The sequence below is a fragment of the Uranotaenia lowii genome, unplaced genomic scaffold, assembly GCF_029784155.1.
Source record: "Uranotaenia lowii strain MFRU-FL unplaced genomic scaffold, ASM2978415v1 HiC_scaffold_160, whole genome shotgun sequence".
Taxonomy (NCBI): Eukaryota; Metazoa; Arthropoda; class Insecta; order Diptera; family Culicidae; genus Uranotaenia; species Uranotaenia lowii.
The window spans coordinates 1-72,089 of NW_026597633.1; the positions used below are offsets into that span (position 1 = coordinate 1).

The 72,089-nt window shown below is 33.8% G+C and overlaps 1 protein-coding gene and 1 long non-coding RNA gene across 3 annotated transcripts; one reads left to right on the forward strand and one right to left on the reverse strand.

Moving 5' to 3' along the window:
* Positions 1-50,531, reverse strand: LOC129759459 (stress-activated protein kinase JNK). Of its 2 annotated transcripts, XM_055756924.1 has the most exons (8): positions 50,456-50,531; positions 28,768-29,203; positions 16,784-17,030; positions 15,921-16,050; positions 14,813-15,010; positions 4,561-4,825; positions 4,214-4,497; positions 1-4,147 (listed from the first exon to the last, which is right to left on the reverse strand). In XM_055756924.1, the coding sequence occupies exons 3-8, from the start codon at positions 16,903-16,905 to the stop codon at positions 4,010-4,012; spliced, it is 1,137 nt and encodes a 378-aa protein (XP_055612899.1). In that variant the 5' UTR covers positions 16,906-17,030; positions 28,768-29,203; positions 50,456-50,531; the 3' UTR covers positions 1-4,009. The 2 variants fall into 2 exon arrangements, with proteins under 2 accessions (XP_055612899.1, XP_055612900.1); XM_055756925.1 differs by lacking the exon at positions 16,784-17,030.
* Positions 50,532-56,444: 5,913 nt separating this feature from the next.
* On the forward strand, positions 56,445-57,067 carry LOC129759460 (uncharacterized). Its single transcript, XR_008740173.1, has 3 exons — positions 56,445-56,506; positions 56,577-56,630; positions 56,692-57,067. It is a non-coding gene; the product is annotated as an uncharacterized LOC129759460 (long non-coding RNA).
* Positions 57,068-72,089: the final 15,022 nt, after the last annotated feature.

Sequence of the window (72,089 nt, forward strand, 5' to 3'; positions counted from 1 at the left end):
TATTTACTTAATACACTTGTAGCTTTATAACACAATCTGCACGTGCGCTCGCCGCGTTCAATCCACACCGATCAAATAATCCTGTCCCCACAACCTCTAACTTCTCCTATAATTGTTCACTCACAGGTATCTCGAAATGCCGTCTTATCTCATGCGCATTTTTTTTCTAGTTCTCTTGTTCACTCGGTGTTTTTCTTTCTAATTTGTTGGTTTTATTAACGTGTGTTTTGTTCATATTTCTTCCTTATAGCGCGTGTTGTCTCAATTTAATTGGTAATATTTCGTGATTGTGAGCGTTTTAGTTCTCCTAGTTTCCCGATTCTCATATTTACTGATGATAGCCGGTTTTTTGTGAGTTTTTTTTGGGTATGTTTTATTGTTTTTTTTCTATTTAATTTATTTTCTGTTAAACTTGGTTTGGGACGTGAAGTCTGACATCCAGTCAGACTCTTAGTTTTGTGGTTTATGTTTTGCTGGAAATTGTAACCAATGGGATACTCTTAGCCAATGCCAATAATGTCTTATCCTCACAAGTTTTGGGTAAGAAATCCTAAGCTTGTAACCGACCGGGAAAACTCGCTGCTGCTTGTTCATTTTTTGTTTGCTGACTGAGAATAGAACGAGACAGATTTCTAAGAAGGTTAACGAGAGATATTTTTTGTATTAAGGTGCAATATTTGACTTTGTTTCTTGTTCGCCTACTAAGGTAATTCGATTCAGAGGTTTCTTGTTCTTTGACTATATTCTTTGCATTATTTTTCAACAAGGTGAAATCTAATGACTGACTCCATGCTCAACGGGAAAAAATTGTAAGTAATAAAAACGCTATGACTTCTCGCGATAAACTGGATGCATAAATGGTGGATTTGAATGTGCCTTCGGATGTTGTTTGTGATGAAGTGGGATTGTGTGTTTAACTACTATTCTTGGTTGCTATGATGACTGAGAACTGGCAAATTTTACTCTAGTATGATTATTTATTTATTCTTCGACTTTCTCAAGTTCAGTATTTTTAAATGAGTTGGACGTCATTTTTGTTTCAGTGATCGTTCACTTAGGTTTTAGAGCGGCATTCAATAAACGCAGTCAACTGAAGGAGTTCAGTTATTTCGGAAAACGATAGTTCAAAAAGACAAATTATTGAGGCAAGCGATTGTCATTTTCTTTATGTTATCATTCTTAGCAGAATTAATTAGAATCAGACAACGAAATTCTGAAAAAAAAATCAAATTTTCCATTGAAAATTACTCGAAAAAAGTGCAGTCATATTGAATTTACATTTTCAGAAATGTTCCCGAATCATTTCTGAAAGGGTTTCCAGGTTTTTTTTTCCACTTTTTTATTTGATCGGCTTAATTCGCTTTTTGTTTTGTTTGCTATAAAAAGGGCGGAATCGTGAAACTGTGTTCTCCATAATAACGTGTTTAAACCGTTCTCTATCTTTTCAGTTTTGGTTTTCAGTTCTTCTTGTTTTTGTCGGTGTCCGGCAACAAATTTATTCCACGTTTGCAGCTTTAGAGAAGTGAAAATTTTTCGAAAAACGTTCAGCAAAAATCACGAGCACGAGTTTTTTTGTTTTGTTTTCTGTCTTCTTCTGGGGGTGTCGCATAATTTGTCCGTATCAAAATTAAATCTGTCCGGCGGCGGCGTTGAGAGAAATTTAGATATTGCTATTTGTTGTTTAAAAATGAACCCATCTAGTGTAACAATCTTCCACTAATGAAGACTTTTTTTTTGGGTTGTACTAGTTGCATCGCACTTGGCGACTTACATTTTCACATTTCCTTTTTTTTTTGTTCAATTCTAGCTTGTGTTACTTTCTCTCGATCTAATCATAAAAATAATGATTAGTGCTTAAACATTAGGTTCTATTTTAAATCTGTAGTTTCATCCAACGTGGTGTGTGATTTCGGGATGCTCTGATTACTTACTTTCTGGATTATTTACTTATTATTCATGTTCTTACTTTGCTGCTTTATCATTTCATTCGTATATTTTTATTTCTTATTCGGTATTTACATGATTATATTCTTCACTACCACGGTCTTTGGAGCTTCCTACCTTTCCTTCTACGAATCGATCCTGAAATATAGTTCCTTTGTTTATGAAATATATTGTAAGCTGCGTTTTTTCTGCTAAACATTTTTTATCGCTTTAAAAATTTATTTTTTTACAATTACATTTCTTTTGTTGCTTCTTATTGAGGTGATGATTAAGTACTCTCCTGGGGGTACACGAAATGATTATGCTGATTTTTTTTAACGTGAAACGATCTCGATGGGATGTTTATGGCAATTGAAATGGCATTAAAAAAAGAGAAAAAAAATCGTGGGATTGATATTTTTGTGAGCGAGTAAAATCTACGTTTTTTGACCGCGGTGTTTCTCCTTTTCTCTCGAATATAGGGCAGTGATTTTAAAAATTAATGCCGTTCAACGTTCCGTGAACATAAGTAGGCTTTTGTCCTGATTATTCAAGGGTTTAAATGTTAAAGAACCAATCAAATGATCAGAAATTGTTACAGCAGTAGATCTAGAATGCCATGAAGTTCCTGAGAGTGAAAATTCATTTTTCTCAATTTTCTTCAAGACCAACATTGAGCTATGAATCTCCAATTTCGAATAGAAGTTGACGGATTTAACAGATTGTTTTAAAAGAGTTTACATTTCCAAGGAGGTATTTTATTGAAACAATGATGCAACCGAAATCAGTCACTGAACACAAAGTAATTGGAATATCTACCGTCAAGATGTCACCAGTCGATGATGGGAAATGAGGTCAACTGGAGAGGTCTGAATATTTCAAATTTCCATAGGGCAGTTTCAAACATAATTAAACATAAACTTCTTGGAGAATAATAATTTTAAAAAATAAAACAAAACTTACCTTAAAGGGTTGTTCCAATTTTCGCACGGTTGCTTATCAATGAATGAATACTTAACAGAGACCAGAATTGTGAAACGGTAGACGACAAAATGATCACGACTTTTTTTAATATTCATCTTTCTAGTTTGTTCTTCTTGTTTTAAATTTGTTTGATTATTTTATTAGAGAGAGAAGGGGTTGTTTGATATTCATTTCATAGCTGTTTTGGTTTTGCATTTTAGTTGACTTAATTCAACAATTAAAAGCGATCTAAGTATATTTAATTTTCAATTTCTGCATAACTTTGCTACCGTCAAATTTAGTAGTTGCTCTGGATCGGTTATTTTTTCTTCTGTAGAACTGGTCACATTCATCTGATGGAAGCGTAGATTTGTGTGTGTGTTTTTGATTCAATCCGGAACGATAAAATTATTGCACATTTTGACCAGCTGGTTCAAAACTTCAGTTTCGGTTTCAGCTCCGTTCCATCAGTTTGCGTCCGCGTTGTTGTCGCGTTTTGTCACTATTTAGCTTAGCCTAAATGTACTTATGTTGTCATTCCGCTTAGATTAATCCGTTTGCTTCGCTTACACAAGTCTTTTACAATTCGGGTAAATATGTACAAAGGTTTTTCTGTTCTCCTCTTGTCAAAATTTTTGTTTACATATTATTTTATATTTTTTGTTTGTTTCATAATTAACTTCACAGCGCACATTTTTTCACTTTCTGCTTCTGCTTCTAGTTAGTTTAGTACGGATTCGTCTTTCAACTTGCACAATGCTAATTAACGAAACCACTTGAGTGTTCATACAGAGTCCTCCTTTCACGTGTTCCACTTTCCACCTGTCCCAATACAACAACTTTCGTCTACGGTTTTGTTTTCTTCTGCGCCTGCTGCGACTGGCTAGCGCTTCGCTGTCTAAAGCAATCTTCACACTAGTCGCTCTTCGCACATATTTTTGCTAGCACTACTACTATTACTACTGCTACTATTGATACAACTGATGGTTGAGTAACCATTGCCACCAGCAGCACCGCTCGGCCCTGCCGCCGCGGAAGTTCCGCACCTATAGTCGGAATTGGAATCGGGCACCTTGGGTGGCCGATGATGCCGGTCGTTTTAGTCTTCAGCTGCCGATGATTTCTACCGTGGAGTTCCTTCACCATCCGCCAAGTTATTACGGGCTTCGTACTCCATGACCTCCTGGTAGATCAGTTCCTTCCACTGCTCCACGGTGTGTTCCCGTTCGTCTACGCTGTGATCGTACGGGCCGGGCGCAGGCTGCAGAAAAACAAAATTTCCATTAAAACACCTTCCTTCCTACAATCTTTCCGTTATCGCACTTACCGCATTGACTTCACTTTCGTCGTACCAGACGTTGATGTAGCTGTGTACCAGTGCCTGGTCGACTGAGATCCTATGTTCCGGATCCACAACTAGCATCTTGCTGAGCAGATCCCGGGCCTGACTAGCCTTGAGTCGATTATGCTCGTTCGAGTCTGTTGGGAACAGCACGTCCGGGAACAACCGATCGAACGGATACCCGGTATATCGGGGCCGATTCTCCACGTAATTCCTCACCGTTGGCTGTAACCGGGCCATGAACGAGGGCGAGGGCGTTCCCAATTGTTCTGTGGAAAGAAATTCAAACAAATGTGAACCTAAACATTACAGAAGACAAACCCCCAACTCACCAATAATCTTGTTCCACTGGTCGATGTGATCGGTTCCGGGGAACAGGACCCCACCACGGATCATCTCGCCCATAATGCAGCCGACGGACCAGATGTCGACGTTCTCCTTGTAGCCCATGCCGAGGATGACCTCGGGGGCCCGGTAGTACCGGGTGACTACGTACGGGGTCATCATGAAGGTGGTGCCGGCCGTCCGGGCCAGCCCGAAGTCTAGAATTTTGAGCGTGCAGTCCGACTTGACTACGATGTTCGAAGGCTTTAAATCCTGTCGAAAGGAAAAGAATGTTCGGTCAGCTTCTTGAACAATCATTTGGGAGTGGACTATCATAATGGTCAAGTTTCAAGTTTATACCCTAACAGAGAATCTATACCATCGTCCGCAGATTACATTCTCAAGTTGAAATCTTCGATGTCACTCCCCTCCTTTCATAACGAGTTCCCCGAATTCTCACCTCATGACCTTTGCCCAAGTCCCTCCTCTCTTCATTTTTGTCCAAATGTTATCCACCTTAGATGTTCGAGAGATGAATTCCCAATAACTTCATATAATAACCAACCAAATATGTCTGCGATACACTTTGGTTGGTTGTAGAATGCGTGGTACATTCAGCAATCTACTTCCATAGTATCCACACGACCCCGGTGAAAGTATAGACTTTGAGAAAATCTAGAAATTCATCCCTCGTAGAAGCGGTATCGTTGGAAATACTTCTATTTCCGGCTAATGTTTCAAAGTTCGAGTAGTGGTTATTTATTTTACAATGTATTTATTTAAAACGGCTCATACACTTGGTTTAAAGGAGCCAAACACAGTTTTTATCGCGTATTATCGAGTTGTTATTGTAATTTGTTATTTATTTCTGATCAACAGATCACATATTGATCCTAATGAAGACTTTGTTTTTGTGGCGTTTAAATAGCTGTGGGAAGCTGACGCTGAAAAGGGGTCAGGGAAATAAAAGTCTAGAGAACAAAACACTTAGGTCTAACTTCAGGGTCCTCAAGGCACTTATAACTTTTCTTCGGAGAACATCCCTCGAATGGTCGAAACATTTCTCACACACATGAACTGGCGTCCTACTGCCGTGTACGGACGAGAACGGAAAAATGAACCTCCAAAAATTTTAGTACAAAAATCGGGCAGCCGATCGATGAACACGGTCGTTTTGGAGGTTAATGTTCCTGTTTTAGAATGGTATAAAGATTTCGTCATATTTGAAAACCTCGCAGTGAGACGTGCTAACGGGCATTACTTCTCTTTTTCTCACGTCTCACTGCTACACCGCCGATTATTTTACGAGAGATCCAGAGCGCCGAAACTGGAAGGAAAACAAACGGCAAAATAAAATCATAAGTTTGCAATCACCACCAAGTAAAGTCGTGTCTTCTAACTCGATCCGAAAATCCACCAGCGGGTGAAAAAAAATCGCTCCCCCATCGATGGAAAGGGGTGATAGTGCGATTAGTGAAAGTTTTTGTTTGAATGTTAAAGTCCGCTCATGAATTGAAGTGACTGCATAGTGCAGTATTAAACATTTTTGGTCCTTCGAGCCGGATCAAAATGTTCATGGATGCCCCTGACGGCTTCAATGATAGCTTCAGATATTTCTCGATAACAATTAACTAAACTCAATCATTCACAACATTACAAAGTGGACTGTATTTTACTATTCTACTAATTCTAAGTGGACTTCTGACACAATACACTAACTGGCCAATCAGGCCTCGGACTCTGCCCATTCTAGGCCTCTAACACAGGCAACTCTAGCCGCTTACTTGTGATCCTTACTCTAGGACGGCTGGTCGGGAAAAGAGGTCGAACCAAGGGCAAACTTTAGCTCGACCCTGTTTTAATCGTCTTCGGAAACGATGATGTCCGATTAATTTTGGCGCGCATAGCTGCCGTTAAAGCTAGCATTTATTTTATTTACATAGTATTCCGTCTTACGACATAACTTGACGAACATAGTTCCTAAAATTCACTCGATTCATAGCAACCGTTCTCCAATTTCTCGGGCACCCCACGTTCGCCAAATCACGCTCCACTTGGTCTAACCATCTCGCTCGTTGCGCCCCCGCTCGTCTTGTTCCTACCGGATTCGTAGCGAACACCTGTTTTGCAGGACAGTCTTCCGGCATTCTCGCAACATGTCCTGCCCAGCGTATCCGGCCAGCTTTCACCACCTTCTGGATACTGGGTTCGCCGTCGAGTCGCGCGAGCTCGTGGTTCATCCTTCGCCTCCACACTCCGTTCTCCTGTACGCCGCCAAAGATGTTTCTTAACACACGTCGCTCGAATACTCCGAGTGTACGCAGGTCCTCCTCGAGCAATATCCATGTCTCGTGCCCGTAGAGAACAACCGGTCTAATGAGCGTCGTATACAGGTTACACTTCGTGCGAGGGCTAAGTCTTCTCGACCGCAGTTGCTTGTGGAGTCCATAGTAGGCACGACTTCCGTTGATAATTCGCCTCCGGATCTCACGGCTGGTGTCATTGTCTGCGGTCACCAGTGAGCCGAGATAGACAAAGTCTTCGACTATCTCCAGCTCGTCGCCGTCGATCGTGGCCTTGTTATTACTGGACAAGCGGGTTCGGTCGGTCTCGGATCCGCAGGCCAGCATATACTTCGTCTTGGACGTATTAATCATCAACCCAATCCTTCCTGCTTCGCGTTTCAGTTTGCGGTAGATCTCCTCCACCGCCGCAAATGATCTGCCGACTATATCAATGTCATCGGCAAAGCAGATAAGTTGACTGGATCTGTTGAAAATCGTGCCCCGCATTTCGCCCACCGCTCGTCGAATAACACCTTCTAGCGCCACGTTGAACATCATGCAGGATAGACCATCACCTTGTCGAAGCCCCCTGCGCGATTCGAATGAACTCGACAATTCACCCGAGATCCGCACACAGCACTGCGTTCCATCCATCGTCGCCTTGATCAGTCTGATCAGCTTCCCGGAAAAGCCGTTCTAGTCCATGATTTTCCATAGCTCGTTACGGTCGATCGTGTCGTTAAAGCTAGCAGCGTGGCGATAAACTACTGGGCCCTTTTGGTTCAATTGGTTCAATTTCACCTGCTCGTTCCAGATCAGTTTCCATTAGAGATGTACCGAATATTCGGTCAGCCGAATATTCCTCGCCGAATACCGCCAAAAAACCGTTAAGCCGAATATTTGGCTCACCGAATAATTGAGGCCGAATGGGCCGAATACTTATTTAAAAACAAATTACAAAAACAGACTTCTCAAATTTTTCAAATGTTGGATAATTTATTAAATATCCAAAAGTTATGTTGAAAAGCCTTCAAAATCATTAAAACTTATAGTTTCAGTTCAGGACTTTCCGTTCAAATGTATGATTGATTTTAGGAATGAAACTATAAATATTCAACTATATTTTTATGATTGATTGGCAGCTCGTGTTTATGAATGGCAAAACAGGAGATCATTAGGAGGTGTAATTGGATAGCCGATAGCACATTTATTTGTTTAGATAAAATTGTGACAAATTTTGTCCTCCCTTGAGGTGAACTCCAACCAGATGCGGCAGCAACTAAATTGCTAGCGAAGGAAAAAATGCCGCTGGAGTTGTCGGTAGTAGACATCCCGGTTGGGTGGCACCGATTTGCGTTTCATCGGGATTGGTGTGCTGACCGCCAACCCGAACACAGCATTATCATATTATTCCTTGTTAGCATAATATTTTTTGTGCTCACAAATAAACAAAACCTTAATGAAGATAAACACAGGAAAACTACAAAAAAATCAACTATTAAATATAATTGAACGCTTAAAATCAATCATAAATTGATTCAATCAAATTTATAGTTAAATCAAGCATAGCTGTATAGTTGAATCTACAATATATTTAGTATGCCCAACATCAATCCGTATACAGTTGCGTCCTTAAAAGAATGAAATCGTCTGCGAAAATGAACCTCATTTTCTACCTGGCACCATTTTTGTTCGCGTTCATCGGTTTTGACAAAACTTGGCCTGATACTAGATCAAACATTTTAACAACTTTGAACCAAATTTGAAGATTTTCCAATGAAAATTGCCAAAGATACAGCAAATTTAGTGAAGCAAACCCCAATTTCACTTTTTTACGGGGAAAGCTGTATCTTTGTTTCTAGTCATATGTAAAGACTTCAAATTTTGTAGAACGTAGGGGAGATGAGGGCATAACGAGCACCCAGGGCATAATGAGCACTACTTTTTTCTACGAAAGTACGTATTTTCTTAAATAAATTTTCATGAGGATTTGTTTCGTACTTCCTATAGTATTAATTTTTCACAAAAAAAGGAATCTCCTTATCATCTTTACAGAGATATTTAAAAAAAACTGGCTTGGTTCTCAAGTTACGAAAATATTATAATTTTTGAACACCACGAAATAAGCTCTTATGATCTTAAAATAACCTTGATCTATAATGTACGCACTGCAAAATGATGTACACATTGTTTCTCAATTTTTACCATCATAAAATTTTTTATTTTTCACTTTTATCAATTTTAAAACACGTTTTACTTAAATTTGTTGACTAGGGGCATATAGAGCACTATATTATCGAGGCATAATGAGCATTTTCTGCCGTAGAATCTAGCAGCGAATTAAAATTGATTTATAGCGTCACACCTTGACTAGTTTTCATCCGACGATTTAGCCTATTGGTAAGGTGTCGGAGAGGTAATCAAAAGACTAGCGTTAGATTTCTGTTCGAGGTGATTTTTTCCATTTACAATTCATGATCGATTTTTTTATTGTTACATTATACGGCTAGTAGCATCATCCTCCGAACAAAGCACATAATGTATGAGCGTGCGTGAATTGTTTGTATTCTACAAACAGACCTAGATTATTTTGTTATTGCTTTGTTTGATGAATCTACGACTCACCTGACTTCATCGAATTGAATTCGCTGCTAGATTCCCCGGCAAAAACGCATATCTTGCTCTGATTAATGGTGCTCATACTGCCTCAGGGGGGGTTCTCATTATGCCTCCACAGTGGCTGGTTTTCAGCTTTTGGCAAAATTTTTTAAAATGCATTTTTTAACGTTTTCATCTAGTTTTTCACGTTTCAGCCCGTTAGGGAATAGGCTTTTCAAGTGTCTGAACACGAAACAATAATGTAACCTCCATATTATAGCTATTTTCTATGGTTAAATAACCGTTTTCCTTAAGGTGGCCATTATGCCCCCATCTCCCCTAAGTTGAATAGTTGAAAGATTGTGTGAGGATTTCATGATAAAATATCAACCGAGAAAGAAATTGCAGCTTGTCAAAGTTGGAAGTGAGTTCGCAGCTTCACGCAATTTCATTCGTTTTTGAAAGCAGCTGTATATAGTTAAATTTATTATTTTTATGGTTGATTCAATCATACAATTGTTAAAGCGATCAAATTTATAGTTGAATTCATAAAATTTGTAATTGTAATTAAAGGTAAATTGTCCATTGTTGAAAAAATAAGTTAACAGTTGAAAACGGTCCATAATCGGCTGTTCGCCGAAGCTTCCGTTGGATGTCGGAACAGGAGCGTTGTACGGTCTTCATGTCAACTTTGTAAATTCATCTCTTGATTCTACCAATTAATTGTTTGCAGTTCTTGGCTCTTCCATTATTTTCGTACACCAATGAGCTCAAAGTTCCGAAAAATTTTTCGATCGGACGACACTGAGACAGATTTTTCGGCTTGTGGTTCTTAGGTACAAATGGGATCTAATGGGTATTCAGGAAGGTTTGTGTTTTTTTGGCATAACGCGATGACGCTTTATCCAGTCAAAACACGTATTGTCTGTTGTGTTTAAGAATTTAAACTTTAATTTTCGTTTTCGAAAAATATAATTTTTAAAACCTTTTTTTAATTTTATCAGAAATCAAAATGAGAACTAGAGAGCTGAATCGGAATGCTTGTAATGAAAAAAATTTAAAAGAAGTTCATAAAATGAGCACTTATGAATTAAAATTTGTTGGTTTATTTATTCTAATGCCCGAAAAATATTTATCTATTTATAATGATAGTCATGGCCGTAGGAACGGGGGGGGTTTTGGGGGTTAAACCCCCCCATGAAGATCCGAAGATGCCAAGTGAAATAATGTACCAAACATATTTTCATATGTGATGAAAGAAATTAGAGAAACATGAACTATCAAAGAACGGAAGAACATAAGTCGTAAATATCATGAAAATTTCGAAAAAGATACAACGGCTCACCGACAGGACTTGAACCTGCAATCTCCGCTTCGGTACAACGGCGCGTTAGCCAATTCCACCACGGTGAACGTGATGGAACCGGCGAACACGAGCAATCGAGCTCTGCCGATCAACTGCTGGACCTTCTATCGAAACACCATGTATATCCCGCATGTGATCTTTCCCTCTATTGATCTCTCTTGTTTCTCTAATCCCACCCATCGACTCGGGATTTTAGCCGAGCGAGCACATGGTCGATTGCTTCGGGTTTGCCGCAACTTACGGTCAGATGAAGAAGCAATCAGTGCCGCTCAAGGTTCCGAGCAGACCAGTTACACAGGGAGGTGTTGCTCTGTTGAAATCAATACTGATGTTATGAAATCGCTTGGTACATCTTTGTACCAAACATAAAATTTTAATTTTCTAATCAAATTTTGATGAACTACGTAAATGATTCAAGAGTAACAACAGTGTAACAATCTTGAATCCAAAACCTCGAAATCTAATCCCAGGACCACATCTCTACAACAGTTTTTCAAAAAATTTCTCACTTGTTGATAGTAATTGAGTCCCAAATATTGAATCCCAATAAAGTTAGACTAAGCTTACCAGATTGTATGGATTTTGACCAGATTTTTTCACTCTATTTGCAAAATCAAACGAAAATTACAATTGAGTGATAAGAATTATGTATCTTGCGTTCAAACCACTTTTTTTTAAACAAATTTTGCCAAAATAAACACAACCGATTTTTTGGAAGCCTGATTTTTCTAATGATTCTGAATCTCCTGATGTGTTTTGAAAAAAAATAAAAACAGTATTCCGTGTGTTTTTCTCCTTTATTTTAGAGGAATATTTCCGAAATTTGCCTGCATATTGGACGGGTTTTTAAAAAACTTGAAACAATATGCCCTTATTTCGCAAGGTTTCAGGATAAAATTGCCTGGATTACTTGATCCAACATGAGTATTGCATTTTAATCTAAAATGTGATGAATTTTCCATATTCAAAACACTGAATTTCTGAATATGAAAAAAAAAAACATTTGAAACTCAAACTTCTTTTAAGATTTGGATCTGAAATTTTTATTCTCAATTTATGTAAAGAGTTGAATCATAAGAAAGTTTCATAAGTCCAAAAATTAAAAATATATAAAAAATTTCGTCATTCACAATTTTATTAAAAATTTTCAAGTTCAACTACGAATAAATAATTGAATAAAAAATCATATTAAAAACCATAAATTCAAACTCAAATGAAAAATTTCTGGTCAAGGGTTCTGATACAAATTTCTCTTTTTGTTTTCATATTCATAGGATTTCTTATACGGAATTTAGATTCAGGCTTAGAATTTGGGTTAAAAATGCAAAATTCAGACTTGGAACTAAATTTCAAGATTTGTATTCAGATTAGGCTTAAATTTAAGTTTTTTATTTTTTGAAAAATCTTGATTTCGATTTTGAAACCATTAATTACAGGATTTCAATTATGAAATATGAAATAATAAATGATAATTTTTTAACTTGTTTTTTATCCTTATGTAAAAATGAAGCTGGAGATTTTATTTACAAAATTTACATATAATGCAGATTCTTCAAAATCAAAGGTTCTAACTAAGTCTTATATTTTAATCGAGTTTACAAGAGTAGTTAAAAAACTCATTGGAACCGCAAACCTTATTTTTTACTTTTATTTCTGAATATTTGATACATTTTCACCCAATGCTTAAAATGGTTATGCTTATGGTTCAGAAGAATTTGCTTGTTAAATTACGTGAGTTAATAAAAAAAAAATTCTGAATGAAGGTTTTTTTTGTTTCGATTCTCGATGCAGTTGGCACACCAGATATTGAAAAACCTATCTGAAACAACTGTAATCGATGTTTACTCTTGGGCTACTCGGGCGAACTCACGGATATCAGCTCAGGAGGCAACTGATTTATCAACTGAGCTATATCTCAAGTACCCATATTTTCGAAAGCTTCATGAACAAAATTGGCTTCTCCTAGGACTTATTTTCAAAAGTTAACAACTTTTAATTCAAAATAATTTTAATCTGAATAATTTGCACTAAGTACATGAAGCTCTCAGAGCCAAAGGAGTAGAAGTGAGAAAATGGTCGATTTTGAGTTAATGATGTTAAATGATTCTTCACATTTCAAACTACATGTGATAATTTTTTCGGATTTTTAGAATTTTATTTACATACTTTTACATTCGATTTAAAAGTACAAATTCTCGAAAAATATATAACAAACGGTCAAACACGTCAATTTAAAATCGTTTTTTCTCGAAATAAGCTTTTATGTACTTATACCCCTTTGGCTCCAAGGGGTTCACTTGTGTAGGCATTGTTTAAGCAAAAATGTTATTGGGAAAAATTTGTCATCAAAACCCCCCCTATGAGCCGGTTCTTCCTACGGCCCTGATGATAGTTTTATGCGCATAACAAACAAATGAACCTCAATGGATTTTAACGTATGTTTAAAACCTCAATAATTTGAAGGCTTATTTGTAGAATTTGAAGTAAAAATAAAAGAGACAAACCCTCGTATAGTTTTTTTTATATTAATTAACATCTTGTAGCATGCATTTTTATGATATAAAATTTTCGATGCTTTAATATTTCAACAGAACACATCGAAAGTCTATTTTTTATCTGGGAATAGGTATAAGGAAAGAATTGCACTAAAGTTTAAAATGATATATTTTATCAGGTCACAATGGTAAATCGCCAAAATTTCAACGTTACTAAGCTGTACCCGTTATGAAAATGTATTGATTCAGAAGAATGAAAATAGCTTCCGTTTGCCAATTAACAACGGAAATCTGTGGCGTTGTGGAAAATGGTAATAAAACTGAGTTAACATCAGGATGCAATGTATCTTAGCGATCACCATTATTTGTAGTAAGGATAAAATGAGTTGCGGCTCTTTGAAACTTGGACATTTCCTAAATTTGCAATTTTTGGCTCTTCTGTCTCAAAAGGTTGCCGACCGCTGGTCTAGCTCGTTACGAATCCTGTTTAACATTCCTTACATAGAATTCGCTTTGGCTACGACTTGTTCAACATGAGCTCTTCATCTAGCGCGACTTCCAGATCTTTCACGGAGGTTTTTCTAACTATGCTACAGAGACGATATTCGTGTACAATATACCTTAATTTCCGAAAAAAGGTAATAACATTACATGTTGAAGCATTGATTTTCAATCCGAAACTGCTGCGAAACTCTGAAAATCTATAAAGCGCATTTTGTAGGGTCAAACAATCCTTTGGGTGCCGCAGAGGGATGAACAGTTTACGCGCGTCATGCAGCACTCCAGGAAACTCATTCATAACAGTGACGAAAAAAAGACGTCCTAAGTGACTCCCTTGTGGTACGCCGTTGTTGACCACAAATAGGATTCTTTCTTTCAGGTACGAACAAATTCACTGAAGCCAAATTCCGGTGATCCCATTTTTACACAGCACTGACATGAGAGCATTTATGTTAATCGCATCGACTTGTAAACCCTGCATCATCCATTGTGAAATTCGAGAGACGAATTCTGCCAAGTTCGTAACAGTTGAACCATGCTGAAAGTTCGACATTTTCCCTTCTAACCAAGGATACATTTGGTCATAAACTATGCTCTCGAACAGTTTGGGTATGGCAGACAGAATTGCTATCCCACGATAATTTTGAGCCGGCCGTTTCGAAAACTGACCTCCACGAATTGAAGTTGAGAAGAGCATTAATTACGGTTCCACAAAGGCGTTAACGTTATCGTTCTGTTATCCCTATACTAGATTTATCTAGAAACTTTTACGACATTTTGTAGAACTTCTTTTCTTTGACCATATTTACGTTTAAAAAATGATAAAATGACTTATTCTTGAAGGAATTACATATAAGGTTTTCGAGAAACAAAAGTATGGTTGAAAAGTTGTTTCAGGAAGGTGAACTTCGAACTTTAAACGCGTTGATAAACTAGATAATATCTTATGGTTGAACTTCCAGATAAGCTATTGAAAGAAAATTTCCCCTGATAAAGATCAAAAGCCAAAACTTACCCTGTGAATGATGCCGGCCGAGTGCAGATGCTTGATGCCGCACAGCATCTGGTACAGCAGGTAGGACATCCGCTCGTGGTCCAGATCCATCTGAATGACCTGGCACAGGTTGGCGTCCATCAGCTCCATCACCAGGTACACGTCCTGGAACTCCTCCAGGGTGCGTTGCGGCGTGAATGCATTTAACAGTCCAATGATCTTGGGTTGGTTGGTGGAGTCGAAGAAAGATGGAGATCCAAAACGAAAGAGAGAAATCGATTAGGATGATTGGATTTTAATTTGCCGCTGAATGTGGGTGGTGGCGTTAAAAGATGGTCGCCGGAATCACACGGGAGAAATATCCCGGGTTCCCCGGAGAGAGATTATTCCTCTTCCGAAGGTGCTATTATAGTTTTCTCATTGTTCTAAGAGGAAAAGCTAGCGTGGGAGGAGGGATGATTATATAGGAACTTTTCATCTCGGCAAGGGAAAGTTTTTTGCTTCGATTCCAACTTGTTCCTTTTTTTTGCTCTCGAATCCCATTGATGGATTCTTTTCAGGGCGGTGATTCAGCAAATAGAGTTATTTTTTATTCAGATTTTTTTTTCATTGAAAAGGTTTTAGGTTTTATGTTTTCATTCTGTGTGGAAGGAATAACTGCTGAATGGGAAAATTGAGAAAAAAAAGTTGCCAGGCATTTGGTCCTTGAGCTATGTTAGCGCAGAAGCTCATTAGTGGGAGAGCTATTGCGTTCTAGAATGATTGATCGATTACATATTATGATTTTTGAAAGGATTTTCGAGAGATTTATGTTTCTTTTATGACGAAAATCTGAATTGACACATTCAGATTTCAGATTTCAGATTCAGATTTCAGATTCAGATTTCAGATTCAGATTTCAGATTCAGATTTCAGTTTCAGATTTCAGATTTAGATTTCAGATTCAGATTTCAGATTCAGATTTCAGATTCAGATTTCAGATTCAGATTTCAGATTCAGATTTCAGATTCTGATTTCAGATTCCGATTTCAAATTCAGATTTCAGATTTAAATTAAAGTTGCAGATTTCCAATTTGATGTTGAATTTAGATCACGTTTTAAGCTTTGAAAAATTATGAATCGTACTTACATTTTTGTGATTGACTAATTTCATAAGCTTAAACTCCCTGTAGGCTCGTTTGGCATGTGTGACGTTCTGGAACGGTCTCGACAGCTTTTTGATGGCCACATTCTGCTGGGTGACAGTGTCGTATGCGGCGCTGAAAATGTGAATGAGCAAAAAATCAGACAGATCAATAACACTTATCTAGCGGAAAAATCTCGACGACTAGGCCCTTATTAGTAGAGGTTTGGTTAAAGCATCCTTCTGTTAATTTCCGATGAGCACAGGAAACGACACAGGCCGGTGTTAGTTTGGTAGTTTTATTACAATGATATTGACTCTCAAATGAGGTTTAACTCGTTATTATTGGGATAATTTGGCAGAACCATTGTTATTGACGTCAAAACACAAGAAAATCGAAGAAAAAAAAACGAACAGAACAAGACAATACAGAATCAAACATAGATATGGAATTACGCTTCCGAGAAAAAAAAATGCTTCGAATGTTTCCGAAGGAATGTAATTGGATAACAATGCAGAAAGTGGAACCCGAAAAATCCTCCCCGCAAGCGTTGATGAAATGGTTGTTATTCAAGGGGGAATGTTGTTTGCCATAATTTCCATTCCATTCCGAGGAAAAAAAAATCGAGGATTCGACAATATTCTCCCTCTTCTGAATTGTGTGGTTAGAGTTAATGGTCAATGACTCAGATGGCGTTTTGGTAAATATGACTTTTGATCTGCAAGTGTTATGGGTTGCCTTATCCAAAGATGGCGGTTAGTTCAAGCATGAAGATGGTATTTGTTAGGTTCGAAATAGCAATTTTTTTTTTGATTCGGTTAGTCGCTCTTCCAAAGGCGAATGAAACTCTTTTTTTTTCTGGACTTACCAAACCATCCCCTGGGCTCCGAAGCCCTTGGCCTCCAGCCGGACGTACCGGTTGGGCACTTCAAATTCGGTATCACCGAACTGGTACTTTTCCCATTTTTCGTTTACCTTTTCCTGGCTCATTTTGAAGGATAATGGTTTCACGTTCAAGTTTTAATTAATTTTTCTACTAGCTTGGTAGATCGCCTAATATGATTTTTTGTTCTAACGATGATTGATTACTGTTTTTCTGCATGGGATTTTTTCAACTAAAATAAAATAATAAGATATGGAAAATTAGCTTAACGTAAGACACAAAGGTGAACGAAAATGTATTAAATAATGACCCTTTGCATTGGTTATACAAAACAAACCATTTACTGTTTTTGCGATAGTCAGAATTGTGTATTATATATTTCGAAATATTTTCAAGAAAATGACCCAATATTTTCCTGAGATAAATGGTCCAATTCCAGGATTCCAAACTTTGCTAGGAAGAAAAGGTTGTATGCATAAGTGAAATGAAAACAAAATTAAAGGTTTGTTTTAAAAAAAATATCTATGTGTAAAATGACACAATTGATTTTCTATATCGGGTTTTCGGGCATTGATTAGTAAAAGGATCGTCATTTCAGGACATTTTTAGTCAATATCAGTCATTTTTCTAATTTCTAGCGATTTTCCGTTTTTAAATTTCCAAGTTTTTTTTTCAGCTGCTCGGCTAACAATGATGAATTTTCCTGTTTTTTTTTTATAATTATTCAAAATCAATATGAAAAAAATCAATCACATACCATGAACTTCTAACAAACATAACAGACAGAATAAGCAATGTTTGCCAAAACATTCTAACTAGTATTGAATAATACAAAATTAAAAGATCTTCAAACAATTTTGAGAATTGAGGCGCTTAGAATCAGAGGGATATAAGTGCCCCAATAATAGTTCCTAAAAATACGCTTCAAAGTTGTCAAAACTCGATTTTTCATATCGTTTTTTTTCATTTGAGCAGTTTTAACTCAGAAAAAAAAGAAAAAATAATTGAAATTTTGCACCAAATATTAAGATATGAAAAATCGATTCGTATACTTAAGGGATTTATTTTTATTATCTAACGGGCTTGCGTTGGGGGTCTTCTGATCTTCTCTAAAATTGAGAATTTGATTCATTTTTACAACTTAAAAAAACATGATTTTTTCAGATTTCTTACATTTTATTTAGATTTGGTAAGATTTTTTTATGCAAATAAAATAAAACCATATGTCAAAGCTACATAACTCTGTTTATTTGGGGAAGATCTGAAGATCCCCGGCGCAAAACCGTCAGATGATTAAAAAAAACCCCTTAACTCGAAACCTATTATTATGGCACTTACATCTCGCTGATTTTGAGAGGTTTAATTGTACTAAAACTCATACACTTTCATCTAGCGAAATTTGGCAACTATTCAAGTTTTTGCGCCAAAATTTGAACACCTATAGTTGAAGATGTTTCGGATCACAATTTTTTTTTCAAAAAAGTATGATTAAAAATTGTGAAGATTTTAAAATTAATCAATAAGCATATCAACTCGATTGGGAAAATATAAGCTTCACCTGAAATTTAAAATTATATCAACAATTTTAAAAATATCGTCCTCAAGAATGAGTAGGGGAAGGTGGGGTATCATGGGTAACTTTTTTCTTTGGTTCATAAAATCTTTCTTATAAAAGAAAAAAAATAAATGGAAAGGTTTTCTACATTTTTAAGGTGTCATTAGACATTTTTTTTTATTTTTTTTTCAAATACATGAATTTCCCGAGTTCTGACTGTGGAGAAACTTAGGCCACCAAATCCAAATTGACGTTAACGTTAAAAGTTTATATGTTGACCTAAAACTGAAATTTCATAATTCATTTAGTTATTTTAAAGCAATTTCAGATGAGAAAATAAAAAAGAGAGTTGTGTGTGATCGAATAGTTCCTAAAACCTGGCTCGCGAACGTTTCGGCAAAATTCCTTACATAGGATTTATGTTCGTCTCTATCGCATGAGAAAAGATGGACCAAACATTTTTCATTACTCTTAATTTGACATAAGAAAACTTTACATATAGTAATAACGTATTTTAAGTTCTGAATGTGTATAAAAACACCAAAATAAAAGAGGCCCAAGATACCCAATAAAATGTGGCCCACGATTCCCCACAAGCAATGGTTTGCAAATTTGTTGCGTTTGTGTGACTTATCGATGTTTCATTAAAATTTTCTTTTCATTTGAAAGAACATGACAAAATTAAGATCTTAAGCGTATGAGCATATTTTTGTTATGTACTTTAGGTCTCCAACGGATGCACTTTTGCGGGTGCTTGTTTAATTATGTAAGTACATTTTTCTAAGCTAGTTAAATAAAAGAAGCATATGATGCGTACATAAGTCAACAACATATAGAAAAATAAGCTTACGCAAAGCGACGACGATGACAGTTGGGTTGGGATTTTTATCTCAACACACAGCTGAGATATCTAGAGTGGCTCACGTTACCTCACTCTCCCCTATCAAAATATCATTCTCAAGAATGAGTAATTTTTTCCACTGCTAATTTATTTTTAATATTAGCCTCTGTGTGTAAAGAAATGCAAACAAACATTTAAAAAAATTATCATTTTTTTTTAAATGTGTCTTGAAAGTTTAAAATTATCAGATTAAGAAAAAAATAAATTACATATGAATAGTAAATAAAAAATATTAAAACACATTTTCTCACACAGAAGTCTTTAAGTAACAATGTTTTTTTCAATTCCAAAGATAAGAAAGTGTGATCATGATGTTTTGAAGGACGAACTAAGCCTGAAGTACTTTTAAGTTGACTTTTGTTCAAATAAAATTATTCACGTCGACGATTGAAGTTTTGTAAATTTTCAAATATGACAAAAATATTTTCAATCTATTTGTAAGGATTCCGTGAGGTTTTGGACATAAAAACTCTTGAACCAGGGCTTGAAATTTGTACATTATTTATTGTTTTGTTGTTCAAAAATTTCGGTCTAAAGGAAGTTAAGTGAATTGATTTTAGTGAAATTTTACCTATGAAATATCTCCCCATTTTAATGTTTGATGCAATGTATGAGCTAACATGTTTTTAAATCTCAGAAAAGAATTTTTTAATGTTGACTTTCTTAAAATGTATTAAGAGTTAGTAGTTGTTATACCTTGACTTGTAATGAATAAGTCATTTAAGCTGAAATTCATGAAAAAATATGAACTCGTGAATGAGACAGGTATGAGCTTTTGCAGCTTGAAAAACTTTACGAAAAAAATGTAACAAAATTATTTCGTTTTTATCACATTTGGAAAGTTTAACGAAGGAATATCCGATATTTAAAATTTATTCGAAATATTCCCTCAAAAACTAATCCCAAATTCATAATTTTACTACAGTTTTTTTTTAATTATCTCACTTGTTCATAAAAAATTATTTCTGTTTTCATATTTGCGATTCTGATGGATTCAGAATTCTTGATTCTTGACTTACAATTCGAATCATCATTAGAAATTAGAAACGAAACACTGTTTTGAAATACTGGTTCAAAAGTAATTTTACATTTCAGTTTTTTCGATTCATGATTTTTTAAACTAATGTTCATTTTCGATAATTGGATAATTATTTTCCGAATATTAAAATAAAAGAAAACCAGATACCATTTTGATTTTTCGTTTCATGTTTAGATTCAGAGTTCCTAAACTTCATTGTTATGCAGAATCCCAACAAATCTAACAATGCTTCAAAAAATGGCGGTTCAAAATTGAAAAAATCAGAACCAACTTCATCATTTGAAATTCAAATTCGCAAATCCGCTTGAAAACAAATTGAAACCCATAACATCAAAATTTAAATTACAGATTCATGATTGAGGGCTCTCGAATTTGAACAAAAAAAACACCTGTCATGTGTTCTAATGATGAACATTGGTCTTGACATACATCACACAACGAAAAATTTTCTAATTAAATTATTATTTCTGTTATTTGAACGATTTTTAATAAACATGTCGAGGCATGGCAAAGCGCGCCATGTCCGCTTATCTACACTGCCAGCCAAAAGTTTGGGATCGCCCCCTCAAAAACATAAAAATTTTGATCGGCCATATCTCAGCCATCTTATTACATATTGGAATTCATTTGATCTCATTCAAGAGATCGTGGTTTTGAACCTCCTATATTGAAGTTATATGACTTAAATTAAGCTTAAAGTTGAGACATTTTCAAAAACCGAACTTAACATTCAAACCCGATCATCTCAGGATGTGATGGACCAATTTTCAAAATTCGAATTCTTTTTTCACGCTTATTAAAATACTTTTGTTTAATTTTTGCGAAAAATTTGCAATGTACTTAAAATATGGTCGACCAAAATTTTCATGTTTTTAAGAGGGTGATCAAACATTTTTGGCCGGCAGTGTATAAGCATGTTTTATATTTGTTTAAATTTATATGCAGTTTTCATCACAACACTTTTAAAGAAATTTATATATTGAATTGGAAAGCATAGCTGAAGTTATATTATAAGTAAGTAAAATTAAATTTTTACCTGGCAATGACTTTCGGGGGCACTTAAATCAATAAACACTTATTAAACGTTAACCGGCGCGTTTGGGTACACACATACGTAACACTTTGCCCCAAACGAAATGGAAATTTAGAACAACTTTCGAAATTCAAGTATTCCTATTTATATAATTTGGTGAAGAGCAGTCCTCCTTTCAAAACTATTGTCGAATTTACTGGATTGCATTCTTCATTTAAGAGTTATAAAAGATTCTTTTTAACGTGGGCGTTTTACCCCTAGTTCCCCTACGTCATCAGCATTTTTTTTTCTAAAAAACTACAGTTGAATGTACAAATCATTCCTACAAGAGACAAAATTTATCAGCTGAATCAAACACGTTTAAGCCAAGAAACTAATTTTCGTCAATCATATTCCTTTTTGGTCTTGTAAATGAGATTCAAATAGTGTTGTTTCAAAATTTTCTTAGTGGCTCAGTTAAGCCTAATCAAATTGGACATGTTAAATTCTAACATAAATTAGAAAATAAGCCTCAAAACTCGTAAATATGCAACACATTTATTGAAAGTTTATTCATTTTAAGTAGGTCCTTTTTTTTATCAACCGTTTCATTATATGAAGATTTAACGATTCGAGAAATCTCTCGAAAGTAAACGACTCATATTTCTACCGGCTATTTCTCGGTAACAACTGGACTGTGGTCTACAATTTTAATTTTTTTTTGAGGTGATCAAAATTTCGAGTTTAATTCATTTTTTTTTAGTTAAGATGTAGCATTAGAGGAACTGAAATATATGCACTACTTAGTAGCTGAGCAAAAAATTCTCGATCCCTCGGAGGGATTCCCGATTTTCCATCGCATTTTCCCGATGCATTTTGAATCCTGACTGCATTTCTCGACTTTCCCAAGTGAGTGGCCACCCTGTATATTCCATTGAATCAAAGATTCTGATTTTGCCTAGATATTCTTGTTCGGATATATTAGTGGTCCAGAAATGAAATTTAACGGAAAACAATTATTTGCGTCTTTCCTCTCAAGTTTGAAGCATTTAATGTCTGAGACAAACTTTTACAAAAACTAAAGGCGGTCATTTTGAATAAAATAATTTTAGGGTGGTTCATAAAGTTACTAAGATATGAAAATTATTTTCTAACTGTGTTAAGATAGAGGCCTACATTTTTCTATGAATTCGTAGAATCTGAAACTTTGTGGAAGATTTCAAACATAAAATAAAAAGATAAATAAATAAAAGATTGATGGCCAATTGTTTTCATAAGGTTAGGGAGGTCCTACAAAAACATTAGTTTTCGTTATATCTTTTCAGGGTGACATTTTATCAAAAATATTTGTTAGGCAAGATTTTAGATATTTATGATGCGCATCTTTTGTAAAAACGGATTACCAAAATTTGTTCCTGTGTTTTTTTAGTGATTAGTGATTATTTGTGTAGAAAAATGACAAATTGCATTGGAAAGCTTATTCTTTACAACAAAAAAAAAACTGGAGGTTTTCAGAAACAACAGATTTTCAAAAAATTGCCTTATTTTGAAGCTAGCTAAACTAATTTCTTCATGAAAATTTCATTTCAATTGCCGGACCCTGTATTACTATCAGAGCCGGAATAATTTTGTAAATGATAGCTTTTCCGAAAACATCGTAAGGCCTAAAAATCTCAAAATAAGGCTAGCAACTCTTTTTCAATCCGTTGTTTGACCATGCTTCATGCATCTTCACCATCTTTTTTTTCTGGACTGTAACAATCTTTAAACAAGTCTAGCAACAACTTTGAAATCTGTACCTTTCTAACTATTTCATCTTATTTATTTGAACCGCAATAAACTCAAAATAATATAAACACAGAGTCATCAAAGATTGTAAATGCAGCAGTTTCATTTTTACACAAAAACTGTTGGCAAAAAGTCATGATGCACCGCGCCCCTAGAGCAAACTGAAACAACGAATGAGTCAAAAGTACGTCTTTCTTTGAAGGTCTCAGTTAATTTTTTATAAACCGCATCTTTTGGATTTTTAAACAGCAATCACTCTACTTTTTTGCATATTCTTCGATATTTTGTAAAAACTCGAAGACCTTGAGACGATATAATCCATGAGAAAAGCTCCTCATGGGCGAAAAAGGGACATATCTATTATCGCTCATAACAAAAAACATGTTAAATATAGGTCAAGAGCTCTCTTGAGCTGAAATTACATGACCCTAAATGATCAGATGTGCCAAAATAGAAAATTGCAAAACTTCGTACAATCATCACAAAAACGTGCGCTAGAAAAAAACTTTGTTCAATGACCTTCATCGTTGACAAACGAAAATTAACTTAACACAAACAAAGCCTTCAAAGGGAATAATAAATCCACACACAGCTATTCGGCTCTCTCAAATTTGTAGAAAACTTGACATCTATTTACTCATGAGTAAGATCAATTAATTTGTTGGAATCATTTGAATTTACAGTAACTTTTATTGAACTTTTCATCAAATTCATTCTTCGTAGAACTGAAATTTCCAAAGGTGCCTCATATGAAACCAAAATGTTCTCTTACGATTCACTAAAATGCATGTATTAAATTAAACTTTCAATTCAAAGTTTGTAATTTGGTTTAAAAGGTAGAATCAATATTCACAGGTGAAACTGTTTTTAATTCCCTCGAAAACCGTACAGTCAATCAAATGGGAACGATTTTGAAGATACATTAAATGTTCTTAAAAATTTCTTAACTTAATATTTGCCTCTCGAATATAAAGTGCGTGTTAAAATCACACAGATTAGGTGGACAACGTATAGAAATGTTACCCCAAACTGTTTTTTTATACTTATCCGCATCAAAAATTTTCGTACCGAACGAAACCTTCCCCTGATCCTAGCTTCGAACAACCCATCCAGAAGATTTCCTATCACCGATTGAAAGTGGCCAGCTTCCGGAAGTAATCTAATAGAAGGGATTGGCCGATCCCTCGACCGACTTACTGGGTCTAAAACGGATGGCGTAAACTGATTGAAAAACTACTATCTCCACAAGTTTTATGATAAATGGAAACTCGCCCTTCCTCCTTAGTATATTTTGAGTTTACCGGCTGGTAGATGTGGTGGGATTTTTATCACCGATCGGAAAATCTCAAAAGGGATGGTTTTCCGGTTTTGGGCATTTCCTTTATCAGCAAGGGAAGAAATTCTGGTCGTTTGTTATACGAGGAGCGGAAAAACTTCTCTAGGAAATGTTTTCTATTTATTTGTGAATTTGACGTCTGAATCGATTTAGAAGTTTTTCAAATTTGCATCAATTTATTCTTATTTGCTCGTTTGTTTTTTTTTTTAATTTCAACACGTTTCTAATTGGATTAGATATTTGTATATAGAATAAAATTTAAATGATTGAAAATTGTCTTAAATTCCGTTCGAAAAATCTTGTTTGTAATGAAATGAACCGGAAAGGGTGGTTTGCCCCCAGAAAAGGTTACCCAACACACCGAAAACATTCCTTTCCATCACCCGGCAGCTTGAAAAACGAAAAAAAAGGAATCCTATTTTGGTTATCTCCAGCCCAAAGATAATATAATGGTCTTTGCAAATCGGGCGAAGAGAAAGATACCCAATAGATGGCATCCAGCAACACAGAGGGCAGCATCATGCATCACAAGATTTAATCGGTTTTATGGGTTCTAAAATTGAATTTTCCCAAGCCGTTTTGGCAAGTCCTTCTCCTTCTATGAGTTGGGATTGGGCGAAGGTGCTGGGAAAAGCAAAACAGTCTATATGGACAACAATTTTCGATACTTTTTCTTTCCTCCGGAGGAGCCGACTAAGAAATTTGATCTGATGTTATTTTTGTTGCCGTCACAAGATGATGGCCATGGGAGAAAATTTTTGCCATCTGTCGACTGACGATGCTCTGCTATCTGTGCTGTGTTGTGCCGGGCTTTTGAGTGCCGATAAACGAAAATGGGCTTTGGCTTTGTTTTTCCGAGAGATTCCATCACAACAAACATTAACAGCTGTGTCTGATGCCTCGGTCACCGGGGGAATTCATAATTTGACGGCTTGATTTCGGATGGACAATTGTTGGCACAAACAATATTATCGAGATTATTTTGGTACAGGACGTCAAGTTCTTGAAAAATCATACCTTTAACAATCAATGAAAACATTTTCATTTCAAACAATTTTTTGAACTAAGGAAATTACCGATGGTTAGTGAATTTGAAGAAAAATTCGATAAAAATGATTTTTTTTCTTTTTTGATAGGAGTTTAACCCGTTGGGGTCATTCTTCCTCGAAATATCAATTATGCCAAATTAATTCATCTAACTTCTGAGTCATAAATAGTGGGAATTAATTTATCAAAAATTTTCTGCCACGCGCACTCAAGACGGACAAACAATTGTGTGTGGTTTTGTTTTTATATTTGTGGGCTTTTGTTCGCATCAAGGTAGTTATCGTTTGTCTACGATAAACATCGCGGAGCAAATTCTTTCCCGGAGCACATTTTTCAAATGCTTGGAGAGTATGCAATGGACAACAACACTATTATGGCACATTTTAAACTTGTATGAAAGTTTTTCACAAGAACACTCACAAGAATATATCAATGACAGACTTTGCTTTGTTTGTTTTACCTAGTGTTGCCAAAATAACAAACATTGCCATAGAAATTTATTTATTAATTTTTATTCCATATTCCACATCCTACAAATTTTAGTTCATTTCTGCATATCTTTCATCTCATCTCTACATTCTTTTTCAAATTGATCTCAATAGAATCTTTCATTTACCGACTTTTGTTTTTCTCTAAATCAAAATTTTATATTTCAAATATCCTTCATCTCAATTCTATATTCCATTCTCAGCAAAAGCTTTTCAAATTCTAAAATTTTATTGTCAACAGCCTTCCCAACCAGAAGGCCAAGTCAAAACAAACAATCTGCATCAGTAGCCTTTAAAAGCTGCGCTTCCTAAGCCAATCCGTCCTTTCCACCGAAAGGCCAAATCAAAATAATCAGTTAGCAAAAGCTGCCTTAGAAATCTGCGCTTCCTGAGCCAATCCGTCCTTTTTCCATCGGAAGGCGAAATCAAAACAAACAATCAGCAGCAGCAGGTTTCAAAATCTGCACTTCCTTAGCCAATTCGGTTTTAATTACCGAAAGGCCAAACCAAAACAAATAATCAGCAGCAACAGTATAAAAATCTGCGCTTCCTATGCCAATACTTCTTTTTCCTCCGGAAGGCCAAATCAAAACAAACAATCAGCAGCATCAGCCTTAAAAATCTGCGCTTCCTAAGCCAATCCGTCCTTTTCCATCGGAAGGCCAAATCAAAACCAAAAATCATCAGCAGCAGCCTTAGAAATCTACGCTCCCTAAGCAAATTCTGTCTTTTTCCTCCGGAAGGCCAAATCATAACAAACAATCAACTGCAGCCTTGAATATCTGCGCTTTCTAAGCCAATCCGGACTTTTCCACCGGAAGGCGAAATCAAAACAAACAATCAGCAGCAGCCTTGAAAATCATCGCTCCCTTAGCCATTTCCGTCTTTTTCCACCGGAAGTCCAAATCATAACAATCAATCAGCAGGCTCAGTCATAAAAATCTGCGCTTTCTAAGCCTATTCCGTGTTTTTTTTTCCACCGAAAGGCCAAACCGAAACAAACAATCAGCAGAAGCTGCCTTAGAAATTTGCGCTTCCTAAGCCAATTCGACCTTTTTACCGGCAGCGAAATCAAAACAAACAATCAGCAGCAGCCTTAAAAATCTGCAATTCCTAAGCCAATTCTGTGTCTTTCCACCGGAAGGCCAAATTAAAACAAACAATCAGCAGCAACAGTCTTAAAAGTCTGCCCTTTTTAAGCCAATTTCGTGTTTTTCCACCGAAAAGTTAATCATAACAAACAGTTAGCAGAAGCTGCCTTAAAAATTTGCGCTTCCTAAACCATGCTGTCTTTTTCCATCGGAAGGCGAAATAAAAACAAACAATCAGCAGCAGCAGCCTCAAAAATCAGCGCTTCTTAAGCCAATTCTGTCTTTTCCACCGGAAGGCCAAACTAAAGCAAGCAATCAGCAGAAGCTGTCTTAAAATTTGCGCTTTCTAAACCAATCTCCAACAGCAGCAGCCTTAAAAATCAGTGCTTCCTTAGCAATTTCTGTCTTTTTTCCACCGGAAGGCGAAATAAGAAAAAACAATAAACAGCAACAGTTTTAAAAATCGGCGCTTCCTTAGCCATTTCCGTCTTTTTTCCACAGGAAGCAGCAACAGTCTTAAAAATCTGCCCTTCTTTAGCCAATTTCGTGTTTATCCACCGAGAAAATTAAACATAACAAACAATTAGCAGAATCTGTCTTAAAAATTTGCGCTTCCTAAACCATGCTGTCTTTTTCCACCGGAAGGCGAAATAAAAACAAACAAACAGCAGAAGCAGCCTTAAAAATCAGCGCTTCTTAAGCCAATTCTGTCTTTTTCCACCGGAAGGCCAAACTAAAGCAAGCAATCAGCAGAAGCGGTCTTAAAATTTGCCCTTTCTAAACCAATCCGTACTTTTCCACCGGAAGGCGAAATCAAAACAATCAACAGTAGCAGCCTTAAAAATAAGCGCTTCCTTAGCCATTTCCGTCTTTTTTTTCCACCGGAAGGCGAAATCAAAACAAACAATCAGCAGCAAAAGACTTAAAAATCTGCACTTCCTTAGCCGATTCCGTTTTTCTCACCGGAAGGCTAAATCAAAACAAATAATCAGCAACAGCAGCCTTGGAATTCTGCGCTTCCTAACCCAATTCGTCTTATTCCTCCGGAAGGCCAAATCAAAACAAATAATCAGCAGCACCAGCCTTTAAAAACTGCACTTCCTAAGCCAATCCGTCCATTTCCACCGGAAGGCGAAATCAAAACAATCAACAGCAGCAGCCTTAAAAATCAGTGCTTCCTTAGCAATTTCTGTCTTTTTTCCACCGGAAGGCGAAATAAAAAAAACAGTAAACAGCAACAGTTTTAAAAATCGGCGCTTCCTTAGCCATTTCCGTCTTTTTTTCCACAGGAAGGCCAAACCAAAATAAACAATCAGCAGCAACAGTCTTAGAAATCTGTACTTCCTAAGCAAATTCCGTGTTTTTTTCATTGGAAAGGCCAAACCAAAGCAAACAATCAGCAGAAGCTGCCTTAAAAATTTGCGCTTACTAAGCCAATCTGCCCTTTTCCACCGGAAGGCCAAATCAAAACAAACAATCAGCAGCAGCCTCCTTAAAAATCTTTGTTGCCAAAACAAATTCATAATTCGATAAAAAAAAAGTTTAGGTTCTAATGTTTTTAATAAACTGATGTAATTTTCAACTGAATGTATCCTCATTTCCTTCATTTGAGTGAAAGAACAGTTATAATAATAATAATAATCAACGTCTATGAAAAATTCCCTGAAAAAAAAATGAGCAAAACATCGACGGATGTTCGTTCATACACTTACCATACAATGCCCTGTGCGCCGGATCCGATCGGTTTCAGGTTTTGGTAGCGCTTCAGAATCGTAAACTTGGTGTCTCCCACCTCGACGGTGTAGAAGGCGTGCCGGGAACTCATGATGGCGAAGATTGGGTGCCTCGAATAACTTGTTGTAGATACCTTGTTGGTTTATTTTCTTGTTAATATTGTGCTAAGCGGAACTGCTATTGCTGCTCCTTAATAAGCCGGAACACGAGAGCTTCTCGCTTGGAGGAGCTTTCCGGTGTGCTATTTTTTTTGTTCCCGGATTGATGCGTTTAATGGTACTTTTTTCCCAAGGTAATTTCACTTCTCACTGATTTATAACTTTCTCCCTTCCCGAATTTTCGAAGAGAATTTTGTTTTTTTTTGTCAGCGCTTTACAAAGCGCTACTTTTTATTTCAATATTGGATGCTATTGTCTGGAAAGAGAAAAAAAAACAGAAAAGGGATTAGGTTCAGTTTCTATCTTTTGAATTAATTTTCTTAAGTATATTCGAAGGAAAGGCTGTTAAAAAAAGAGTTTTTTTTCTAATTTGCTTATTTGAATTTAAGTTGGATCAACGTTAGCTTCCAATGAAGGTCAATCCATACAGATGGATACCAGCTGCCAAGAATGGCGCATTCGAAATCATATTTTGTCATATTTTAAACAAAAATAAAACTGATACACATAAGTTTGGCAGCATCCCAAAGCAAAATACTTGTCATTTGAGCCACTCTCAGATTATGGAGGAAAAAAATACACCAGAAAGTCACAAAGCCATCAAAAGTCGCAAAATCAAACGAAATGGACTGCTGATTCTGGATTGTTTTCTTCTTTTGGAGTGATACTTTTTTTTTGGCAACAACTGCATCAAACAGCTCCTCAGGCTCTGGCATCGAAACGTGTAAAGACAACCCCTATCCGGATAGAGAGAAACTGAGCTAATAAGGTTTGTACCATCACACTACTGCACCAATTTGGAAGCAGTTGGATGCGTCCTTTTTTGTGCAGAGAACCAACCAATTTTCTCGCAGCATGATGGGATGAAAGTGGAGATAGTATGGTGAAAAAATAAGAAGTTGTACTTCTGAGTTCAAGAGGTTAATATAATGGGAAATTTTTTTTTGAAAATTCGATATGCGCTTTTTTTATTCGCTTCCCTAAGACATTCAATTAAGGACGCTACGAGATAACACAAAACTCCAACAAAAATCGCCATAATGCTTATCAAGGCCCTTCAACACTTTTTAAGAAAGACTTCTCAATCCATTCTAACTTTTCAAGATAGTGCAAAACATTTAAGACCCAAAAGTCTTAAGTCTTAAAAAAACAAAGTTATTTCCGAGGATCCTTCTGGACTTTTCAAAACTTGACAAAGATTTTCAATTTTCTTAAAAAATCTTAAAACTTAATAGATTATTTGACACTTTTTAAGACTTTTCAGGACCTCACAAAACTCCAAGCAATACAAGTCTCTTCAAAACATTATCTAATTTGTCTAGAATCTAGAGGATGGCAAACAGACCAAAAGTTTCATAGAATGGTCTCTTAAGCTTACTCAGCTCTGGTTGAAGGCTCGATAGTCTTCTACACAGCTGAAACTTTAAGTTCTTATTGATACTTTCAAGATCCATAATCAAAGTTGAATAGAAGGCTATTCAGCTTTAAATAGAACATTGGGAAAAAATAGCACAAATAAGCTGTTTCCTAAATTTAAGTTTTGAAGTGCTTTAATCTTTATTACTATTTCTATTTTTTTTTCTATTTTCAACGACTTACACGTATTTGAAAAATATACCTGAATGGAGATTTGAACCTGAACCTCCGTGGTGTGAGCTCATATAGCACGCCTTTGTACCACGGTTGTTTTCTGGTTCATTGGTATTTAAAACATCTTTTTGAAATAATTTACGGATTATCCTTTCAAAAGAAGGTGGAATTAAAAATAGCAAACAACCAGCTTCAAATATTATAAACAGAAGTTGTGAAACGAGGGCTGCTATACGAAAAAACCTGGAACATTTGAATTAAAACGTAAGGGCGCGTATTAAATTTGAGTTTTTTTTTGTGATATTTGTATCTAATTTGCAGTTCAAAAAAGGAATATACCTAGATATTCGCCGCTTCGAATATAGTTGATAAATATACGTTTCCCAAATAATTTTTACTTTTTTATGTTTCTTCCTCCATCCATTTTCGTTCAATTCGCCATCGACTTAGGCAGAAGGGCATTTTTTTATCTTAAAAAATCTAAATGAGTATGATAAATTGAACTGTTACCAAGTAAAAAGGCTTTAAAAAAAATTCTACACGAATGCGAAAAAATCAAGTGAAGAATTCACTACTCGAGCAACACACAAGTTCCATAGAAGTTCTGCATGGAATTAAAAAGTTCATAAGAAGTTTCACATGGAACAAAAAAATTCGTTAGAAGTTTCCCATGGAACTAAATAGTTCTCTAGGAGTTCATCAGATAGCACAACATTTAAATATCATTTTAGAAACTTGTAAGTCGCTTAGATCGCACAAAAATGTTTCAGGATACTTCTATGGACTTTTCAGGTTCATTCAGAAGTCAAAATTGAGCACTTACGCCAAATGGTTGTTATTTCTCTCGAGTACCTTTTATTCAGCTAAATGTGAACTTTGAATGCACAAGAATAAGAAGCTATGCGACGTTTGGTTACTTGGGAGGTTTCTCTACAAGAAGCTTGAGGACAGGTTTTTCCAGACCACAAAAGATAATTTAAACTATCTTAATAGACTCTTCAAACTTTGCAATCCATAAAAAATATTCGAGATCAAAAAAAGTCTTCAAAATAACTAGCATGACACTTCCGGACTCTTCAAGATTCATTAAGACTGATATCGACTCTTGCAAATGCCCAAAAAAAACCCTGCAAAGGTTTTCAAGACCTTCTAAAGTATTTTGAAACACTTCAGGTCAGTTTTCTTTCACACTCTAAAAGAATTCAAGGCTATATAAGATCCTTAGCATATCTATAAGACCCTTAAAAACTCTCTAAGACTATTCAAAACCTAACAAAGGCTTTGAGTCTATTCAAGACATTTCCAAATATTTCTAGACCTAAGAAGATTCTTCAACTATCAGAATATTCTTAAAGTTACTCCATGGTTCTTTACGACTTTTCAGGGATCTACTAAATTTTTAAAAGATCTAACAAAATTTTTTAAGAACAATCCCAACAGCGATCTTTTTAGAGTAACTGATAGAGAAGAGATTTGTAGAGTTTGACTAATTTTACCTACAATTTTTTGCCCAACAACACACGAATAAAAAAAAATTAAAACCCAAGGTGGGCTAATTTTTTTTAATGAAACATCTAGAAACCAAATATGAAAATTGCTTTCATCGATGGTTAAAATTTTTCATTTTGATTAAAAGTCTGGTAGATCAAAGTTATTGGATTTGAGCATAAAACAAGTTCTTTTTAGGGTAGCCTTCAATTTCAAATAAAGCTTATTCTATACTCAAATCAAAAAAGCCCAATCTTCTAAATTCTTTTGAAAATTCCAAAATTCTAACCTTTGATGAAAATAAATAAAATATTCCAAAAAAGAGTGAGAGGGATAAAAAAAAAATCAAATTTGCTTGATGCAAACTTGAACTAAATTTATATTTTTAGTTTTGAATTTGGCTTTTAAAAAACTGCAATTTTAATAATATTGTTTAAAATACAGAATACAGAATTTTGTGCAGAATTTTTAGGTGAAGATCAGGTACATGTTTCTTTAACAGGAAATATTTTTCATAAAGAATCATTTCCATGATAAAAATCCTGTGAATGATTTTTTTTTTTAAATATAATTTGGGATATTTTGGATGAATCAAAACTCAGCAAATTAACTCAAATTCTGCTTTATATTTGTGATTTTCAGCTGAATTTTGTGAAAAATTTGAAATCTGGAAATTGAATTGACAAGCAAATTTTTAAAATCGTGTTCTCTTGAATTTCTCAACAATTTTATGCTGATTGAAAAACTTATTCACAAGTTGAATCTTATTCTGAATTTTGAATCTGAATTCTAAACCTGAATTCAAAAATTGATCTTTTAATCTGTTTCCGAATTCCTATACGATTTCTGAAATGTATAAAAAGAACGATTTCCAAATCTTAATTCCAGATTAGAATTTTATGAGCCAAGTCTTAGAGCCTGATTTTTGAATCTATTATTTCAATTCTTTAGTGCTGGTTTAATCTTCATGCACTATTTCAATTATTTATTTTTAATCTGTTTTGTAAATCTGATTTTAAATGTGAATTTCAAATGATAAATCTGAATCTGAGTTTTCAATGTTGGATCGCCACTTAGACGTTTCAAATGTTCAAATTGTGTGTTATAATAAAGTTTTAGAACTTCTTATTTGAATATATATCAACATTCTTCTTTTTTCCATATTTGGAAAATTATTATCAAAATATTGAAAATGTATGTGATTTTCCAAAAACATGATTCAAATTTGATATGAAATGCAAAACCAAATTTGAACCAGGTTGTCAAAGCATCTTTTCATTTCTAATTTCTTATGATTATTCGAACTGAAAATCAAGAATAAAACTTGAATCAGAATCACGAAATACGAAATATGAAAATATGTAGGAATAGAATTTTGGTTTTGGGAATGTGGACCACCAAAATGGGTTATAATTTAAAATTTAATATTCGCAAATATAAGATTTTTGATGAACAATTTCTAGGTTTTGAACAAAATATCCCGGTATTTCCTGGATTTTGGTCTACAATAATGAAATCAAATACCCGGATTTTGCCAGGTTTTTATATAAAACAGCCCGGATACGTGCTGAAAAAATTCTGACAACCTTATTGTATGAACAAGTGAGAAAATTTTGAAAACCTGTAGCAAAATTTTGAACTTGGGATGGGATTTTGATATACTTGCATAAGTTTTTAGTGCAGATAGTTACCCTTGAATATCTTTGCTCTATTATCATAATTTGATTATGAATTTTAAAATTTTGAGTGTAGAGTAGAATACCTCGATTCCATTTTTGGACCCTTATGGAGAAGGGGTGGGAGGAGGAGTTTAACACTCAGAACTCTCCCCCCACCGGTTCCTACGGTTATGTCATCAACCATAAAAAAGTACACTTTTAGATTTCATAAACTTCAAAACTGTGTATGAATTGAAACCCAACATGCTTTTTTTTAAATCGGAAAAGATTGTTTAAATCAGTAAAGGACTCTAGCCTCTACACAACTCTTCAAGGCCTCATAAGACGTTACAGAAGCCCCCAAGGCTCAAGTCTATACAAGTTTATTTTAGATACTATAAGACTTTTCTGAATTCATCAACACACTGAAGAACTCAACAAGGCCGAACAAAGCCATACAAAACCCTACAAGACACTAGAAGACATTCCAAAGTTTTCAAGATATTTCAAAACTCTTCTACATGAAATGATTCTTCGAAACCCAACAAGGCTCTGGAACATCTAAAAAGACATTTTAAAGTTCGTCACAATACTTTTCAAAACTGTATAAGACCTAGGAATCTAGAAAGTTTTTCGAGGCCTATAAATTATTTGAAAAAGAAACCTTACTGGACTTATGAATTTACAAGGTTTATCAAGACCCCACAAATGAAGACTTCACAACATCCGACTATCTTTTCAAGATCTAACAAAACCCTTGAAGACTAAAAACATTTTTTTTAAACAATAGAAAACTCTTTCGCATGCAACTTCACTTTACGAGATTCATCAAGACCATACAAAACTCCACAAAACACTATGAATGTTCAAGCTCAGAGATATTAAAGTACGCAAGAATCCGCCAGATTCTTCAAGCTGGTATAAAACACTTCAAGGTTTTGCAAGCCTTGTCAAACCATATTTGTCTGCCCAAATTCCTACACAGATCTTAAAGACCGTAAAAAACGGTAAAATTATTAAATCTGTTAAAGATACTGCAGGAAATTTGACAACAATAAAGATTCTTAAAGGTTTTCAAGACCCTTCAAACCATAAATGTAAAACCTAGAAATCTACAAGGTGTTTCGAGGCCTTTTAGAATTTTTTAAGCCATACTGGTCTTCCCAAGTTTGTTCAAACCCCTACAAGTGAAGGCTTTACAAAATTTGACAATCCTTTCAATAATTTGCAAAGATAACCTACAAGGTAAAAATGATTGTTTTTTAAATATAGAAGACTTTTCAATCTGCAACTTCAGACTCTTCCAGCCAGATGCATGACTTTTTCAGACTCTTCACAATCGAATGCATAAGATGATTCAAGTCTATATAGAAATCTCCAAAACTCTTCAAGACTTGTCAAGCCCTACATGTCTTCTACAAGGCTCTCAAAGATCCTAAAAGACTCTAAAAGTTTTTATTTTTTTAAGATTGTACAAGACATTTGACGACAGAAGAGATCCTTCAAGGGTTCCAGACTCTTCAAACCATATAAGACCTAAGACTCCATAATATGTTTCTGGGCCTTATAACTTTGCTGGGTTACTCCCAGGCTTGGCAAAAGTCATCGTCATGAGGCGTGAAGCTGTGACTGTGAAGCCTCTTGGTCCGTCAAACTCAATTGACTGTTCCTTAATGACCACCCAACAAACCATTAAGCCCAGTATTTAGCCGAAAAATGGCTGTATAACAGCACTTCAGTGCCTATTAGCCGTATATAATATTTTTAAATGCCAATAGGCACTGTGAGAGTCAAGCAGCGAAGTAGGCCGTATATTGGTTCGTTAACCCTTCGTTTCATGATTTTTATTTTTCCTTAAAAATCGTTTTAAACAGTTGGAAATGATGAGTACATCAAGAAAAAAAAATTAAAATAAAATACGATTTTTCCATTTTTCCATACAATAATTGTTGCAAATTTGTTACTTTATGAAACGAAGCGTTAAGCTGCTTTAGGGCTTTCAAGCCCTCGCTGATAGATGAAGTTTAGTGAAGTAAACGTCAGTACCCATTTAGGGCTTTGAACATGACATCTGAGACTGATGAAAAATAAATAAAAATCCTGAAAGAAAAAAAAAAACGAGGAAAAATTTGCTCGAAATATTTAGTTTTTGCGGCCGGATCGAGATACATTTTATTACGAATATCAAATTCTTGCGTTGGAAAACCCACAGGTGTTTTACGACCACGGTTTGCGGTGGTACCAGAAGCTTTGTCAATGGAATTCCAAAGCCTTAAAAAATCGTCGGAAGCTTGGGACAAAAGCTGTTCCGGAGTTCCGGGTACGGACAACATCAGGTCTTCCAAGATTGGACTGACAAATTGAATCTACCAGGATATTTGATGAGGAGCTGAAGCGATTTTGCTGCAAAATGCAGGTATGGTTTCGTCGAAATGCAGCTTTTATTGAAAAGTTATCAAATTCAGTGCATTGAATAGTGTCCAATATAATTTTGATAGCAATAAAAATGAAATGTTTTGTACAGATTTCAAAATCTTATGTTTATCTTCCGAAAGTTTCCCTGAAATTCATACTCCAAATCTTCAATTTAAGAAGGCCAAATTTTCAATCGTTAAGTAAGAACGTAAATAGATCACGCAGCAGTGTCGTCAACAAATTCATGGTCGAAAAAATCCGAGTTCGATTCCCGCAGTTTCTATGTCACAGCAATTAAAAAAGTGTAGGTGCGAAGGAGGAAAAGAAACAGAAAGAGCTTCGGGAGAAAACGACGGAACAAGAAAATTGTTTATTTACTTTTTTCCCTTCTTCTTTTTCTTTTTATTTGCAGTAGAAAATATTTTGACATTTCTTCATTGGCGTCTACCGAAAGTGGGGTCAAGCTGTATATCGGCCGAAATACACGCCAAAAGTGGCTTTTGGACAGCCCTTAAGTTGAATATACGGCTTTAAGGCTTTGTAAGCAAGTTCTATATTCGACTATAGAGCTGAAGTAGAGCCATTTTAACGGCTTAATGGTTACTTGGGTATCTCTCCAGATCTTTCTCCAGTAAATCTAGAAAACTTACGCGGACGCTTGCGTTTTTGTCTTCAATTTCCAATTCTTTTTTCAAAATTTATCTGGTGTGATATAAACAATTTTGACGATTCATCGATTGAAAAGTACGTTTTTTTTACATTTTTGGTGGTCATGATCTTAAAAAATTTCAAAAAAATATATATACTTCTGTGCAACGTACAGCTTCTAACTTCAGCTTTCTTGTACACTAAGTGATTTTTTTTTGAGCATTCTGTAGCTGATCCACAGTTTTTTTTTCAGAAGCATCTTCTTTTAGATATTTTCTTAACATTTGAATATCGGAAATCTGAAGTGATGAAAGGGAATATTGTCTGAGAAACATATTTGAGTTACATTACGACATTTCCAAAACTATTAATTTTGTAAAAAATCGGTTGGGAAGCAAGAGAGATATATTGATTTTAGTCAGGACTGTCAAATTACCACTCCAGGGTCTGTAACGGATTAAAAATTTCAGGGACGGATGATGATCAAGATTCAACTTTAATCATCAAGACTATTCAAGACGCCTCAAAACCTTGAATAATATAATAACGAGGATTTTAAAGGCCATAAAAGATCTTCAAAATATTACCGGAAAAAAGATTCCACAAGATTCTTCCAGCTCCTATAACTTTCCAAAACTCTACCAGGCCCTGCAAGACCCTTCAAGACCTAAGTACTTAAAATCAAAAATGAGTCTTAAGGTTTCAACAAGGTTCTTCGAAATCCAACAGTAAACTTAAAAAAAAAATCACCCAGGTTCTCCAAAACTTTCCCAAATCAAAAGGCTTTTTAATGCCTTTACTTTTTCTTAAATCTTACGGGATTCAAGCTTTTTCGAGACACTCTATAAAGCTCTTTGAAACTCAACAATAAACTAATATGCTCTACAATATTTTTAAGATAATTCAAATACTCAAAAATAATTCTATCAGATTCAACCAAAATATTCAAGCCGGTGTCTACAAAATTCCCCAACATTTTACAAGACTTTTTAAAACTATACGATGATTTATGTCCCAAGAAAGATTTTCTAGGCCCTAGAAGACTTCTTGAAACCCTAAAGGACTGTAAACTCTACAAATTCTCTAGAGCCCTGTTAAACTCTTCAAGGTCTACGTGGTTTGAAAACGTTTTAGATTCCTGTTATCAAGATGAAAATGTCAAATATCAGATTTATTTCATTAAACCAGTTTAAAAAAATTTGAAGATGAAATCAGAATCGCAAGCTTCATAGGGTTGAAGGTACATAAATAGACAGAGAACCTAAGAAACGCGATAAGTTGTAAGTTTCATATGTCTGATTAATTTTGAATTTAGAAACTTAATTCAAATTGCAGACGGCAACCCAATGTTTCGTAATTGAAGGACTACTTTATATTTTGTGTAGTAGACAAAATCCTTTTTGGAATTTTTTGGACAACATGTAGGAAGTCTTTAAATGGAAACTCAAAAAAGTTCCTAATCCCAAATGTATATGTCTCAATTTTGCTTCCCATAAATGAACCCTAAAACAGACAAGTGGAACAAACTTATATTTCTACTATTCAATTCACCCCTTCAGCTCTGAGGCTTTCACCACAGAATCTAATTAATTTAAAAGCATTTGCAAGTGGTAATTATCCGATTGTGTTTAGTTTTGGGTTGCACTTTTGCAACCCGGGCTCCTCGGACGACATGCAGTAAATCGGAACAGAAACTCGATGAGTTGCCCGGCTACAACTAGTACTAACAACTATGTTCTACCCAACAACATCTCGTTTAGGGGGACGAAAGTTTGCTGCCAGTTTATTTACACCCAGAGATAGTTTGCGCAATCCCCCCGTATTTCAGATATTCCTCGGTTATCGTTTTCAGCAGCTTAATGACGGATGGGGTTTGTCAGAATTTACTCGAATTACTCGCACGAAGGGAGAGGAAGTTTGTTTAGCCATTTCCGACTACAGCTTGCATTGATTTTGCTCTGAAGATGCAGGATGACCATGTTTTGTGTGTCAAGATTCCACCCAAAGGAGACTCATTGAAGTGGTTTTACGCTTGGGTGGCTCCAGAGAGTAAAATCACTGCTTGAGAATTTAAGCCGCAGCATCAGTTGTTTCGCAGGAGTGATAATACGGTTAGATTACGAGACAGCTTGAATTCTCGAAGATTTGAATGCTTCGAGTTGAATTCTACACTAGATAGAAGAGCTCATCAAAACCAATGAAAAATAAATACTGCAATCCTATAACGGTCAATTCCATCATCGAATAAAATATTCAGTACCAATTGACATTGTGTACGCTCAGGACGAAAAATGAAATGACTTTCGTGCGCATAAAACGACCGAAAAAAAATCATTTCCCTTACTTTTGACCTCAACCATCCGGTCAAACGAGAAGCAGAACGTCAGTCAGTCAGACGGGTGAGCAGAAATGTCGAAAACGTCACTCGTTACTGGCAGGAAATGAGATTCAACGATAAATTCATGCGGTTCGGTACGTTGGCCATTGTTGTTGTCGTTTACCACTCTTTTCCTGACTGGGGTTCAGATTTCGATCAATTTTCCCCGATAGTTCAGAATCTGATCAGCATCGACAGATAGTTGAGGAAGGATTTCGTAAATTGCCAACCACAAACAAACAGAGCTTTTCGAGCTTGTTCGATTCGAGGTATCTACAACATACAGTGCTCTCTGGTATGAGTCCGGTCGATGTTTTATTTCTGATAACCATCAATCACACTATTGAAAGGGGAGAAATGAAGCCTTTTTTTGCTCGAAACAAACGGATATTGGCATATTTGGTGACTAAATCACGTTAACATAGTATTTTTTTGCCAGGTTACGTAGGTTATTTCGATACCAAATTAATTTCTCAGATTATGAGTGACAGTTCTAACAATCTGAAATCATTGTATTTGTATCTTGTAGAGTCTTGATGAACTTATAGATGTTGAATTTGAAGCTCTAAAGGGGGTTTAGGAGTTCTGAATAGTCTTAATATGCAATATGCAGTCTAAATATGCACAAGTTGCCATGTATGACTTGTAGGCCTTATTATTACCCGGTTTAGATAAAAATTTCATCAAATTCTGAGATTGCAGTTTTAGGAAAATTGAATTTCAGTTTTTAAAATGCATTTTTCTCAGTGTAGGATTTAAAAAAAATCAATATTTTTTCTAAAAATTCAATCATTTTCCCAAAACTCTCACATGAACCACATTTGTGTAGGAATCGTAATTTTCGAGCTAAAAATTTTTATAAAATTTTTGCCTGAAAAGTTTGGCCCTATTCAAAGGGTCATAATTTTTGGGAAAACTAAGTATGCCAAGTTGTTTTACTAGGTAAGATCTTTATGCGCACATAGTTTCATTGAACTCTTAGAGGGTCATCCCATCTTCGTGTAGATTTAGCGTGAAATCCGTTAATAGTCGGTAGTCGGTCTTGTAGTGATCTTGAGGAGTTTTGCAGAGGCCTTGAACAAAGGTGTCTCAAAGATTATTGCCGGGGAAATCTCGAAAACTCTTGAAGTATTCTTTAATAGAGGTAAAAATAAAGGTAATAAGAAGTTTTGAAGGGACCAATGAGATTTTTGTAGCGGTCTTGAAAAGCATGGAAGGAGTTTTGTACTAGTCTTGGAAAGTCTCAAAACCATCTTGATGGGTCTTTTTAACGTCTTGAAAACATTGAAACGGGTCCTGACAAGAATGATCAGCATTTGTTAGAGTCTCGAAGGGTGTCTTAGGGTTTGTATGATCATGTAAGGCATTAGAAGCATTGTAGGCATCTTGGAGATGAGAGACTTGTAGGAGCTTATAAGATTCTTAGTACGTTCTTGAAAAAATTAGAACGGAAATAAAAGAGTCTTATCTGCATTTTGTAGGAATTTTGTAGGGTTTGGATGATTATGAAGAGTATTGAAGGCCACATAGTTTTAAAACCGAAGGCATTTCGAGAGTCTTGTATTTGTCTTTGAATGTCGTTCGTGCTGGGTCTTTTAAAGGTCTTGATAATTTTTCAGGTGGATCCTAAAGTGAATGATCAGCATCGTGTAGGAGTCTTAAAAGGCTTCATAAGGTTTGGTGTCACCGATATTAAGCCTACCCGCATTCTGATACCTGATGATCATACTGGAAGCATTTAAGGCTTCTCGGAGAGACTTGTAGAAGTCTTGAAGATTCGTAGTACTATTTCCTTAAGTTGCATAAATAATTCATGAAAAATTGGGACTTTTTTACATTTTACTTGAGGAAAATCAATTGACCTTTCTAATATTATCATATTTTTTCAATCTCAACTAAGAAATCAGAAATTTATATTGACATCAAAAATTTAAATTTTCGAAACACGTACAAAATGTAATAAATTTGTGAAATCAGTGAATATTCCCAAAATTCTATGTTCTGTGATAAACATTTGCTCAAATTCTGTGAAATTATTTACAGATTTTTTTTCGGCCACCTTGGTCTTGAAGGGTTTTGATTAGAGTCCCGATGATAGTAAGCTGTTGAAGACCGTTTATGCCAGAAGGTAAATTTTAAGCTTCCTTGTTATTTTGAAAATTGTTGAACCATTTACATTTCTTTTTGTTAAAATGTCTTATAAATCAAGGTGGAACTCAATGATCACCCTATGGTATTTTCATTTTCTGCGGCGATTTTGATTCACATACAATCTTCGGACCACTTTAACAACCTGAAGCTGAAATCTATATTTGAAAAGCCTTGTATGATGAAGGGCGTTAAAGAATCTTTTAGGACCCTCGGAGGGTCCTTAAGATAATCTAGAGATCTTCAATGTTTAGGCGTCACAGTCTTCTTGAACAATCTTAAAAGGTTTTTCAAGTTTTTAAACAGAATTCTTGAAGAGTGTTATCTGAATCTTCTTGAGCCCTTAATGGAATTGTGGAATTCAAAGAATCATGTGCTTGAGGGTCCTTAATGCTATATGCTGCCTTGTAGTCTTGAACATTCTTGAAAAGCTTTGAAGGGATTTTGTGGGTCCTAGAGAAAAGAATCTTCAGCGTTTGTTATAGATTCCCTTCAGGTACAAAAGATCTTTAAAAACGTCTTGAGATCATCTGAAAGTGATTATGAAGAGTTTTGCAAGTGTCTTAAACCAGGGGTGAGCAACCTTTTGAAATATAGAGCCAATTTGAATTTAAAATTTTTCTGTTTGCTGAGGTTAATTTTTATTTTCTTTCGATTATAGTCGTTTTACCATCTTTGTGGCATTCGCGACTTATATCAACGCCCGAACTTAATGGATAGTTATCATTACAATAAAAATATTCAAAATAAACATCAACCTTTTATAATTTAAAATTTTTGCTTGAAAACAAAACGGAAACCGTTTTTAATCTGAGTCGAACCACCAGCCGAAATCAATTAATATTAGTAAATTTTTAAGATTTTTTTGACAATTAATTTTTTTTATTTGAACTTCTTTGATATTATTCGTTTTTCTAAAAAGAGACATCATTTGCATCGCTTTTTTAACAAAATAGAAAATTTTTGAAGGCCTATCATGACTTATAAAAGTCGGTAGTAGTTACGTTTGAAAGTTTCTAGCAATAACCAATGGTCAGGCTTTTTTATTTGGAAACTAGCTGACCCGGTGTGCTTTGCTACACCTTTCAGAATCAAATGATATTTTCAGAGATCATTCAAATTTTTATTGTTTTTGGTATTATTTTAAATCAAATGATGACGAAATTAATATGCAACCACTATAAAATGAGAGCTTCAGCTGGAGTTTCAAATTGAAACACAAACCATAACTTATATTCTGAATCTTGATTTATAAATTTGTTTTAAAGATCTGATAATTTTCATCTGTTTCCTCAAGTTTCGCCCTAAAAAAGAAGGGTCCCAAATTAATCGTTCGTAAATAATCTTACTTATAAAGTATGGTTGTTTTTGCTTGATATGTTCTGGATTTATGCTAAAAAACTGATTAGAGAGCCCCCCCTGTCCTTCCCTTCACCCCCTGCTGAATGGAGATTGTAATCTTTAATAAATATTTTTTTCGTTCCCAAAAATCCTCTTATATCAAATATAGTTCCATTTGTTGATAAGTATTTAAGCTTTACAACAAAAATTGTATGGAGCCCCTTTCTTTCTTTCCCTCTCTACACTGTAAAGCATAAGAGTCTATAACAATCGTAGAAACATATCTCGTAACCAAGTACTTTTCCATGCCATATTTGTTTCCATTTGTTGGCTTCGTAAGCATAAATTGAGAACATATGCTAAAAAAATTGTATTGGGCTCACCTCCCTCCTCCCATGTACCTTCTCACTGAAAGGAGGATGATGTGTCAAATAATCATAGAGTCATACCAAAATGATTTTCCATGTTAAGTATTGTCCATTTCTCGGATTTTGTAAAATAAAAGTTAAATGTAAGCTTACCTCTTCCCTTCCTATATTCCATGCCATGCCAAATTTGGTTTTATTTACGTAGTAAATTTTTGAGTTTTGTATAAACTTGAAAGGGAGTACAATCCCCTTTCCGTTCTCTTCTTTCAATAGAGGGGTGATAACGTAATATTCATAAAAGTATTTTTCGTACTCAAATACTTTTTGATGCCAAATTTGGTTTCATTTGCTCGATTAATTCTTGAGTTATGGAAAAAAATGGAAACCCCCCCTTCTTCCTTTATATCTTACCGCTTGAAAGGTACGGCTTCAATTTATAATAGAAACATTTTTCGTATCCAAATACACTCACATGTCAAATATGGTTCAATTTGCTTGATCAGCTCCCCAGTTATACTGAAAATTGTAAGGGAGACCTCGCCTCCCCCTTTTCATCCACCTCTTCGAAAGAGTGAGGGATACCAAATATTCATAGAAGCATTTCTCGTACCCAAATATCGTTCCATGCCAAATTTGGTTCCATTTGCTGTTTTAGTTCTTGAGTTATGCAGTAAAAATTGTATGAAACTCCCCTCCCTCTTTCCTTCCTCCCCGCTGTAAGAAGGAAGGGGTCTCAAACAATCATTAGAACATGTCACGTCCCCAAATACCCGCCCATGCCAAGTTTGGTTCCATTTGCTTAATTACTTTCTTAGTTATGTTGAAAACTATAAAAGAGGCCCCTCCCCCTTTATATCTCCCTACTGGAAAGAGGGAGGGGTCTCAAATTATCATAGAAATGTTTTTCGTATCCAAATACCCTCCCATGCCAAATTTGGTTCGAATTGCTTTATTAGTTTTTGAACTATATAAAAAAATATGAAAAAGGTCCCTCTCCCTTTCAACTGGAAAGAGGGAGGGGTCTCAAATAATCATTGAAATATTTTTCGTATCCAAATACCTTCACATGCCAAATTTGGATCCAATATCTTGATTAGTTCTCGAGTTATATGAAAAATTGTAAGGTAGCCCCCCTTCCCCCTTCCTATCACGCCACTGAAAGGAGGGAGGGGTACCAAATATTCATAGAAATATTCCTCGTTCCCAAATACCACCCCATGCCATTTCATACCATTTGCTTGATGGGTTCTCGAGTTATGCAAAAAATTGTCTTTTGTTTGGGAGGCCCCTCCCCCCCTTAATGAGAGAGGGAGGGGTCTCAAACCACAATAGGAACCTTCCCCTGCCTCCAATACCCCCACCTGCCAAGTTTCATGCAAATCGGTTCAGTAGTTTCCGAGTCTATAGGGAACAGACAGACAGACAGACAGACAGAAATTCATTTTTATATATATAGATTTCTGTCTTCTAAGCATTCGACGTTGAATCGTTATCGAAATTTATTAGTTAAAAATTTTATTTTTTGTGCATTAGACCACTGCACGCTTTGTATGAAAATTTCAAATTCTTCAAATTATTACACCTCCTATAACTTTTTTGGGTTGTTTTGCTGCCAGAAATAGCAACAAAAATCTTGGGAGCGATTCATCCAGTCCTGAATTACGCAACGAATTTTAATTTTGTATGGAAATTTGTATGGGAAAACAAAATTTTTCGTTGAAAAATCGCCAGACATGTACCGAAAGTTTCAAAAATGTAACTGTGAATAAAATATTCCTTGATTCTCACAATACAATTAATGAGATCAAAGCATCAACCTAACATGTACCCCAGAAAATTTATTGGATGTTATACACAAGTTTTCCTCATTTTTTTTTTCAAATTTGCGTTTATGCCTGCTTATTTGAAAGCTGTGCAGAAGCAGGATGAAAATAAAAATTCTCAAAAACTGCTTTGCATTGGCAGAGAATTTATTTATTTATATAAATTTTGCAAAAACATTTCATGCAATTATTAACAGCTCAAGCAAGCAAAGTCTGCCATTTTTAAATACTTTTCAATGGATTCAGATTATTTATTTTGAAATGATTAGAACTTTTTTGATGAAATTCTCGACTGCTTGTCATGTTAGCAAAAAATTTAATTTGCAAACATTTCTTCTTCCATACAAATTTCCATACAAAATTGAAACGCGTTGCGCTAACTCAGGAATCAACCAACAAACCATCTCAAATTTTACACTGAAGCTTGGTGACCCAAAAGGCATCGAAAAAACATATGGGAAAAAGTCATTTTTTGCAGCGGTCTAATATGCACATTTATAACTTCAAAATTTTAAAACTAATACTCACACCATGTTCTAAAAAATGATAAAATGCTGTATTCAGTTCAATTTTCTGTAAAATAGCTGGCCGCAATATGTGGTTTTCCCGTTTGAACTTCCGTTTAACTTGCATCTAATTTTTTTTAGTAATGGAATGTCTTAGCCAAAATTCCAAAAATCAAATAATTGAGCACAAAATTTAAATTATTTAAATTTAAATTGAATGAGAAAATGGAACACCGATTGTAAATCGATATCCGCATATGAAGTAAAGTCGTAGATTCGCCGTTTACTTTAGAGAGATTTCTTGAATTGTTGGATTTTTAAAATTTAATTTATGTTAGAATTGAGCATTTCAAACATTTAGTAAACTCTCAACAAATGTTTGAATGGATTCGACCAGGCCGAACTGAGCGCCATCGACATGAAAAAATTTTGAAACAAAAGAATTTGAATCCCATTTACTAGACCGAAACCTCAGATATGATTGACGGAAATAATAAACGACCTTAAAATAAATAATTGTTTTCTCTTGTAGGAATAATGTGTACATTCTACTGAAAAAAAAACTCAGGAAATATTTTCAGTTGGAATTTTAAGGAAAAAGTTATTTAATCAATTCTCATTAATTACCCAAAACGGTACCAACTCTGTTTTGTGTGGGCAATTTAGGCATTTTTTTTCATTTTGATTTAGCTTTCTAAATTTTGATTTTGGATTTTCCAATTAGTTTTCTTTCTTGCGAGATATGAAAATACACAGAATTAGGGCCGGCACAGAGGAGTTTAAAAAAATAGAAAACTTTTTACATACATATGCTATGATTTTTTTGTTAATTAAAAATTATAATTAAATCATTCATTAAACGAGACCATCATTAAGTACAACTTTTGTGATTGATTGTTTGTTTTTGAGCACCGCAAAATTCGTGAGAACATGCGGGAAAAAGTCAGGAAGTCAAAAATTGAAATGGAGTAGCCACCATGGGTTTAAGATCTTGAAATCCCCTCAGGGTGGATAACCCCGAACTTTTTTGGGTTTGATTCTCTTAGGAGCCTTCTTATGGGAGTTCTTGAAGATTCTAGAATTACCTAGTCTTAAAAGTTTAATGGGGTTATACAAGTAGTCATACCATAACAATCTTGTCTTTTGGGGACTTTTAAAGCATCTTGCTGAGTTTTTCAAAGGTCGATCTTGAACAGTTTGAAGGGCATCCTAAAAGAATTACGATATTCTTGAAAGAGTGCCTAAAGGTTGTAGGATCCTTTAAACGGATATAAAAAAAGATTGTCTGCATTTTGTAGGAGTCTTGTAGGGTTTGAGATTAGTAGAGCCATGGATTTTCTAAAGCTAAAGGGTTTTCAAGGGTCGATCAAAGATTTTGATGAGTGTCGTAGTATCTTGAAGAGTTTTGAAAGAGTAAGAAGGTGGTTGGGTATTGAAAACCGTTGAGTCTTGAAAACCAGAGGCCTGTGGGGGTTTGAGAGGCCTTTTAAAGTCTATATATTGAAGTCTTGAAGATTTATTCTAGTAATCTTGAAAGTTCAAAAAAGGTACAATAAGGGCCATAGAAAGTCTTGAAGGAACTTTTGGGAATCTTAAAACCATCTTGATGAGTATTTTAAAGGTCTAAATTTTTCTTTTTAATTTTCAAGGGAATCCTAAAAAGACTGATCAGTATCTTGTACGAATTTTGAATGGCTTCTTGGAGCTCATAGGATCATTGTACAGCATTGAAAGTATTGTAGGCATCTCAGAGAAACTTGTAGGAACCTTTAAGATTTTCAGTACGTTTTTGAAGTGATCATACGGGGTTTAGAGAGTTTAATTTTCATTTTGAAGAAGTTTTGTAAGGTTTGAGATTATGTAAAGCCATTTCAAGGCCATAGGGGTTTTCAAACTGAAGGATTTTGATGGGTCTGGAAGGGTCATGGCGGGTTTCGTAATAGTCTATCCGATAGAATTAATAACCATCTGAAATCTATATCTTAAGAGCCTTGTATGATGTAGGGCGTTGACAATTCTCTTACATAGGAGCCTAGGAAGGACTCAAAGGTCTTCAGGATAATAGTTTTGTAGCGATCCTCAATAGTCTTATAGTAATCTTGAAAATGCCTGAATCGTTTTGAAGATTTTTAATGGGATATTGAAGAGTCTTATTGGAATTTTCTACAGCACTGGAGAGCATTGCAGAATTTGTTGAAGGTCCTGAACGATTGTCTTGAAAATTCTTGGATAGTCTTGGAGAGACCTTGCCTTAATGAGTCTTCAGTAAGGTTACCAGATTGCGCGGTTTTATTCGGATTTGCCCGGATATTTAATACAAAATTTAAGAACAGTCCGGCCCGGCCTAGTTGCCCGGATTTCGTAGAAAAAAGCCTGGATTTATTCACTCTTTTTTGGAAAACAAAAAAAAACAAATTGGGTTGTTCTTTATATTTATGCCTCTAAACTAACAAGTTTTATAAAAATAACCATAACAGTGTTTTTGGAAGCCTCAAATACAATTTTGAATCTGACGATGAATTTTGATGAAAAAAAAAATTTTTTTCATGATTTTTGTTGAGTAATGTTTGGTTTTCGACCAAATTTGCCCGGATATTGCCGGAATTTTTGGACGTCAATTTTGAAATCGATTGCCCGGATTTGGACAGCTTTCAATATAGAATTGCCTGGATTTGTCCGGTTTGGATACGTTCTGAAGAAATTCTGGCAACCTAAGTCTTCAGCGTGCCTTGAATATTCTTTTCAGGTATCAATATGTTAAGAAGAGTGTTTATAGCATCTGAAAATGGTATTGAAGTGTTTTGTAAAGGTCCTTAAAGGTCATGTACAAGTATTGAAAAGTTGTCTAGTGATCTTGAAGAGTCTTCCAAGCGCCTTGAAAATTCTTAAAATAATCTTGAAGAATTTGAACGGCAACTAGAAATCGAATTTGATGCTCGTTGAATCTTAGGGATTGGATTTTCGAGTCATGTTAGGCCAACAATTAGTTGCTTAAAGGTCTTGAAAGATCCTTGAGTAATATGTAGGGTTTCAAGTGGCCTTCAAGTACCTCAAATAGTCTTGTAAAAGTCTTGAAATGACCTATAAATATCTTGGAGACTCTTGGAGGTGTTTTGTCGAGTCTTGTTGCCATCTTGTAAAGTTGGTAGGGTTTTGAAGCATCTTGAACAATTTTGAAGAGTCTTCAAGGGTTTTTAAAAGCCTTGAGAAGCCTTCAAGAAATCTTGAAAAGAATTCAAAGAGGCTTGGATAAAATTGCAGCTGCCTTAAGAGTTTTTCAAGGAGTTTGAGAGCCTTATTGAGATATATTGAACAGTTTTTGAGAGGTGTAAGAGGGTCCTGAAGGAGCCTTGAACAGTTTGTAAGAAGTCTTTAAATGTCTGTTGGGGGTCTTGAAGCCTAACAAGTGTCATGAAGATTCTTAAAAATATTTTCTAAAAATTAAACAATCTTTTTATAAAATTGCAGAATCTCAAACGATGCTGTAGAATTTGTAGGACTTGAAGAGTCTTTTAAGAGCTCTGAGGGGTTGTGGAAACATATAAAAATAAACAGAAGTATTGAAAATCGAGTCATCTTTAGGACCTTGCAAGAGGCTTTCAGAGACATCTTTGAGTCTTGAAGATTATTTTAGGAGTTTGAGTGGTTTTAAAAGAACATTGTGGGTCTGATGATGATCTTGAAGAATCTAATAGGGATCCAAAAGAGTTTTGTGGGAATCTTGACTATATTTTTAGTTATCTGTAAGGTATCTCAAAGCATTTTCTTCTAAGAAGCGTCGGGAAGAGTTTAAACGAAGAATTTAAAAGTCTTATCCTAAACTCCTAGAGGCTCCTGCAGAGCATTATAGAATCATGTAATGCCCGAAGAGTCTTCTAGAAGTTTTTAAGGGATCTGAAGAAATACACATACATAGTCATACTAGTCATACATTCAACAGAAAGGTAAAAAACTCTTGAATATTTAGCCTTGTAGATATATTAAAATGTTTTTTAAGGGTCTTGAAGAGTGAATGGAACCCTACCCAACAATTTTCGATAAACGATTTTCACCGTAGTTCCTGACTCAACATATGAAGCCATCATGAACAATCATTTTTCCTGGTTTATTATGATCCTCACAAAAACAAGCTTCACCAAAAAAAAAATCGATGTCCACTGATTTAGTCCTCCACAGCTTCGTACTTACTGTTAGTAGTTGTCAACACCTTTGCTCGCTGCTGACAAGGATTAATGATGCGGACATGCTGCAATATCAAATTGCTGCGCCCGGTTCGGTTCAACTGGCAACATCGTAAATCTGTCACCAGAAAGTGGAAATAAGGGGGTTGAAGGAAAAAATATAGGCGACAACTACATGTCAGAAAAAAAGCAGTCGTCGTCTCCACCAACTACACTGTCTATCATTGTCCATCGTTCAAGAACCAGAAATCCGGAAAAATCTTGCCTCGGATGGATGGATATCATTTGATTGGCAAGTGCTGAAATATGGAATTGGGCTCTTGGAAAAACAAAAATTCCAAGAAAATCATCACAACTGTAGATGTCCTGTGACATCGACAATTCTTCACGTCAATTCGAAGAACCATATTTTCGACGAATCCATCAGCATTTTTTTCTCACTTCTTTTTCGACAACAACAATGACATCCGTTATGATGAGGAAATCATAAAGTTCCTACCCTGTTGAGAAATGGATGTCGATAAATTTCCACGGTAAATATGCTGTTGAAATGTACTGTGTCGAGCTTTTTTTTCCTGTTTTAAATTTCAACTGTCCCCCTGAATACATTTTGGGTCATCATCTGGAGCACCGAGGAAGCTTTCGCTAATGGTGAAAGTTGGAAAAAGTTTTGTCGCTGCTGCTGTTGAATCGATAGAGTGGAACAGCAGCTTTGTGCAGCTCCAAGCTTTCAGTTATATTAGAGGGTAAGGTGAATGAACGCTTGTCCTAATTTTCACTTTGAAAATAAGTAAATCAAGTTTGTCACTTGTTTTTCAATTACACTTTTTACAGGTAATCGAGTTAATTTCCATCCAAACAGGAAACTTGCATGGAATAAGTATGTTTTGAAACTCTATACATCAATTGAAGATGGGATCCCATAGAAAAGATTAAAAAAAAATATTGTTGCAGTTGAAACTTACCATAATGTAGAAAATTCCATCGTCCTTTGGAAGAGATGAGCAACTCAGAACAGCAAGAGGTTGGAAGTATTTGTCTGAAAAGAGAGATAAAAGAAAAAAAAACAAATTAGAATAGAGCTTTATTAGAATGTCTCATGTTCAATGTTTTATTGTTAATTTTAATGTTCAAGTTTTTATTTAATGTTTTGTCATTTTTCTCAATAAAGAAACGTTTATCATTTTGTTGTTTTTATCATATTTGAGATTTTGGACAAAATTTGATGTTGTTTGTTTTGTGCCATTTTTGTCGTTTCATCATTTTTGTAATTTTTGTTACTTTTGTGATTTTTGTCTTTTTACCATTTTTGTCATTTTCAAATATTTTGTTTTTTTTTTTGTCGATTTTGCCTGTTTTGTCATTTTTGAAAAAAAAACTTAATATTGCTGTTTTTCATTTTGTGTAATTTGTCATTCTACTTATTATTGTCGTTTCATCATTTTTCACATTTGTGCCATTTTTGTCATTTTTTACCATTTTTATCATTTTTGTTATTTTTGTTATTTTCGTCGTTATCAATTTTTTTTTATTTTTATTATTTTTGTCATTTTTTTCTTGTCATTTTTTTTTAGTTAGGCTTTTTTCCGTTTTTGTAATATTTTTTTATTTCTGTAATTTTTTGCGTTTTTTTTTCATTTTTGCCACTTGTGACATACAAGCCATTTTTGTCATTTTTGTCGTTTTTGGAATTTCTGTAATTTTTGGCAGTTTTGCCATTGCATTTTTTTTTCATTTTTGTAATTTTTTGTCATTTTCACCATTTTCGCATTAGTTGACATTTTTGTCGTTGTTTCAATTTTGTAATTTTTGTTATTTTAGTCTTTCTTTTTACTTTTATAGTTTTTGTTTTTTTTGCGATTTTTCCATTTTTGCAATTTTTTCCATTGTTGACATTTCTGTCATTGTGCCATTTCTGTTATATTTGGCATTTTTATCTTATTTGTATTTTTTTTTTTATTTTTTGTCCTTTTTGTCATTTATTTAATTTTTGTAATTTTTAAAAATTTGGATATTTTTTTGGTTATTAGGCCGGAACAAATTTCAAATCCTTCTTTTGTCACTCGGAGTTGAGACATCGGGAGGGGGGGGACAATAAAAAATAATGCGAAAAACAAATAAATTGGAATAAATTGCACGGAAGCTTGTATGCAACAAAATTTCATATTATATTGTTGCACAAAACCTAGAAATCAAGTAATTTTTTATTGAATAATTCAATGAAATCAAGCAAAATAAAAGGTGAAATAACTCCCATCTTATTAAATTTAATTTTTAGTCCTGTAAACTTTCAGATATTGGAATTTTTTATAGGAATTTACATAAATTACTTCAAACTTTATTTATTTCCCCCTTCGAGTTTTTGGAAATTTCGAAGGGGAGGGGGGGGGGGGGGGGTGACAAAAGAAGAAATTGGTATTTGTTCCAGCCTTATTGTCAATTTATTCATATTTGTCATTTTCAAGTGTATTGCATTATCGTCAGTTTTGTCATTCTTGTTTTTTTCTTTCATTTTGGCCGTTTGTCTTATTTTTTCATTCATGTTTTTTTTTGTATTTTCCGCAATTTTTTGAAATTTTTTCTATTTTTGCATTTTTTTGCATTTTTTTCCATTTTTGTCAGTTTTTATAATTTTTGTCAATTTAGTCATTTTTGTCATGTTTATCATTTTTGTCAAGTGTGCATTTTTCATCATTTTTGTTATTCCTCTTTTTTTTTCATAATTGTTAGTTTTATCCTTGCCTTTTTTTATTTTTGCCTTTATTGCCGATTTTGTAAAAATTTTTTTTGCAATTTCAGCGTTTTTTTCCATTTTTGTTATTTCTGCTATTTTTGTCGTATTTGGAATTTTTGTCATTTTTGTAAATTTGCCGTTTTTGTTATTTTGGCTTTTTTTTTCATTTAATAAATGTTGCCATTTTTATTATAAATGTCATATTTGCAGTTTTTATTTTTTTTTTTGCCATTCTTGCCATTTTTGCCTTTTTTGTTATATTTGTCATTTTTGCAATTTTTGCCATTTTAAACATTGTTGACATTTTTGTCATTGTGCTATTTTTGTAAGTTTTTATATTAATGTTATTTTTATTATTTTTTTAATTTTTTCATTTTCGTTCTTTTTGGCAATTTTGTTAGTATTGTCAATTTATTCATTTTCAAATGAATTGCATTTTTGTCAGTTTTGCCAGTTTTTGTTTCAATTTTATGATTTTTGTCATTTTTGTCATTTTTGAAATTTTTTTTTTACCTTTTTTGTTATTTTTTGTAATTTGTAATTGTCAGTTTTGTCAATTTGGTAATTTTTGCCGTTTTGTCATTTTTGTCATTTTCGTCATTTTATTGCCATTTTTGTTGATTTGATAATTTTTTTCATTTTTACCATTTATGTAATTTTTATCATTTTTGCCAGTTTTGTCATTTATGATGTCTATTTTTAAAATGTTGCAAGTTTTATCATTTTGCTTAGATTGTCATTTTACTTTTTATCGTCATTTTCATTATTTTTTGCATTTTTGTAATTTGAAGTCATTTTTGTCATTTTTTTCATTCTACCATCTGTTTCGTTTTTTTTCATTTTTGCCATTTTGTCATTCGTGTCGTTTTTTCATTTTTGTAACATTTGTCATTTTTGTCGTTTTTGTTTTTTTTCCTATGACATTATTGATATTTTTCCCTTTTTGCCAATGCTGACATGTTTGTCAATTTCGTTGTTTTTTCATTTTTGTTGGGTTTTTGTATTAAATCATTTTTGCCAGTTTTTCGTTTTCGTCATGTTTGTCATTTTTGCCATGTTTGTCATTCCAGGCATTTTTACCATTTTGGTCATGTTGGTCAGTTTTGTCATTTTGGAAATTTTTGTCATTTTTGCAGTTATTGTCATTTTTGTCGTTCAGTCATTTTATTTTTTCTTAATTTCACGTTTTCTTCATTTTTGTCATTTTTTCGTCTTCTTTGTTTGCCATTTTTTATGGTTTTTTGCCGCTTTTGGCAATTTTTTGATTTAATTCCCATTTTTGTGATTTTTGTAGTTTTGTCATTTGTGTCAGTATTGTCATTGTAATGATTTTGTTATTTTGGATTTTTTTGTCAGTTTTGTGATTTTTTTTATTTATATAATTCTTGTTAACTTTTGTATTTGTTAAATTAATTGTTCTCCTTTTTTGGTTTTTTTCTCATTTCTGTTATTGCTGTTTTTTTTGTGTCATTTTTCAAATTTCTATATTTTCTTGAGATTTTTGTCGTTTTGTAAACTTTTGGATTTTTTTTTCGTTTATTTCATTTTTGAAAATATTGTCATTTTTATCAATTTTGACATTTTATAATTGATGTCATGAGTGTAATATTTGGTATTTCGGTCATTATTTTTCATTTTCATGTCTCATGTCTCTAATGTCTTGTGATTTAATATTTGTTATTTTAGCCATTTTCATGTCTCATGTATTATGTCTTATGTCTTGTGTTGTTTTTGTCCTTCATTTTGGGACAGTTTTTTTTTTGTTATTTTTGACGTTTTGTCTATTCTGATATATTTTTTTCGTTGCTTTCGTCATCTTTATAATTTTTTTTATACATAATTCTATTTGAGTATTTTTCAAATTTTTTGTAACTTATGCAATTAGTGTCATTATGATTCTGATTTGTTTGAGATTTCTGCTTTTGTTGTCAGTTTTGTCATTTGGTCTTTGGTGTAATTTTGAAATTTTTGTCAATTTGTTATTTTTGTAGTTTTTCAAATTCTAATGTCTTTGACATCTGTCTTTTGTTCTACATCATTGCCCCTTATTTTGTGTCTGAAGTTCTTTTTCATGACAAAACTAATTGGCTTTCAATATATCTTGCCCAGCTAGATTCTTCAGAATAATTTCTTGTTTACAATCTGAAAAAATATCTTCAACTTTCGCAATATCCACAAACAGCTCTCCTTTTTTCCGGCCAATGTTGATTTCTTCCCTCAACCTCATTATTATTTATTCGCTGATCGGCTTGCGGTTCAATCAATCACGTAAGAGGATTACAACTTTGAGTTTACCGGGGCCAGGTTTTCTTTCATCGAGTGAAATTTAACCAAGGGGCCTTTTGCGGGAAGGAATTGAAAACATAAATCGTTTATGGAATATCCTGGTTCACTTTTGGCATACAATTCTTGAAGATTAACTCAATAGTTGAAAAATGAGAAGTCAATTTCAATTATACAAAAAAAAAACAGTTTTAAATTTTGGATTGATATTTATTTCTTAACAAAGCGCTCGCCCAAGCCAATTTTCTACATTTTCTAAGCTTTCAGTACTATTTTTAGAATCCTCGCTTCTAGTGGGTGTGATTGTTGATAGTGGTCCTTGTTTCTGATGAAATTTATCCCACGTAAGTAATCAACACTCCGCGTCAGGAGTCAAGGGGGTCGTAGAAGAAAACTTGAGCCTGATAGCTTGGAGCAAAAAATACCTTTATTATTCAATGTCAAGTAAATCGGGTTTGCTTTTTGCTGTCACTGACAGGTGAAAAGGAAAAACGAGACCGAGACAAAGTATGAAGGTACAGCTTATGAAGCATTTCCCGGTAAAAGATCTTTTGTAAAACCACCTTATCCATCTTTCCGAGGATGGAAGCGACCGAAAGAGAGAGAGAGGGAGGGAGCAAACGGTTTATTTATTCATTCGTTCGTTAAATTGAGAATAATGTATTAATTGCCTTTGGGTCGGTTCAAAGGGGGGATAAGAGGCTGATGTCAAATAGCTTTTCAAGGAGCGGACTCGATTCAACTAACCTCCACCTACACTTTTTCTGAGGTAAATTTTCCGAAAGGTCGTATCTATTGGAAATCTTATGAAGTGAGGTTTTTCTAAAAACATACGACCTTCCCAACAGGTGAACGGAAATTGTCCCCTCCGAAGGCGTGATGTGACCGGATCCAGAGGTTGGGATGAGAACGACCCCAATCCGATTAGCACACTAGTCGTCGTAGCACATGAGCCGTTTTGCTTTTCTATGGGACAAACGATGGTGATGGTGACCTGAACTGTGATTATGGCGACGACGAACAAAAAGGTGATTAACCACATGGACACAAGCAAAACTATTCGACCTGCAGCCTCTACATAAATGCGTACATATATCGTAGTCCAGCTTCTGATGATATCGGAAAATAATTGATCCGGCTCTGATTGGTGGGAAAAATGAATGTTATACGCTGAATTGGTTATGATTTCAATTTAGATTAGATCCTACATGTGAGAGGAGTGTGAAACATCGATCCCGGAAGAATGATTGCAACATCCTATGAAACTTTTGAAATGACAAAAAAAAACAGGCTTAAATAAAATTGAAATGAAATAATCTTTTTTATTGTCTATTTCAACGAAAAAAAACATCGCCTCTGCAGATGCTATTTTCTTGAAAACTTGTAAATGTCTACAATTCTGTGATTTGAACCCAAAATTCTGTGATGCTGCTCCTAGGAATTATATTGGTAAAATGTGTCAAAAACTTACTAATTCGAATTCGAATTCGAATGATATTTTCATTTCTCCAAAACTTTTTTTTTTTTTTAATTTTATTTGAGACTTTTTAAACCTCCAAAACTTTAATCATTCTTTGTCAATGTAATGTATGTATGTATGTTTGTATGTATGTTGGTTATCCACCATGCGTGCACGGATCCATCGGAGTTTCTGCCTAAGCATGTGTTCACATGCATTCTTGGATTATTAAGTTCGACAAATCTCAATGCAGCGCGTGCACCATACCCGGACCCTATGGCTTCATATGAACTGTTATTGATGAATGTATTGTGTTGATTTTGGGAGATGTAAGCAAACCGATGTATTATTCATGATTTTCGTTTTATTAATACATCATTTCTATGTACACCATTTGAGCAAGTCTTTAAGTGTAATATCACAAACAGCAATGTAATATTTCATCAAGTAGTCAATGTTAATTAAAATTGACATTTGTTTTGTTATACACATCGAAACGTTGGAGAAGGATTGCGAGACTCTTGAGAATTTGTTTTTCTGGTAGTGGTATCAATCTTTTCGTGAAAACCTAGCAAAAACATTGAACAAGGTTTTGTTTTTTATTTTCCAGTGTTGGTCAGTATTATGGAAATGGAGAAAGATTTTAAATCATCCGGATATTAAGGTGATTATATTTCTTCTTCATTTTTATCCATCTTATGTTAATTTTCAACTCACTCTTATAGAAAAAAAATCCGTTACTGTTTGGAAACATATACCGGCTATGTCTTCTTAGGGATACGAAACCTCGAGCTGGTCAAAATATCAAGTTAACGACTCCTGGAAGATAACATTTTGGCTGTAAAATACTACCCTAAGGAAGCATTCTCCGTGATAAATAATTCTTGTGAATCGAGTGAAATGAATCTATTGGATTACGAAGAATCCATCGTAATGGGCACCGCTGAATTCGTTTAACATGAGATCATTTCTTCTAAAAGGACTAGTGACTCTACGCAAGAGTTAGGTATAAATTCGGTATCCGGATATCCCACAAAGGAAAGACCTCGCTCAAAATAAGGGCACTATAAACCTGAGGATTCAGGTGTAAATCATTTAAAATAAACGACATACTAACATTTTGAACGATTTCTCAATTTTATTCTCATTTGATATCCTGATCCTTGTATCGTAATAAATCCATGTTTTTAATCAAGGGTTAGAATTTGAAGCTCAAATACAAAAATAAACAGAACCAATTATCGAGTCTGTAAGAAAGTTAAGCAAATATCGAAACATCTAACCACATTAAAACATTATCTTCGTGCTCGAATTTGTCTACTCGATACATGCATCTTATGTATTTTTTTTACATCGTTTTTTTACATCAAAGGAGTGTAATATTAGATACCTTTTGGAACTCAAGTTATGTGCACGTTTTTGATGTAATATCGCGACACTTTTTGCTTTTTGCTGTGTAGGGTATATTTTGGAAAAACGATTCTATCAGGTGGGCTAGTTTACTTACAGGTATTCCGGCATCCGTTTATACACGGATGTCCCATTAGACCGCTGCAAAAAATGAATTTTCGCTCCCATATGATTTTTCAATGTCTTTTGGGTCACCAAGCATCAGTGTAAAATTTGAGATGATTTGGTTGATTCCTGAGTTAGCGCAACGCGTTTCAGTTTTGTAAGGAAATTTGTATGGAAGAAGAAATTTTGGCACATTAAATCATCCAGAAAATTCAAATTAACTTAGAACGAAGTTGGTCTTTGATGTTTGGTTTTGACTATTTTTAAGCTTCATTTTTTGCTAACATGAAAAGCAGCTAAGTAATTAAAGTGCCAGACTTTGCTTGCTAGAGCTTTTAACAATTTCATGAAATGTTTTTGGAAAAGATTTAAAAATCAATAAGTTTAATAGGTATGCAAAGCAATTTTTTAAGATTTTTTATTTTCATCCTACCCTACGGTTTCAGAGCTTTCAAATAAGCAATAAAAACGCTAAAATTAAAAAAAATAAATTTGGAAACAAAATTTATACAACCTTGAATATCTTTTCTGGGGTACAATTTAGGTTTGTGCTTTGCTCACATGAAATGTATTGCAAGAATCAAGGAATATTTTTCATCCAAATTTATATTTTTCGGAACTTTCAGAACATCTTTGGCGGTAAGTGTTTGCACTTCTCGATCGGTTATCGTCGGAGAACGAATCGGCTATATCCAGTCGATTAGGAACATTTTTGACGATCAGTTTTACCCATCAGGACTGAATCTAGACATCTCAAAGCATCTCATTGTCCAAAGTTTTAGCACTTCTTTTTAGCCTTAGAGATTACTTTTAAGATATTTTCCCATTATTAAATCGGACGAAAGTGTTACAAAACTTAAACTGCAATTTTCTTGAAACATGCCAAACAGTTCATACGACCTGTTTAAAACTGTTTTTTCTCATTTTGGTTTTGACAGTGTTCTTTGATGTGTCTGGAGATATCTGGTAGCCGAGCCAAAAAAAAAAATGGTCAAAAACTATCGTTGGAAATTTTACACAAGTTTCGTTGGCTAACTTGAACGTGCTTCGATTAACAACAAGGATGAAAATGATAAAAAAAATAACAAAAATTAAAAAAAAAATTTCAACGAATTGTCACAGTTTAAAGTTATGTTATGCTATTTCAAAAGCATTTGCGTGAATGGTTAATGAACATTCTTGAAGAAAGAATTAAAGAGCTTTTCGTGGATATATGCATTTAGCTCTATTTCAACACCTACAATACTTATAAATACATATTAACTTTATCAATTGTCGATTTATTTAAACCTTTCATTTATCTTAATGAATTCCATAATCAAAATGGTAAATATAACAAAACTCACAAAAAATGACAAAAATGACAAAAAAGATATTTTAATTCTTTTTTATATACATATTTTTTTTATTTTTATATATTTTTTTTTATTAAAATGAGAAAAAAACAAAAAGGCCAAAATGACAAAAATAACAAAAATGATAATAATTTAAAAAATATATACCTATATATAATTGTTAATAATGATAAAAATTAAAAAACGACAAAATATTTCAGAAATGTAAAAAAGTGAAAAACTATAAAAACAACAAAAATGACAAACATGGAAAAAATGGAAAAATGACAAAATCACAAAATAACTACCTGTCAAAAATGACAACAACAATAACAAAAATGGAAAAAAATTTAAAACAAATTACAAAAATTACAAAAAATACAATGATGAAAGTGAAATTGCGGTCCAGCAACACAATAACAAAAATGGAAAAAAAATTTAAAACAAATTACAAAAATTACAAAAAATACAATGATGAAAGTGAAATACGGTCCAGCAAAACGTGTTTGTTTGCTCTCCGAGTAGGTACGGTGGGTGGTGATTCGGACAGAGAGCGAAGCCGACAGACGAAATAACGATGCGTGTCGTGCATTTCTTGGTCTGTCGGCTTCGCTCTCTGCCCAAATCACCACCCACCGTACCTTCTCGGAGAGCAAACAAACACGTTTTGCTGGACCGCTGCTTGTAGTTCTAGAAATTCAGGAATGATTTTACGTTTATAATTTTCATATTTTTGTGAAATCTTACAGCGTGAATTGTTGCACCTCACTAGAATGTAGATTAAATTTCCTTTTCAATGGATATAGTTTAAATTGCTTCAAAAGGCGAGAAAGCACTGAAAATCCTGGTACAACCTGACGGAGGACCACAAAAACAGATGAAATTTCAATTAGTGAAAAAATCGCGCAAAGTAGCCAACTTTGAAAAATTCCAGTAAATTCAATTTTTGTTGCATCGAAAATCTAAAGACAGCAAAATGTTAGAATTTCAATAAAGTTTGTAGTCATATTTTTTAAAACACTCTACCATCGCTCAAACAGTATTTACTAGCAATCGAATGAAAAGTAGGTTTTTCAGACCACTTTTTTGAACTTTTTGTGACCATTTCATTAAAAAAAATTTAAAAAAATATTTCTTTGTTCCATGATGTAGACATTAACTTCAGCTTTCATATGTATAAGGCAAATATTTTTTTGGACGTGTTGCATATAAACTACAGCAGTTTTCGTGAGGCATGTTTTTCGGATTTTTTTTCTTTCATGCTGAATAACGAGAAAACTAGAATCTTTAGCTATATATAATGTTCTAAACATATTTTACTGACGTTACAAGCTTTCTAGTGATATAAGTTTCATTGTAATCGGTTAGATATAAAGAGAGTTATGACGATTTTAGCTTGGAGTGTCAAAATGACACTCCTAGTGCTGATTAAGGTAATGAAATCCAATGCGGATGAGGGTTAATGACAAACATGAAAAAATGGAAAAATTACAAAGCTAACAAAATGACGAAAATGACAAAACAACAAAAATGACAAAAATAAAAAAAAATTAAATAACAAAAAATAGCATATCTGAAAAATTTTCAAAAAAGGCAGAAATGACAAAAATAAAAAAATGACAAACATGAAAAAAAATTAAGAAAATGACAAAATAACAAAATCGAAAAATATACAGAATTTTCAAAAATGATATAAATGACAAAATGACAAAATAACAAAAATGACAAAACTGACAAAAAAATACATTGTTGTTTTTAATGACAAAACTGAAAAATTAATGACAAAAATGATAAAAAAGCCCTAAATGACAAAAAATTACACAATTGACAAAAATTATAAAAAATACAAAAAAAGATAAAAATGACAAAAATTCTCAAAAAATTTATAATGTTTGTTTTTTTTAATTATTTTTAAATATATTTTATTTTCATGACTGTAATTTTTGTGATTTTCGTCTTTTGAGTCCTTTCATTTCGGTCATTTTCAACGTTTTTGTCATTTTTTCATTTTCTATACTTTTTCTTCAGCAAATTTTGTCTTTTATTGTCGCCTTTTTCATTTAGTGTTTTTTGTTATGTTTTACATTTTTGTCATTCAAGTGTTTTTTGTGATTTCAGTAAAATATTTGATTAAATCATTTTTCTTTTCTTTGGACTCATTTGGACTTTTGTCTTACCAATTCATTATTTTCAGTTTTTTCATTAATTTATCCTTATCATGTTGTTATCATTGTCTTTATTTAATATTTGTTATTTGTAGTCACGTTCGACATTTCTATCTTTTTATTTATCGTTTTTTTTTTATAATTTTGAAATGGTTCAAAACTGTGGTATTTTTATCTTCTTACTATTGTTAGTTCTCGAATTTTAAGTTAAACTTTAAATAAATTTTCATTCCAAGGGGAGATTGGTTGTTCTTTGGAAATTTTTAATGGACCAGAAATCAAAAGTTTATGCCATTGGCACTTTTGAATAATTTTCAATTGAGCTGAAATTTTTTACAAGTCTTTTTTGGGCCCAATAAACAAAACGTATTTAGTTGGTTTTAAAAATTTGACGTGATAATTTTCGGAGCGCACTGATGTTTGTAAATTTTCAATAAAGGTAAAAGAGCCTATAGTTTCGAATCAATTTCGGTTTTTACAAAACATGTGTGATAAAGTCAGTGAAAAACTTCAGTTAGTCCATGAAAAAATGAGAACGGTTTCACTTGTCCTAAATTTCTTAAAGATTTACGTTAAAATTGCCCTAATTAGCTTTTAAATTTCTGATGTTATGTCAATCCTTTCTTTCATAAAGTAGAGAATTAAAAAAAAACCATAACGATTAACTTTTGAAAGTAAGGAGTGTATTCGAAAAAAATGCAACACTGTGAATAACTTGTCAACGCATGGATGGAAACTTTCAGCATTGCTGCTTACTAATATAAAGTTTAAATGTGCGCCATCTATAATGTACACCATAAATCACCTTTTTTCCAAATCATTGCTATTTTTGATATCGTTTTCTGTTTGCTGAAGCATACCCTTGAAAATTACTCAAACTTTTGAATTTGGCAGAAATTATGACAAATTTAGCCGTTTGTAGTCTTTGGAACCAAAAACAACATATTTGACTTTTTATAATTCCATTACAGATTTTGCGTATTGGCACCATTCCACATCCAGCCAAAACAGAGTATAAACTTTGTAGGATCTACTCAAGTGCTATGCAGGGAAAAAGGTCGCATTTGGACGCAGTATTCTTTGTATATTTAGCGATTTATCGTGTCAATCGTTATGAAACACCGACTGAATTGCAGCTTCAACAGATCATCAGACTCCTCAAACATAAGACTTCAAATTTTTCAATTTTTCTCCTTCGCGAGATTTGTCAACTTGTCAAGTTTATGGCTGGAAACCTTCCAGGTGCCCGCTAAAAATTTCGTTTCGCTGTCCAATACGAGATTTTTCAAAAATTTTGACCGTTAGCGGTCCAAATATTTTGAGCACGATTTGACCACCGTATTTTGTATATTTTACTGGTGGGCTGCTATTTTAACCTTCTAGAATTTCAATCAGGCCTTTTTTATAGTCAGCTAGACGAACCTGTAAAAAAATTGATATTTTTTAACACTTCTTCTAATGAAATTTTCGAATTGCGCTTGATAAAAGCTCTCGCAATCCACAACTTTATAGAATCAATCATCTTCACATTTATTCAAATTTTAGCTTACTTTTGATAATCTAAGACTCCTTAAACAATTAACCATATAAACGTTGATCAAAAAGTTGACTTCCTGCTGTTTTTGGGATTACCGCTTTCCCACAAAATTTGGTCAATAAGTTTCCGAATCGGACCCTATTTTAAAAAACCACTTGCAAGAAATACATACTATATGGGCTCGTATGTAATAGGGGATTTATTTATGTCACTGCTGAAAGTTAATTTTAAAACTCACTTACCACCACTCTAAACGATGGTCGTCTAACAAAACACCTTCGGAAAATGCGGTGATTAGTGAGACATAACTTTGTCCAGTTCTGGCATCGTTCTTAACAAGGACTAGGACGAACATCAGTTTTATCCGCAACAGCATGATTTTTACCCTCGTCCGCTTGCACAACAAATCCTCCAAAGACTTAATGGAAATTAATTAAGCCTCTGTCAACGACGAACGATACGGTGTCACTGGAGGGTGAATGGCTGGGCTCTTGTTGGACCAACAACATTCTTTATACATACATACATACATGCGGGAGAGAACACGGATATGACACTAATAAACTAGCATAACGAAAAATTTGCATTGCATATTTATTCTGATCCTCACAAAACCGGGGCAGCTAGCCGCCAGGTTCGGACACGGTGCTGCATTTGTGGGCGAAAATTGAACCATCAGGGTGGTTCAATCTCTCCAAATTTGTGGGATTTACAAAAAAAAAAATAAAAAAATTTCCTTGAAAAAGCTGGATAAAAAATTCGAAACGTAGCAATTGGTCTTTTCTTAAATGGAATAAAATAGTAGATTTGGAAGATTAATTTTAAATTTTGCCTCTAAAAAGAAGCAGGTAATGTTCAGGTCATACTCGAACCACCGTGAGGGCAATACGTCGGCCATCCATTTCGGATCTAATTATAATATTCACCAGGAGCAGCAGAACACATTCGCGCTCGGAACCGTAAACAGAGTCCTTCAAAACCGCATCACATTACAAACATGCAACTTCATTTCCGACTGGGATATACAACAACTCGTATAAGTGCTTTCGGTAGCTACCCCATACGAAGTAGGTTGGTACCTTCCCAAAGTGAGTGCCCGTTATTCGAGAAATAACCGCAAAACACACTGTCATCTCAGGGGAGGCCAGCAGGCAGGCAGGAAACTTTTGGAATTATTATACCTTGTTCAAACTTTAACATTCATCCCATCTGATTTCGTCCAGCCGGACCACCCTCATGAAGTTTGTCAAATAACTACGACGATGATGATGGGTCGTCCTTTTTCCAGAATTGGGTCTACCGAGGTCCGATGTCCGTGTGAAGGTTGATCAAATATTTGGCAACCTGACAGAAATTATCTGCATATTTCACGTGCCTTGGTAGGATATTTATGGCAAGAGGTAACTGACCGAGTTGTAGGAATTTGGCAAATAAAGTTCTTGCCTTTGCTCCTCATCCATTATATAGATTTCGGCAGCGATGAGTCCATCATCTCGAGGCTGGGTGTGCCTAAATTTCCCTTTTTGATAAAGCCTCTAGATTAAATTTGATAAGCCAGGACGAAACGGTCAGTTTTGATTAAGGTTAGCGATATATTTGAGAAGGTGTTGGTTTCATCGGCTCGTTCTAAAGTTTGCTGAAAAGGATTCACCCATTTAGTTAATCCGATTAAAAGGCCTCTTTGGGGATGTAACTTTCAATTTTGCAGTAACTAGAACACTGGCGAGGCAGCGAAAAGAATTATTCAGAATATCAAAAATCGACCATGTACTTAAATTTTGTTGATTGAAGGACCTGTACAAAATTTCAACTTAAGCGAACTTGATTTAGAGTCCTAAAAATTTAAAAAAAATTAGGATCCTAAAAACCACCTGAGGAAATCGTTGTTTTGATTTTGATGCCAAATGTTTAAAAAATGCAGAAAGAGTCATGTTGCTTAGTGTTATTACAAAAAGAAAATTTTGTTTTTAGGAATTGGCTTGTAAAATGTATCACAACTCGTTCCAAACCACCATTTGAAAGTTTATGAGGCATTTAAAAAGTTAATTTTTTACTAGGATGGTGCATTGATTTTGTTATAGAGTGGTTCAAATAAGTAAACTGAAAAAATACTTGAAAAAACGCTGCCTATCAAGGAAACTTTATCACGCGGTGACTTGCAAATATTTTTAAGTGTCATAAAGCACACGAAAAATAATAAAATTTTTAAATCGAAAAATCAGAAATTACGAAATAGGGAATATTTAAAAATAAAATAAAATATGTATTTAAAAAAAAAAGAAAAATACAAAAAATGTAAAAAAAAATCACAAAAATGACAAAACCGAAAGAAATGACAAAAATTTAAACATTATAAAAATTAGATTCATTTCGAAAAACAGCTTAAAACATTGTCATTTTTTGAATATTTAATTGTTTTTATTTATTTTTGTTATTTTAGTCATTTTTGCCATTTTAGTTATTTATGTTCTTTTCGCAATTTTTGTCATTTTTATCGTTTGGTATTTTTAATATTTTTTGTCATTTTTACCATGTTTTATGCGATTTTTTGTCTTTTTTGTCATTTTTGTATTTTTTCTTTTAATTTTTCATGTTTGCCATTTTTGTGATTTTTGTGATTTCTTTGTTTTTTTTTATTTTTTGTCATTTCTCTTTTATTTTGGGATTTTTTTTTGCATTTTTGTCATAAAATGAATATATTATTTTAATTTAAGCTATTTCTGCCTTTTCGCCATATAAGATATTTTTGTCCTTTCTGTTTTTTTTTTCAATTTTGTCATTTGTTGTCATTTATTGTAATTTTTTGTCGTTTTTGTTTTTTTGTCAATTTTGACATTTTGGTTATTTTATGTAATTTTTGTCATTATTTGTCGTTTTTGTCATTCTTGTGATTTTAATAATGTTTTTGTAATTTTGATCATGTTTTTCGTCTTTTTTATTATATATATATTTTTTTTCAATCTTTTCAGGTTCATTTTGGTTATTTCTGTTGCTTTTGTAATTTTGGTCATTTTTTAAATTATTATACTTTTTGTAATTTTTTTCTTGTTTGTAATTTTCGTAATTTTTTTATTTATTCATTTCTTAATTTTTCTCAATTTAGTCATTTTTGTCACTTTTATCACTTTTGTTATTTTTGTCTTTTTTTGTGATTGTTGGCATTTTTGTCATTTTTGTCATATTTGTCATTTTTGTCATTTTTGTCATTTTTGTCATTTTTGTCATTTTTGTCATTTTTGTCATTTTTGTCATTTTTGTCAATTTTGAAATTTTTGTCATTTTTGTCATTTTTGTCATTTTTGTCATTTTTGTAATTTTTGTTGTTTTTGTGATTTTTGGGATTTTTATCATTTTTGCCATTATTCAGGGTGGCCAGCCAGTTTCCGTTTTCCAATTCCCGTTTTTTTTCCCGGTTTTCTCTATAGAGATTTTTTGACTTTCCCGGCTTTAGAATACACAAATAAATATGTTTTTTAATGTTTTTTTTGTTAAAAAAGAAGACAATTTTGTAAAAATTGAATGTAAAACTGTGAGAGAGATTTGTTGTCTCTTTGCATTTTTTGAAAACAACTTCTTCATTTCAATGATTTGGGTTTGATAAAATATGGGTTTTATATTATGCCATGTGATACTTCAAAAATTTCAAGTTGAATTGAAAGTTGAAGTTGAAAAGATTAAAAGTTAGTTTGTATTTCCTGCCCTCATACTGAAATTTGCTATTGAGCTCTACCTTCTGAGTTCTGAAATTTGAAATGTAAGCATAAACGATAAATTTTAGGTTGAATTACTTATCCAAAAATCTATTTTTTTTTTCAATTTGGATTCGTCATTCGAATTTTGTATTTATTTCTAATGCCACGCTCAAGTGTGATGTGAGTTGCTTCTTATTGATATTTAAATTTTATTTTTCCCCTGCGATTCTGAGATCCGCTGAATCTTAAGTATTCTTAAATTTTATTTGCTTGAATACTGAATCGGGTTTTTTGTTGGATAAATTTTAAATTATTTTTAAGAACTTTTCTTAAAGAGCCTGAGTTATAAGTACTAGATTCTGGAATTGGCATAAAATCTTAATTCTGAGTCTAAATTGTCAATATGACCCTTACAATGTTTATCTCAACTTGAATTTAAAATTTGAAATCTAAATCAAAATTTAATTTTTAAATTCGATTTTTTTTGTGATAAATTCTTAATGTAGGTTCATGAACATGCAAATTTTTAAGGTCATTCCGTAATTTCTACACTTATGATCTGTTCTTTTTCAAAAAAAAAATCATAAAGATTGCAGTTATCAATGGAAGCGCAAAATTATAAAGAAATCAAAGAAAAACTTGTATCTTGTTCCACCTTCTGTGCACCTTATGTGCAATGAAACACATAACATGGTGGCCACTAAATTTAATTATTTTTCTCGCATTTTTCCCAGCATGATTCTTTTTGATTGTGAAAAAATATATATTCGAATTCAAAATAAGTTTCTTGAGATATTTCATAAAAAAAGATAAATTGGAATATGGTTATGATAATAACGTATGTATGTATGTATGTATGTATCCACCTTGAGTTTACGGCAGCGCCGCGGTTGTGACAAAAAAAATAACCCGCACGTCCATCTTGTTTACCACACAATACAGTCATAACTACTCAATGAGACTTTCAAGGGAACAGAATCATAAGCAGAGGCACTTACGGTATCCAGGGTTGAAAGGGAAAAAGTCTCGAGCATCTATAACCATATTGTTGACTAACCAAAATAGCATGCAAATCATAATCCCGTCCTCAAGGCTTCCGAAAAGAGGGTGCGTCCTTATTTTGCAAAAGGTAAACAAATACTATATTTTCCTCAACTATGCCAAATTCCCTTAACATAAATTAAGGAACGTCCAGTATCCGAAACGGTACTAGCATACACGGTAACCCGCTCTTTTTGCAAAACGAGGATACCCAGATGCCCCTACCCTATACTTTAAAACGTAAAATTTTATATAATGTAATATAATATAATATGGTGTTATATGATATAATATAATAAAATATAATGGTACAATATGGTATAATATGGTATAATATAATACAAATAGACAATATAAGTTAACTGGTGCATCGCTGAATATTAATATATGGCTAAATTTTAGACAAGATTTAAAAAAAAAAATTAAGAAAATGTTCACGACGATATTTTTTTTCTGTGTTGTATCTCCTTGTTCTGAAAAGTTATAAGGTTATTTGGATAAAACAAAAAAAATTGTTTTGACATCGATATTCTGCATATTTGTGTATAAAATGAAGCATTCCATTCAACCTGGTTCAAATATAAATAATTTACGGTTACAAAATATATCATTATCCTAAAACATCATGTGCAACTTTTAAACAAACGGATAAACTGCAACCTATAAATGATACTGAAAATACAATTTTTAGTGAAATTTACAAATATTTGATAAAAACGATTTATGTTATTTTGGTTATTCACAGATGGCTGAAAATGAAATATGAGAATTAAATTATGCTTCGATAGATGAATTTAAATAATCAACCTCTATATGAGGAATGTATGAAATATATAAACAATGTATATAATAACTTTGCAAATGTATTCTTCACACGGGAGTCCAATCTGGAATGATTTTTTTGCTGTTAGTTAAAAAGAAACATGATTATTTGATTTTGAAAAAAAATCTTTTTGTTGACTATCTTTAACACTAATGCGTAAAACATAACCGTTTCCTTGCTGTTTTTGTCAATTTATGTCGAAATACTTCTTTGAAAAGATACAGACATTCAGTAATACCATTATCAAGGAAATCTAAATTAATTCCTGAAAGAAGGGGAAATTTAATTATGGATGTCTCGAATCCCCTCGCACAGTCTTGTCCTAAATATAGAGTAATTGAATCAAGGATTTGGTGCTAAGAAATTTTAATAAAGTAATATCAATTGAATTACATCAGATGCTACAGAAAATATGAAATAGACGATAGGCTGAGCGCTGAAAAAAAATGAAGAAACAACACCGTAATCTGCAAATGACGACACTAATCCAACAAAGGTGGAGAATAAATTATTCATATTAATTACAAGGCGTTCATGTTTTGATCTATAATTAGCACAATTTTCCACTGTTTGAATTTTGGGCAATTTTACCAGCAACTCACCCATTATGCAAGGTTCAGAAAAAAATAACTGATTCCGAATTTGCGTACTCAAAAATAATTTGTATGGCTGAAACGATCAATTTATGAACATCGAGAAAAAAGAAAATGGAATAGAAATATGTACAAAAATCAAGAGACATTTCAATAAAATATCATAGACAAAATGTACGCGTTCACAAATATCGTATATAGGATGTTAACTGTAACAAAAAGTTCCATTAATAATTGAATATATTTTGTTTTTCAATCAGCTAAATCCCTGATATTTAACCTGCGGAACAATATTTATTAATAAAAAGCAACTGTCTCGAAGAAATCGATGGTTTAATGCCATGAAGCTGGAAAAAACAAGTAAACAATTAAAACGATTTAAGAAAGCAGAGAAAATTTTGAATACGAGACATTAACTCGTCTAAAGGTAAAAAAATGTACTGATTTATAATTTGCTGTTTAATATGATAATTGATTTTTATCTAATGTTTTATGATGATATTATTATAATTTTCGAACCGTTATAATGTTACTTTTGTATAACGAGGCGATCCAAAGTTTGAATATAGAATATTTCGATGAAAAATTTATGTTGGATACCTATGTTTAAACCATCAAATTTTATATCGTACTTTTTCTAAACTTGAGAATTATTCAAAGGATGAGACACATGTGTGTAGGACCCTTGCTACCTCTCTTTCCATTTATCACACTACTCGTCGGCACGAAAATCGGGAATGCAATTCACCTTTGTGCACATATATACTACATATAGGTACCAACTCTTACAAACAAACGAGGAGCAAAGCAACGAGATCAACTCTTTCGGGCTGGCTGAAAATTTTTTCAGCGATTGCTGCGATCCAAAAAAAAAAATCTTATAGCTCACATAGCCGCGAATTTCTATGCCCTCACACAGTCCCACTGAAGATCAAAATAATCCATCTTCCGTTTGCTACTCAAAACAAATTAGTATTCGAACAATTGTCAAACAAAACATTCATTAAAGAGCACATTACATAAAACCGCCGATACTTTGTGGCAAACTTGCCCAATTAAATGCCAATGAAAACCACGCGACGCGACGCTAAAACCATGCACCTCGAATGAACCTTACAGGGAACATTCATTCAAGATGAACGTCTCCCCCACCCTACCCCCCTCACATCACTCAATCGCTTTCGCATTTTTTCGGCCCAACTTTTACTTTAACCGCTAAAGCTGAATGAAAAAAAGAGAAAAAAAAGAAAGCCAAGGGAGGCAAAAGCATGGAATTTCCTCACCGAGTTTGTTGCTTGTTTCCAGATTTTTCATACACCGCCTCCTTTGATGATTCATGCTGCCAAGTGCCATGTTCGGAAATGTCTTGGCGTGCTTGCTCCTTGGACCGACTTCGCAAAAAGATTCCTTAATCAACACGTAAACGCACTTCTGCCACAATTTGGAAAAACCTCCTCTCACTCGGGTTTTTTTTTCCAGAAAACGCAGTCATCGGTTTGGCAATTCCATCAGGCATTCCTTTCACTATCCCGTGCATGCACTTCAGCTTCCACCCACACATAAAAGCGCCCATTGAACTCGAAACACTTCATTCTCGACTAAATTGCACTAAATTCACAAATTCGTAGCTGACACAAATTTTTATTCTTCAAGCCTTAGTCGTATAACTATATTTCAAAACGCTCATGATACAAACACACACTTCTTCCAATTCCAAACGTTTAGCTACGCCAGATTTGAAGATTTTTGTTGCAGCACATCCATTTTTCATCACTTTAAGCACGAAAAACCACACCGCCCGTCAAGCACGTCCGATTCTGGCGAGTGCACGCAATGAACTCGAGGAATATGGTTATGATAATAACGTGTACAAATATTGTTTTTTTTTACAAAATGTGCCTTTGCTAAATCTAATTCAAAACAGCCGGAAATGATCAAATGCTCTTTAAAACAAATTAATTTGCAAATATGTGTTTCATTTGTATTTCATAAAAACTTTGATAATGAGACTTTTGTAAAACTTTGTTTTTCATGAAAATATATTGACCTACAGTTGAGTTAGAATCGATGACTGAATTCATATAAATCTTATTACGTTCGATCAACGTTTTATTTTAATTTTAAGTTCACCAAATTTATTAGAATTTTTGGTCGGACACTTCAAAACTATTTCCTGTACTTTTAAATATTTTTTTCACATTTCGGCTCATTTTTTCAAGTTACGATCCAGCATAACATATTTAGCTTAAAAAAAATGTGATGAAATGTTGAATATCATTAATTCTGTTGTATAATGATTCCAATCATAATAACGATGTTTTGCATCAACCTTGGTTTTTAAGATGTGAATTCAGAAAAAAAACTATCCGACTTCAACGTATGAATTCAGAACACATCATAAAAGTCAAAATAAAATCTTAACTATTATTTTTTTTTCACTTATGTCTTCATCTAGATGTTGAGGTTTATTTTTCCTGAAATTCGTAAACAAAAAAAGATAGAAAAAAATTAATTTCAAACATTTCTTTAAAATTTATTCATTTTAATTATTTTTTTACTATTCACTGCACAATATCCGTTAGCCAAGCAATAGTTTACGCTAGAGAAAATTGTCTACAACTTTTTGTTATTCATACATATACAAATTTTGGAACTGGAACTGGAACATTTCAGAGTTCAGAGATCTGAAAAGTATGCGCTGAGCTCAAAAATCCCTGTTTTGAAAGAAATCTCAAAGTTTCTCAGCATTTTCCTCATGAAATTTAAATCCAGAGATTTTCGCACTTCTGAGAAAAAACAGTGTTAATGAAATGAATGAACTTCCTTCAAAATTTAAGAGATTTGTGTATGGAGAATACAATCCGTAAAGAATTTTCCCGGTTTTGATTCCAAATTCCAGGCTTTTTCCCGGTTTTCCCCGTTCCATTTTCAATTCCCGATTTTTCCCGGTTTTCCCGGTTCGCTGGCCACCCTGCATTATTGCCATTTTGTCATTTTTGACATTTTTGTCATTTTTTCATTTTTGTCGTTTTTGTCATTTTTGTCATTTTTGTCATTTTTGTCATTTGGGTCATTTTTGTCATTTTTGTCATTTTTGTCATTTTTGTCATTTTTGTCATTTTTGTCATTTTTGTCATTTTTGTCATTTTTGTCATTTTTGACATTTTTGTCATTACTGTCATTTTTGTCATTTTTGTCATTTTTGTTATTTTTGTCATTTTTATTTTTTGTCATTTTTGTCATTTTTATTTTTTGTTATTTTTGTCATTTTTATCATTATTTACTTTTTTTGCCATTTTTGTCACTTTTATCATTTTTGTCGTTTGTGTAGTTTTTGTCATTTTTATCATTTTTTTTCATTTTTGTCATTTGAGTTAGTTTTGTAATTTTTGTGATTTTTGTAATTTTTGTAATTTTTGTAAT

What these genes read in the sequence shown, in the direction of transcription:
- LOC129759459 (XM_055756924.1), bottom strand. Translation starts at nt 16,905, where the DNA reads ATGAGCCAGGAAAAGGTAAACGAAAAATGGGAAAAGTACCAGTTCGGT. An exon ending in GGAGCCCAGGGGATGGTTTG is followed by an intron (nt 16,051 to 16,783) that starts GTAAGTCCAGAA and finishes TCACATTTTCAG; the next exon opens with CGCCGCATACGACACTGTCA. An exon ending in CGGCCGGCATCATTCACAGG is followed by an intron (nt 4,826 to 14,812) that starts GTAAGTTTTGGC and finishes TCCTTTCGACAG; the next exon opens with GATTTAAAGCCTTCGAACAT.